This window comes from Haliotis cracherodii, unplaced genomic scaffold (genome assembly GCF_022045235.1).
Source record: "Haliotis cracherodii isolate W230 unplaced genomic scaffold, xgHalCrac1.p SCAF_8, whole genome shotgun sequence".
NCBI classification, from domain to species: Eukaryota; Metazoa; Mollusca; class Gastropoda; order Lepetellida; family Haliotidae; genus Haliotis; species Haliotis cracherodii.
Window position 1 is genome coordinate 56,261,098 of NW_027266341.1, and position 72,089 is coordinate 56,333,186.

At 38.0% G+C, this 72,089-nt stretch overlaps 11 protein-coding genes across 11 annotated transcripts in view; 7 read left to right on the forward strand and 4 right to left on the reverse strand.

Annotated features, from left to right (window-relative positions):
- LOC139451076 (uncharacterized) overlaps positions 1-4,620 on the forward strand; it is a 4,683-nt gene extending 63 nt beyond the window's left edge. Inside the window, exons 1-2 of the mRNA XM_071232874.1 lie at positions 1-81; positions 3,916-4,620. The exon at positions 1-81 is cut by the window's left edge and continues 63 nt beyond it. Of these exons, the coding sequence (XP_071088975.1) occupies positions 1-81; positions 3,916-4,620 (786 nt within the window). The remainder of the gene's footprint in view (positions 82-3,915) is intronic.
- A 5,699-nt stretch (positions 4,621-10,319) lies between these two features.
- Positions 10,320-12,212, reverse strand: LOC139451077 (uncharacterized). Its single transcript, XM_071232875.1, has 3 exons — positions 12,207-12,212; positions 10,784-11,030; positions 10,320-10,747 (listed from the first exon to the last, which is right to left on the reverse strand). Exons 1-3 carry the CDS (start codon positions 12,210-12,212, stop codon positions 10,320-10,322), a joined length of 681 nt encoding a protein of 226 aa, XP_071088976.1.
- A 2,671-nt stretch (positions 12,213-14,883) lies between these two features.
- On the forward strand, positions 14,884-16,491 carry LOC139451078 (uncharacterized). The gene is made up of 2 exons (XM_071232876.1): positions 14,884-14,889; positions 15,781-16,491. The coding sequence occupies exons 1-2, from the start codon at positions 14,884-14,886 to the stop codon at positions 16,489-16,491; spliced, it is 717 nt and encodes a 238-aa protein (XP_071088977.1).
- A 7,439-nt stretch (positions 16,492-23,930) lies between these two features.
- Positions 23,931-25,127, forward strand: LOC139451079 (uncharacterized). Its single transcript, XM_071232878.1, has 2 exons — positions 23,931-23,936; positions 24,606-25,127. Exons 1-2 carry the CDS (start codon positions 23,931-23,933, stop codon positions 25,125-25,127), a joined length of 528 nt encoding a protein of 175 aa, XP_071088979.1.
- Positions 25,128-30,875: 5,748 nt separating this feature from the next.
- LOC139451080 (uncharacterized) lies at positions 30,876-32,332 on the forward strand. The gene is made up of 2 exons (XM_071232879.1): positions 30,876-30,884; positions 31,745-32,332. Exons 1-2 carry the CDS (start codon positions 30,876-30,878, stop codon positions 32,330-32,332), a joined length of 597 nt encoding a protein of 198 aa, XP_071088980.1.
- Positions 32,333-40,600: 8,268 nt separating this feature from the next.
- On the reverse strand, positions 40,601-41,616 carry LOC139451081 (uncharacterized). The gene is made up of 2 exons (XM_071232880.1): positions 41,611-41,616; positions 40,601-41,173 (listed from the first exon to the last, which is right to left on the reverse strand). Exons 1-2 carry the CDS (start codon positions 41,614-41,616, stop codon positions 40,601-40,603), a joined length of 579 nt encoding a protein of 192 aa, XP_071088981.1.
- Positions 41,617-45,205: 3,589 nt separating this feature from the next.
- Positions 45,206-46,376, forward strand: LOC139451082 (uncharacterized). Its single transcript, XM_071232881.1, has 2 exons — positions 45,206-45,211; positions 45,675-46,376. Exons 1-2 carry the CDS (start codon positions 45,206-45,208, stop codon positions 46,374-46,376), a joined length of 708 nt encoding a protein of 235 aa, XP_071088982.1.
- A 4,994-nt stretch (positions 46,377-51,370) lies between these two features.
- Positions 51,371-52,317, reverse strand: LOC139451083 (uncharacterized). Its single transcript, XM_071232882.1, has 2 exons — positions 52,312-52,317; positions 51,371-51,907 (listed from the first exon to the last, which is right to left on the reverse strand). The coding sequence occupies exons 1-2, from the start codon at positions 52,315-52,317 to the stop codon at positions 51,371-51,373; spliced, it is 543 nt and encodes a 180-aa protein (XP_071088983.1).
- Positions 52,318-55,930: 3,613 nt separating this feature from the next.
- LOC139451084 (uncharacterized) lies at positions 55,931-57,086 on the forward strand. Its single transcript, XM_071232883.1, has 2 exons — positions 55,931-55,936; positions 56,400-57,086. Exons 1-2 carry the CDS (start codon positions 55,931-55,933, stop codon positions 57,084-57,086), a joined length of 693 nt encoding a protein of 230 aa, XP_071088984.1.
- Positions 57,087-62,122: 5,036 nt separating this feature from the next.
- Positions 62,123-63,113, reverse strand: LOC139451085 (uncharacterized). Its single transcript, XM_071232884.1, has 2 exons — positions 63,108-63,113; positions 62,123-62,659 (listed from the first exon to the last, which is right to left on the reverse strand). Exons 1-2 carry the CDS (start codon positions 63,111-63,113, stop codon positions 62,123-62,125), a joined length of 543 nt encoding a protein of 180 aa, XP_071088985.1.
- A 3,405-nt stretch (positions 63,114-66,518) lies between these two features.
- Positions 66,519-67,211, forward strand: LOC139450093 (uncharacterized). The gene has a single exon (XM_071231730.1). It carries the CDS (start codon positions 66,519-66,521, stop codon positions 67,209-67,211), a length of 693 nt encoding a protein of 230 aa, XP_071087831.1.
- The last annotated feature ends 4,878 nt before the right edge of the window (positions 67,212-72,089 follow it).

Consider the following 72,089-nt stretch of genomic DNA (forward strand, 5'->3'; position numbering starts at 1 on the left):
TCCAACGCCCTGCCCAAAACCATGTCCAGCGAAAGGTCCATGACCATTGCCGTAGCCGTAGTTGTTGTAGCCGTTGTAGCTGTAAGGGTAGTAGCCGTAACCATTACCGCCGAGGCCTCCTAGGCCTCTGTTACCACGGAAACCAACCCCAAGGAGACCGTTTCCAGTCAGAGGAAATCCAGCATGTGCACATGCGCAAAATACAGCGAGCAATGCTGCAATTGACTGCAAAAAAAAACAAAATAAGTGTCTCTTTTATCATATTATACACTTGTTATTTAAGAAAGTATTTAATGCCAAAGGGTGAAATAGTATTATTTCTTCATTCAAATGGAGATAATCAGTGAGTTGGGTTTAACGCCGTTCCTTTTGGCCCACATGATCTGTACAATTAAACTTTCAGAATTATCATGTTTTAGAAAAGTTATCAGATGTGTACATGTGAAGGAGAACTAAAATGTGTTCATTTAAACGATTGCATGTTTGGGACTTATAACAGCAACAGTTAATGCATTGGTAAGGATAAAATGTGTCAATATGAAGAAGGATTGTGGAGGTTTTCATGAGGCGTTTTTCGGACATTTGAACATGAGTATATGGTCTAAGCAGAAAGTTCGGAGAGGTCCATTTCCACAATTGTGAAGCGCATTTATCTCGGACATTAGACTACCCAAATGCAAATACCGTACCTTCATGGTTGAGATCAGAATCTGGCAATGTTCTTTGATGAGAAGCGAAGAAAGGTTTGAAGACTTGTTGAAACGAGCGCTCATATATAGACACAAATCACGAATAAATTATTGCTTTCCTTCAACCCTCTATTGTTATGTTAAATACAAAGTTACGGATAATAAATTTATTCATTTACGGTCAAACAGCAATAAACTATGATGAATATTCACAGCATTTCGCGAAGCTCAAAAGACTGTTCTTAATAGTTGACTTGATCTTGCATGAAACATGTATATGGAAGAAAAACTGATTAATATTAGAATTAATTTCCCTCACAGAGCTAGCTCTAGTTTCAAATCGCACATGTATATATGTATTAATGAGATTTGGAATTGAATGGATTTCTTTAGCTTCGAAATATTGTTAATACTAAATTTCATAAACGTTTGGTAATTTAAAACCAAATGACTTTAGAGCATGAATGCATGTTGTTTTTAATAACTATGTGCTCTTGGTGAATCAGGAAATCAATGTGAGATACAACATGGCGTATAAGTTAAATGATGCAGTGGTTACAATATTATTTCTGTATATTGCAGTTATACATTTTCAATTGGTCATGAGATCATGCATCAGACGCAGTAACATACTAAATCCATTTGAAAATAATGTGATTGTCATAGGAAAACGCAAGTAAGTGATTAAGTAGAGTTTTATGACGTCTCTGGTTATAGCCCAGGAATTCCAGGACGTGACAGTAAAAAGTGTTCTCATATATTGTACCCACGTGGGTACCCGAGTCTTCTACACAGCGAGCGAATCTTAACATTAAATGTTACCTTAACGAGTTCATCAGTCAGCGGAATCGAATATTCAGTCTCTTGTATCTGACACAGTGTCGTTTTTATTTCCCCACAATATTAATGAATAACCACATATATTCATCTAGTATCATTGTCATTGAATTTCTTGCTTTGATTGAATGGTATAGAGTGTTAAGCTGTGACAATGATGATTCGTGAGATTTTATATTAAGAATTGATGGTGGTCAAGTTAAGAGACAGCTACAATATATATTATTAAGTAAAATACTCATTTAACCATATTCTAAATGAATATTCGTCCTCACCCCATCCCCGACACAACACACAAGCGCATACATGTACATATTAACGAGAATTTACTTTGGGTTTTGAAGTGAATATACGCTTTTATTCGCACAATATATCTGGTCCTTCATACTTGCTATGTACACAAAGGCAGATCGAAACTCAAAAGGTGAACTGTGTGTCCTTTTTTATATACATTGTACATGTGTGTATTTTAATCTACGTATAAATGTGAGAGTACAGAGTACCAAAAAAACATGAATGCATTTTTGATAGATGTATACACCTAGTGAAGCAAATTAAAACTGGAAGAGGAAGCAACCATTATTGACACTTTTATACAAAAAACCTGAATTTATTTTTACAAACAATATATAGAACCAATTGGAAAACAACTTATTTAACACATCCTTTATAACTAACTCGTGTTCTCGGCGTACATATGTAATTACAACATTCAACGTGCAGACAAGACAGGGGGTTTGTAAGAGAATGATACAGTTCGACTTTCTATACCGGTTTTAGGATAATATTGTGATTTTATCTACATGGTTTTATACCAAACTTAAAGTACATGACTACCTACATGAGGTTTAGGGACGTTCCCTGTTTGTATCGGTGTTCGCGAACACCTGGTATCAGTTTCAGTGATCCATTCATATAACTTTCACGGCTATTTTGCCTTTCACGCTCATTGGAATCTGTTTCTGAAAATAATTGAGACTGGTTGTTCTCTGGCGTTGTCATTGTAATTTACATCCTTTATCAACATCTGTGACCTATATGTAACAACATAAGATGGCTTCACCGGCTAAAGTGTGAGATTGAAAACAAATAAATAGCCGCATATCACCTCTGTCTGCCCAACAATGACGATACATTGTATCATGTCCTACTTGACAGTGACTGGCATTGTTGGTAAAGGAGATAGTATACAGTTGGAAAAGACGTCGACACAAGATGCTCAACCAAGTGAATAACATTGGTGTCACTACTTCAACACAATTTCTAACCTGATTATAATCTGAAAATATATGAACAAAATCATGTTTTCTAGATGAAATATTTCCTTTTAAATACAGTTTATTTCATGACACAAAAACTACATTCACACACAGTTACGATACAATGTATCTTGGTCCCAAGAGATGACCATATGAATCGGACGGTAGGGATTCTTGACGTGGTTGATTGCGTGTCATCGTACCCCAAAGGCATAGATCGTTGCTCACAATATCAGTCACTAGATTGTCAAATCCCGACTCGAATATTTTCAAGTCAATGTCATAATACGAGAATATTGCTATACAATAAACAACAAACAACATTCTGTGTGTGAATAGACCTTTCAATGCTCTAAATTCAGTACATATGTTGTCCATGACATGGCTACAGAGTCATACCTTTCAATTATCAATATGAAAATTAAGGTGCTTCTTGAACCTATATATGAATAGTAACAATTGAGTATTCATCCCAGATACTGCTCTCTCTAAACTTTATTGCATTCCTGATCAAATATTAATCAGACATTGCTTGTGATCATTACCTTTGGGTTCTAAAACCGCAGGGTGCTTTCATCTGTGAGAGGTCACAACCACCATCGCTGATTCATATTATCATAACAAAAGGATACGGATGGCTGCTATTACTTTACTGTACAGGTGCTGTGTATATAAGAGTCATCGGGCTCAGCTGATCATCACACCATCTCGAGATTCGGGCTTCATAACAGCGAGCACCGTCCCAACACTCAACCATGCAGGTAAGATATCTGATTTTGGCTGTCCATTGTTTCATGGGCCATTCTTCTAGGCTTGTAGGCGATGGTCTGCACAGTGTTCAGTGTTTTTTAGTCCCAGAAGTGGTATATTGTGTAAAACTCTTGGTGTTGGTATCAGTATTGCTGGAATATTTCTGAACGCGGCCTAAACTTTCAATTTCGATGTCCTTATCCAAGTCAGTTCAATTCTGATAAATCCGTACACCTTTCATCACATATCTTATAACATCTTCAAAATATGATTTTTTTTTACTTGTATGGGTTGATTTGATTGAAACAATACAATTTTTTCTTATTGAATTTATCTGCTATTAGAATCATCAATAGAATAAAACATTTATTTTGATTCAGATCGTTGCCGTTTTGCTCGCCGCTCTTTGCGCATGTGCTCATGCTGGCTTTCCTCTGAATGGTCATGGTCTCCTTGGAGGCGGTTTCCAAGGTAACGGTTTCGGTTTCGGAAGAGGCCTCGGTTCTGGTCACGGACGCTATACCTACAGCTACAAAGGCTACAACAACTACGGCAACGGCAATGGCCACGGGCCTTTCGCTGGCCATGGCTTCGGAAACGGTGTTGGCCATGCTGGTTCCTTCGTTGGTGGACATGGATTTGGAAATGCCGGTCCCTTTATCGGCGGACGTGGTTTTGGACATGGAGTTGGTCATGCTGGTCCCTTCGTCGGCGGACATGGTTTCGGAGGAGCTGGCTCAATCTTCGGCAGACAGGGTTTCGGAGCGTCTGGTGCCTTCGTCGGTGGTCATGGCTTTGGTCACACTGGTCCCTTCGTCGGCGGACATGGATTCGGAGGGGCTGGCTCAATCTTCGGCAGACAGGGTTTCGGAGAGTTTGGTCCCTTCGTCGGTAGACATGGCTTAGGAGGGTCTGGGTCAATCCTTGGCGGACATGGGGTAGCTGGACACGGAGCTTTCGGGGGCCTGGGAGGACATAGTCTTTTTGGAGGTTTTGGAGGGCGTGGTCTTATTGGTGGTCATGGCTTTGCCGGTCTCTTTGGAGGACAGGGGTCCTCCTTTGGGCACGGCATTGGTCACGAATGAAGTGTTATGGGTTGATCTTTGTAAATAAAAAAAAATATGATGTCATATATGAGCACTTTCTAGTTTTTCATCTTCCCGAAGGCGGTATGGTAGCTTAGTGTTGGCCAATAACGCCAGACGCCCGGGCTCGATTTCAAGCATGGAAACAATGTGTCTCCCCATGACATGGCTGGAACATGGCAAAACACTGCGTAAGACCCTTCTCACTTTCATCCACTCATTTTAGCCACATCAAATATCGATGCGCTTTTTGCACTGCTGCTGGAGTGACTGTATAGCTTTGTGTTGTAGTTTGGTGAAAAATAGTAACTGAATAACCACAATATACATAATATTTATAACCCATTCGAACCAGATATATGGTTTGATTAATGCTAAAGGAGACGTAACACCCAACTCTTCCAGATTCATCTTGAGTGATGATAATATCTAACATTTAACAAACATTAGGGGACGTTGTTTTGCCCTAAACATCATAGATCGAACACATGTACAGGAAAGGGTTTCGTTATTATATCACAGTTCCACAGTTGAAACATAAAAGCTGATGAAAACGTAATAATGACTTTAAGGAAACCAAAAAACAGAAAGATAGGCATATTTTCAATTAAATTCATGGTGTCTCTTAGGCCTCAGCGGCCGTGCTTAGTAGTGTATACCTGTCCGTAATCCCGATTTGTATGACGAGCCACTAACATTCTTTCGTTCGATCTTTCACCCCTTTAAAGGCTCAAAACCTCACCCAGTAATAAAATCCCGAAAGAAATAGGCACTCTATATTTCACTACACCACAATGCTAATGTAACGGTTTTCAATGGGTTTGGGACTACGGAGTGTCTATTTTATTTCAAAACTTATCAGAGGTATTGAAGTATTTATATTATTGGCGACCATTATCCCTACATTAATCGTAATGTATTTTGAACCATAACTGTCCCTTCTATCCCTTCTATGCATCTAGCTGAGTCGTCTGGATTGGTTTCTGTTCCATGGAAAACAGAACTAACTTAAACTACCTTCATGAATGTTGTTTCATCAATAATCTCACAAAAAATATGAACCAACTTTAATTATGTCAAAACAGCTGTACACGACTTGGCCACACGACAAACGTCATTCCTTAATATATGAAGCATTTGTCCTAAACATGGTTACCATATATATAGCTACATCTCTATTTTCAAGGAATCAGGACAGTTTGGGAAATCATTAAATCGGTCATCTGTCATCTATCAACGTTTTTCCATCCAAACCTGCAGTGTGCAAATATACACAACAGAGACAAAACTATACTTATTTATTATGGCAAAATATTAATTTATGACAAAATACAAAAAGGGGAAATTTAAGATATTATCACTCAATTGTAGAGGCTTAAATAATACTTTTAAAAGGAAACAAGTATTTAGATATTTGTAAAAATAAAAACAAAACAGATTTACTGTCTACAAGATGTACATTTCACAGTTGATCAAGTACAAATAATTAGGCAGCAATGAGGTTATAAAGAATGTTATATTTGTCCTTTTAAAAGCAATGCAATCATGGTAACTGCTATTTTATTCAATAACAATTTTGAATTCAAGGTTATGCATTCAATTATAGATACAGATGAAGGTAACTTTGTGGCATTAGGTGTTATCATTGATGATAAAATATATACCATAATTAACTTATATGGAACAAATTCGGACAAACTAGAATTTTTTTTTTTAAAGGATCTAGCAGTAGAATTAACAGGAGAAAGAATCATTACATGTGGTGATTGGAATTAAATAATCGATCACGATAAAGACATTTATAAAACTATTAACCAAAAACTTTGGAGACAATTGATAATTTAGATCCTGAAGACCCATGGCAAGAATTATATCCATCTGCAAGAAGATACACCTGGCTACAACCCACACCAATAAAGCAAGCTCATTTGGATTATTTATTAGGCCCATACAATGTGCTACTGTAAGTTGAAGGCAGTGATATGATACCCAGTATAAATTCTGACCATTCTATTATATCTGCTACTGTTTAACTTTCAGATATACAAAGGGGAAAAGGCTTTTGGAAATGTATTAACTCACTTTTGAAAGATAAACACTTTGTTACAATGGTTTAAAAAAGCAATTAATGATACTCCAGATCAATATGAAGACAATACGGCTAAAAGTGAGAGAGTATTTACAATTGATGACCAACTACTTTGGGAAATGATACTTTTAAATATTAGGGGAAGCTCAATATTATTCTCATCAACATGTAAAAAAGAAAACTTAGCTTTGGAATCAAGATTAGAACAAGATTTAAATCGGCTTGAAAATAAGTTAGGAGAACAAAATACAGACAGGAGAGATGGGAGAATTAATGGAACAATTAAATGCAGCTAAACTAGAATTGGAAAATGTGCATAGAAAAAGAACTGAAGGCTCGTTTATAAGATCAAAGGCCAAATGGATAGAACAAGGTGAAAAACCCTCAAAATATTTTCTGCAACTAAAATATAGAAACTGTTTAAACAAATCCATAGCATTACTTGAAAATTGAGATGGGACACAAATATACAAACAAGATGAACTAATTCAAGAAGTCAGAGACTATTATCAGAAATTGTATAAAACTGAAGATTGCACACAGATTGATTTAGAAAACCTATTTTCTGATACCCGTGTGCCAAGACTCGATGATGATATAGCATTTTCTCTTGAGGGAGAATTGACTTACGATGAGGTACTTAAAGCATTGAAAAAAAATGAAAAATAATAAAAGCCCTGGCCAAGTATGGTTTTCAGCAGAATTTAAAAAATTCTTTTGGGTGGATCTTCATAGATATTTAATAAATGCTCTAAAATATTCTTATAGAAATGGATCTCTATCAATATACCCCAAAAGAAGGATTGATAACATGTATTCCAAAAGAAAATAAACCAAAATCATTTTTAAAGAATTGGCGCCCCATCTCCCCTCTTAACACATCTTATAAGTTAGCTGCAGCGTCAGTTGCAAACAGAATATAACATGTTTATCCTGGGCCTTTAATAGTTCAATAGGATCAAAAAGGTTTTGTTGCTGGTAGATATATAGGAGAGGTTACAAGAATTATTTATGACGTGATGGAATATACTGAATTTTACCAAATACCAGGTTTATTGTTATTAATTGATTTTGGAAAAAAACCATTTGATTCTGTGGAAAGAAATTTATGCATAATGTACTAACTTTTAAAAAAATTGGACCAAGTATTCAACGTTCGGTTGTCGCCAGGGGGGATCCGATATCACCATATATCTCTATTCTTTGTGCCGAAATCTTAGCAATAATGATAAGAAATAATAACAAAATAAAAGGTATACAGATGGATAATATCAAAACTCTAATTGCATAATTTGCAGATGATACTACATGAAGTTTAAGTTGAATTGAAGAAAGCCTCGATACCTCAATGAGTACGTTAAATTTATTTGCCCGGTTTTGTTGATTGAAAGTAAATGCTCAAAAAACAAGTTGATATAGATAGGTAAAAAATAACGATGAAGATATAAATTGTATGAGGACTGGAATTGTAACTGGTCACAAACTCAGTTTAAGTTATTGGGCATAGATTTTGATGTTGATTTGGAAAATGTGGTTAATTTAAACAAAACAAACAACTTTGATAAGATAGAAAAGGAAATGAAAATGTGGGAAAAGAGAGCCTTGACACCTATGGGTAGAAATGTTGTACTTAAATCCCAGTTGTTACCCAAACATAATCATCTTTTTTGCAGTTTTATATGATACTGAATTCTAATAGATGATGGAAAATAAAACAAAAAAAATCTAAAATCTAAAAACACTCTGAAGTGAAAGTGAAACAATATATGAAGTGCTGAATTTTGTCATAGTAACATCTTCGTGAAATTATGCATACGAGTTAGAATTTCTCTGCGGATTGGCAAAATCAAAACAAAGGAATTTGGCCAAGAAGTTTGACTAAAGCTTCGTGTATTGCGATGATCTGATATCTTTCAATAATGGACATAGCCAATTCCACCCTGAACTAGAAAAGAGATCATTAAAACTGACCTATCTGTTTCATATTATGTCTATGCATAACGATTTCAGAATAACAAAAAGTAACTATCCCCAAGACTGTATGACAATAGGGATCACTTTAACTTTCCCTTTAGGCCGAGCTACAGCCCCGCAGCCCCAGCCTAAATTGGTGTTTATATTTTACAACTTTTGACGTACAATCAAACCTACTCTGTCTACAAAGTTTTCACAGAAAGTCATACAACTCTTGCTCAAACGTTGTCACACCATTCAATGCCTTACTTAACCTTTCAGAAAGTTTGATGGTAGACATGTGAAGGACATGTCCAAATTTGACGTATCAGGAACAAAAATGATATCTGAATAATGATGCAATTGCCTATTCTGACTTTTTTGCCTGTCGTGTTTTTTTCCTATCTTTGCATGTGTTTGTGACGGGGTGCCACCGGTGGGGCAGGATGTGCTCACCTCTTCGCGAACACTTGGTATCGTCTCTATATTGCGATTCATAAACGCAATTATCCTCATGATGTAGTCAGAATCGTACGATCGACTTTGCTTTTGACAGGGATTTCCCATGCTTATGGACAGGGATTCCTCATGCTTATGGGCAGGGTTTTCTCATGCTTATGGACAGGGATTCCTCATGCTAATGGACAGGGATTTCTAATGCTTATGGACAGGAATTCCTCATGCTTATGGACAGGAATTCCTCATGCTTATGGACAGGGTTTTCTCATGCATGCTTATGGACAGGGTTTTCTCATGCTAATGGGCAGGGTTTTCTCATGCTAATGGGCAGGGTTTTCTCATGCATGCTTATGGACAGGGTTTTCTCATGCATGCTTATGGACAGGGTTTTCTCATGCTAATGGGCAGGGTTTTCTCATGCATGCTTATGGACAGGGTTTTCTCATGCATGCTTATGGACAGGGTTTTCTCATGCATGCTTACGGACAGGGTTTTCTCATGCATGCTAATGGGCAGGGTTTTCTCATGCATGCTAATGGACAGGGATTTCTAATGCTAATGGACAGGGTTTTCTCATGCTTATGGACAGGGATTTATCATGCTTATGGACAGGGTTTTGTCCCTGTTATTTACCCTATCGTGATATTTCTAGCGTCACTGGGTTTATCTGCAAAGATGTAGTTATTAAACTGGTGGCTTGTTCAGAAAAGTAATTCCACTGTAGTCCACAAGTTCGCATGTTCCTTCGGATAAACAAGAACAAACAACCTCACTAAATAAGACTACCAGCATTTCGACATTTCATCGTATCGTTATTCCAATTGTGTTTGCTAAAACGGTAACAGGATGCAGTCGAAAAGATTTGACGAATAAGAACGTACATTTTGTGTTATTGTTTTAAGTGTGTTATTAGACAAGCCACGGATATCGCCGCAAAACATATTTGTGTTTTGTGGCAACATGTTAGGCTTCCTCGATATTTGACATGTGACGTGGTCAGTGGTCATGTATCATGTATCGCTATAGCTACCTTTGACAGATAAATAGTACTACATCATATATCATAAGGTGTTTATTGTCTCATAAACAGATGAACAAATACAATGTAGTATAAACACATTCATACATCAGGCATCACAAACGACTTTGGTTACGGTGATTAAGACGAAGGGACTACACCTTATGCAATAAAGGCATGTTAATAAACGCCGTGGCCAGCAACTCCATGTCTGACGAAAGGTCCATGTCCAGCAATGAAACCACGATTTCCGTTAATTCCATTCCCCACGAAAGGACCATGTCCAGCAACACCATGTCCACCAAAGGAACCAACATGGCCGACGAAAGGTCCATGTCCTACAAGACCAATTCCATGCCCGCTGACGAAGCTGCCAGGTGCACCCAATACCTTGCCGTAACCGTAGTTGTTGTAGGGGTTGTAGCCGTAACCGTGTCCCTTACCAGCAACGCCGTGTCCAGCAACAAAAGGACCATTTCCTACAAAGGAACCAACCCCTGAGAAGGTTCCGTGTCCTACAAGGCCAGCTCCATGTCCGGCAACATTGGCAACGCCTTTCCCGTATCCATAGTTGTTGTAAGGGTTGTAACCGTAGCCGTAGCCATGTCCTGTACCAGCAATACCGTGTCCTGCAACACCGTGACCAGCAATAGAAGGACCATGTCCTGCGAAGGAGCCAACGTGGCCGACAAAAGGTCCGTGTCCGACAAGACCAGCTCCGTGCCCATAACCATAGTTACTGTTGTATGGGTTGTAGCCATAGCCTTTACCAGCAATGCCTCCATTGTTGAAGCCAACACCGAAAGATCCAACTCCAAGGAGTCCTTTCCCACGGAGGGGCACCTGGGCCAGGCCAGAGCATACCAGCACGGACAACACAGCTACGACACACTAAAATTATAAAAAAAATAAAGAATAAGAATAATTATGTTAACACTATGTGTGTCGCACTCTTAAAACTTCAAGAATTACTTTCATCTTAATCAGCGTTCTTTTTCAGTGTGAGCTGATATTAATCATAAAAAGTTGATGCTCTAACATATTTTTCCAAATAGTTCCTAATACAATATGTTTAACATGCATGTAAAATTAAGAAAAGACGGTTAATCCTATCCGGCATTTTTGTCTTTATTGGATGTTTACACTATAATTTCAAAAATAAATATTTTCATCATATCGGGATTTCTTTCGTTATTGTGAGTATATATGAAAAAGATGATGTTCAAACTGTTCAAATTGTCCCAGCTAGATGTCTAACATACGTTAAGTCAAAAGTATATTTCGTCATGATCGGCATTTCTTTCTCTATTGTGCGTACATATTATAACGTTATAATATTTAAATAATATTCATAATATTTATATATAATATTTAAATGGTTAAAGCGTTCGCTCGTCACGCCGAAGACCCGGGTTCGATTCCTGACATGGGTACAATGTGTGAAGTCGATTTCTGGTGTCCCCTGTCGTGATATTGCTGGAATATTGCTAAAACCATACTCTCACCCACTCTTCCAAATAATATCCAATATAACCAATACTATTTGAATAAACTTATAAACACCATATTTCAGAACATTTAAACGGGTTTTCAAGGGAGCAAGATCTCCAAAACCGTTGTAAGAGAATACTCGTACCGTATATTGTAAATATAAACGTCATACACCACAAGTATCTACACTTATCAACATAATAAAATCATGAATCGAGACGTAATTTTTTTAAATAGGTCAAACATAAAAACTAGGGCATCTACAATGGTGCACCTACAATAATCGAAATAATAACAAACACGAAAGACAACAAAAGAAGACAACGGATAGGAGTAAGTGAGTGAGTGAGTAAGTATGGTTTTAAGCGGCTTTTAGCAATATTCCAGCAATATCACGGCGGGGGACACCATAAATGGGCTTCACACATTGTACCCATGTCGGAAATCGAACCCGGGTCTTCGGCGCGAAGAGCAAACGCTTTAACCACTTGGCTACCCAACCGCCCACCAATGGATAGGAAGGAGTGAACTTCGGATATTACAAAATTGGGTAATATACACTTTGTACGCCCTTACCTTCATGATCATGTCTGATGAACAAAAGCTGACTGGAGAGGTGACGTCAAGGCGACTGACGTTTCCATCTGAGATATGCCTACTTATATACATGTACAGGTTACATATATGGTCACGTGACTACATACGTATGAGACTGCGTAGCTGACAATAACCCCAAATGGTTTTCTTGGATATCAACTGCATTATAATGAAAACGTAAGAACGTATATATGTTAATTTATTTAGAAATTCAGAAAGGATTGTGCTTTTGATTCTATAGATAATTCCATCGCTACGCCTCGTTAGCCTCTTGTGAGGACATAAACACATATTAATGTTCGTCGGTGTCTTAGATCGCTGCAGTGATAGCCTCTCCGTCTTTCAATTGATCATGATGCCCACCTCTTCAATTTGATTAAAGATTGTAAGTTCTTTAATGGGATGGAGGGGGGGGGGGGGGGAGGTATATCGTCCTCTGCCCACATGAATGACAAAGGTCTGCAACAGTTGCAATCTAAATTGAAATTCAATAGTGAACTACACAATATTGTTTCAATAAAATCCTTTTTCACAAGGTAAATCGGGCATTTAAACCGTTAGACGGAGAATGTAGAGAAACATATTGCTATACACAGATATGTACATGTACCACTTCAAACAAAATAGAAGGGGCAAGTGTTTAAGCGAAAATTAGATAGATGGCAAAATATCCACCATCAAATCAAACAACCGGCCACAGTAACAACAAAAATGCAATACTTCGGATTGGTGTCTTTTTAAAGCAAAACCTTCATGTAATACTATATATCAGTGTGATAAAAGGGAAATTATTTGGAAAAACAAATCGGAATCTGCATCTTTAATTACAATTCATGTGTCAAGTTATTTTTCAGTCGCCCTTCCGAGCTGCACGAGAAATGTGTTAATGATCACAATGGAAAATAAATAAAATTGTTCTCTCAATTTCATGTGTACGTAATTGACAACCAGCTCCCTATTCCTGTAAAATAATGGACGTTTGAACAAACGAGTGACATCACATATTTGTTTTAAAAGTAGCAAAGGTACTTCCGAATAGTATTTTATTTTAAAGAACCTTAAAGCCTACAATCTAATATCTGACAAGTTGCATGGAATTAAAAAAATAAGATCGATCCTCGTCTGGTGAATGCAACACTTTCCCTCTTTTTGTGCTGATGTGTGACCTTACACCTGCCAGAAATCTAACACCATTGGTTCCGGTCCCAGGTTCGCCTGATTTTGTTGATAGGTTCATCAGCAATATGCGCTTGTTCATGTGTTTCCCCAAAGTGGTAAACGTCTAAGATCTGCATCACTTCGGGCTTTCCTCCCACGTAAAACTGACACTGAAATACTGTTCAAAGCGGCGTTAGCACAGATTACTTCGCTCTGGTGTAATGTAACACCTTCATTATATTTTACTTTCCCTTCGACATAAGGCTGGGGGATGGCCTCGCGGTGAAAGCGTCGGCTCGTCACGCTGAAGACCCGGGTTCGATTCTTCACATGGTTACAATATGTGACCCCCATTTCTGGTGTCCTTCGCCTTGATATTGCTGGAATATTGCTAAGAGCGGCGTAAAACCATACTCATTCACTCTAAATTATGGGGTATACCGGATCTTTATACTTTAATTTGTATCAAAGTTTAGAGTTCATCTCCCAAACATTGATTATTTTTTTTCATTTATGAGAAATACTTTATATTGACTATTTGTCACATCAACGAAACTCCATTGACACGGTAAGATGTATGTGGTTGTGCGTACGCGTGTGCGTGTGTGTGTGCGTGTGTGTGCGTGAGTTGAAATGGATGTGGGTGTGGGTATTGGTTGAGATTGGGTGTGGGTGTAGGTGTGGGTTGAGATTGCGTGTGGGTGTGGGTGTGGGTGTGGGTGTGGGTGTGGGTGTGGGTGTGGGTGTGGGTGTGAGTTTGGGTGTGGGTGCTGGTTTAGATTTGGTGTTGGTTTTGGTGAGGGTGGGTTGAGATTGGATGTGGGTGTGGGTGTGGGTGTGGGTGTGGGTGTGGGTGCGTGTTGAGATTGGATGTGTGTGTAGGTGTGTGTTGAGATTGGGTGTGGGTGTTCGTGTGGGTGTGTGTAGGTGTGTGTTGAGATTGGGTGTGAGTGTTGGTGTGCTTGTTGGTGTGGGTTGAGATTCGATGTGGGTGTGGGTGTGGGTGTGGGTGTGGGTGTGGGTGTGGGTGTGTGTAAAAGTGGCACGTCCGTATAACAGTAAATATGAGGAAGGAAATACGAAACACAATATGTTATTATTTAAACCAAAATTAATCTTATTTTTTCGAAATAAGCACCGTGTCACTCGAGCAAGCTTTTTCTCCGATTTGATTTTTTTCAGTTCTTTAAAGATGCTGTTGAAACGTTCTCTGTAGAACCAATTGTATATATTGTACAAGCAGAGAATTGATTTTGGAACGGGTTGTGTTGCCTTTTTACCAATTATGTTTCATAGATCAATTATGAATACAATTGCCAGATAAAATCCCTTTGACGCCAACACTATAAAATTACAATCACAAGTTTAATACTAGTTACGTGGAACATAACGCGCTGCGTCGGTAACAATCACGTGACCATGTTGAAGGCGTATATATGTTGGCGTACACGGGGGAAAGAGGTATCAGTCTTCTGTTGTCGCCCCTACTCGCCCAGTCATGAAGGTAAGCAGCCATTGTCCACGTTAGCCTCATCCTAGTGAGCATCACAGAGACATTAACTGTGAATGGACATTGTGAAATGAATGGGTGTGTGCTGCGAGTCGAACTTTTCTCTGCCATTGAATACTTTTCTTGAGAAGTACATTTTTCTCTCGGCCCAAATTTAAAAAAAAAAGAGAGAGAGACTTTTACGTACATTTACGTTTATATGATTTACTTCGTTATAACAGAAGCTTGTTTTTTATGTGTATCCGGTACACATACACATCACAACACAGGTATTTTAATTAACTAGATTGTTCGTTTTAGGTTTGTTTGTTTATGATGTCTTGGCTGTATGTTCGTGCAGTATGTGTATGGTGGTATGTAGTCAGGTTGAATATATCATATAGAATGGAAAAGCTGTAACGCAGGCTATTAAAAACGACTTCTTCATATCTTTAATGTTCATGAAGAAATTATTCTTTTTTATATATTCTTCCAGTTTACTAAAAGTAATTTTGTTTATTAATGAACAATCCACGAGTTGCAACAGTCATAAAGACAAACAAAGACACCAAAAACAAAGCTAGAAATATATAAATGTTTTCTTTTTTTGCTTCTCTGTACGTACAATTACAGTAAACAAAATTTATTTAAATGTCGTCGTCGCTGTGTTGTCCGTGCTGGTCTAGATACGCTCTTTCCTGGCCCAATATGTAAACATATCGCATCAGGAACTATTTGGAAAATTATGTTTGAACATTAACTTTTTATATTTTTATAACTATTTAATACAAGCTCATACTAAAAAGGAATGCTGATTAAGATGAAATCATTTCTTGAAGTTTTAAGAATGTGACACATAAAGTGTAAACATAACTATTCTTAATCTTTAGTTTTGTATAATTTTAGTGTGTCGTCGCTGTGTTGTCCGTGCTGGTATGCTCTGGCCTGGCCCAGGTACCCCTCCGTGGGAAAGGACTCCTTGGAGTTGGATCTTTCGGTGTTGGCTTCAACAATGGAGGCATTGCTGGTAAAGGCTATGGCTACAACCCATACAACAGTAACTATGGTTATGGGCACGGAGCTGGTCTTGTCGGACACGGACCTTTTGTCGGCCACGGTGGCTCCTTCGCAGGACATGGTCCTTCTATTGCTGGTCACGGTGTTGCAGGACACGGTATTGCTGGTACAGGACATGGCTACGGCTACGGTTACAACCCTTACAACAACTATGGATACGGGAAAGGCGTTGGCAATGTCGCCGGACATGGAGTTGGCCTTGTAGGACACGGAGCTTTCTCAGGGGTTGGTTCCTTTGTAGGAAACGGTCCTTTTGTTGCTGGACACGGCGTTGCTGGTAAGGGACACGGTTACGGCTACAACCCCTACAACAACTACGGTTACGGCAAGGTATTGGGTGCACCTGGTAACTTCGTCAGCGGTCATGGATCTGGTCTTGTAGGACATGGACCTTTCGTCGGTCACGTTGGTTCCTTTGCCGGACATGGTGTTGCTGGACATGGTCCTTTCGTGGGGAATGGAATAAACGGAAATCGTGGTTTCATTGCTGGACATGGACCTTTCGTCGGACATGGAGTTGCTGGCCACGGCGTTTATTAACATGCTTTTATTGCACAAGGTGTTGCTATGCCGCTACTTTTGTAAATTAGATAGAGTCGTATGCTTGTGGTGACTGGTGTATGAATGTGTTTTATACTGTGTTCATCAGTTTATGAGTTCGAATAAACACCATAAGTAACAACAGTTTATTGTTATTGTTCAGTATTACTGGGGTCATTACACAGCGCCGCGATTTGCTGTGCAGAGTTGCATCCCTTTGGCATGCAAGAAACCTATGATTCTGGGTTCGAATCCTGGTTCGCCCCTGTTATGTTTCTAGGTTTGTCAGCACCATAGCCGAACTCGTGGGTTTCACCGAAGTGGTAAACGTCCGAGACCTGCATCACTTCGGGCTTACCTCCCACATTTAGCTGACACGCCATGATATAACTGGAATAATGTTCAAAGCGGTGTTAAACCCAACTCACTCACTCACTCTGTATTACTGTAAATGATCACTGAACAGTTGATACCATTTAACCAGTGTAGACGAGTAACACAGTAACTACAGTAACAGTAACCAAATCTCTAGAAGACAAGTTTTGTTTATTTTAGCGACGATACCCATGGCCATTAAAACATCACACTTTGAAACAGTAAAAGAAAGATTATTTTATTTAACAGCGATGTCCAAGGTCAATATAATAGCAGACGTTATAAAAATAAGAACAATTCAACTCTCCGTCAGACACTTTGATTAGAACTTTATTGTTTAATGAAATATCCAAGGTTTAAATGTGATTTGCGTTTAGGTGCTTTCTTCCTTACCACCGAAGAAAAGAGGACATTTTGAAAAAATCTTAAAAATGTTTGTCTGTCGCTATCCACTTTACTTAAAATGCCGTTATTCACTTTGAAATCTTACCATTGAAGTTATAATGTAAAACAATTAAACGCCCAAGAGCATTTTGGCGGTGCATATTGGCGGACGTCTCGTATGCGTTGATACATCTTATCATTTTGATATTGATTACTCCAACATTTATTCCTATCACCGCCACTACCATCAACATCAACATCACCATCACCTTCACGATCACCTTCACTACCATCATCATCATTATCATCATCATCTTCATCATCATCATCATCATCATCATTATTGTAAATAGTAGCAGCATTATCATCATCAGCAGCAGCATCATTATGAAAGCGTCACAAACATAAGAAAACAACTCTCGATTCTATGTCGCTTGCCCTTACACAAATACGAATGGAAAAGAAAACACTATATTAAATCAGCAACAAATCTTAAACGTGCGAGTATACTTTTTTTCAACTGAACACGATTTGCCTGATATAACACAGTTGGTTAAAATTGAAATTGACGACATCCTATTAATAATTTAGAAAATCAATATGTCGTGACATCAAGTTTTCTTTTTTGGAAAAGTAACTTTCAAATCCCAAATGCGTAGTTGGAAAGGTATGAGGAAATAATGCAAACACTGAGTAAATCTAAGTTATAAAAAGTATTCTGGCGGCCAACATGAAATCTGCAAAAACGTACGTATAAGTTGATGTTTATTGTGTGTATGTGTGCGTTCGTCAATGTTTATTCTTATGTGTATGTATGCGTTAATCGGTGTGTGTATGTTTTCGTAACTGCTATGTAAGGTGTCGTTCCTTTAAAATGTTATTAACAACATTTTATGTGTCTGTTGGAAGCATAGCAACAACACACAATGGCCAAGACATATTCATTATCATGTATATTTTACTGGGGCCCTGGGGTAGCCTAGTGGTTAAAGCGTTCGCTCGTCACGCCGAAGACCCGGGTTCGATTCCCCACATGGGTACAATGTGTGAAGCCCATTTTAGGGTGTCCCCCGCCGTGATTTTGCTGGAATATTGCTAAAAGCGGCGTAAAATCATACTCACGCACACAGTACGTTTTACTCTGTATAACCCGACATCTGAGTATTTTACTACAAACATTACAATAATGCTAAATTCTATAACACTATATAAGGAAGTACTGTTTTGAAAATGGATTCTGTCAAACCAGTTGTCATACTTGTCCCAATATTAATGTACATTTGTTTCTAGTATTTCGTAAATATCTACAAAGATGACAACAATGATGTTATGACCAGTGAATGTACTGTAGACGGTCAGCTTTCAGATATATGCAAACTCATGAGCCATGAGCTGGACTAAATGTACTACAGTTCATCTGAATCCCAACTTCAATACTTTAAACTATAATATATTAAGCAAACTTGACATGTATGTTGGGTGAGTGAGTTTGGCTTAATGCCACTTTGAACATAATTTCGGTTTTAACAAGACTTGAAAGTCCGAAGTGATGCAGGTTTTAGACGTATGTACCTTTGGTAAAAACCTAGACAGAACTAGAAACATAATAATGACCAAAATATTATTCAAACCTATGATCATAGCTTCCTGGCAAGCTTAAGGGACGCAACTCTGAACACCGAATTGCAGCTGGTATTTTGAACGGTTTTACCTTTCCTGATTTTATAAGGTCCAATAGTAATAATTATAACGTCGAGCGACCTTATTGATCAAAACCAGCAACTCATTGTCCCATAATTGGTCCCTGTCCTGCAACACCACCTCCGTGTCTGATGCCACGTCTAGCATCGTCGTCTCCAGCAATGCAGGGCCAGCATGTACGATGAAAGGTCTGCGTTCAAAAACACCAACTTGATGGTGGTTAGCAAAGGTACTTGGACCATCGACGTGGCCTTGGGTAGCAAGACCATGCAGGGGTCCGCCACCAATGAAAGGCCCGTGGCTTGCAGCACCAGCTCCATTTCCAGCAATAATGTATTTGCTGGGTCCTTTATAGTAGCCTTCATAGTAGCCTTTATAGATGAAGGTCATTCCAGCAATATCGCTCTGCTAGAAATCAATCCCGGAAGAACCGAGAAGAACCACCAAAACTACCCGACCGCCCCCCACTGTAAGAGCATACTCGTACCGTATATTGAAAATATACTCGTCGTACACCACAAGTATCTACAATTATCGAAATAATACATCATCGAAACGTAAATTTATTAAATAAGTCAAGCATAAAGACTAGGGCATCTACAATGGTGCATCTTCAATAATCGAAATAATAACAAACACGAAAGACAACAAAAGGACACAACGGATGGGAGTGAGTGAGTGAGTATGGTTTTACGCCGCTTTTAGCAATATTCCAGCAATATCACTGCTGGGGACACCAGAAATGAGCTTCACACATTGTACCCACGTAGGGAATCGAACCCGGGTCTTCGGCGTGACGAGCAAAGTGATTTTTTTAACGTTCTAACCACTAGGCTACCCACAGCATCTAGAGGCACAAGAGCAACAAAACACAACTTGCAACAAACACATTCTTATTAACACACACACACACACACACACACACACACACACACACACACACACACACACACACACACACACACACACACACCCGTTGCAAGGTGAACTGCAACTGAACGTGCAATACTCGGGCAAGGAATTCTCTCAAAACAATAAGTAGCATAATGGACAGAGAAGCTTGTAAAATCTACACTTGTGGTTTGGTGTTTGTACTGATCTTTTCAAAGCCTACCATAATCTCATTTAAATCTGAAAAGTTATTTGTCAGCAAAAACGTGAGTGAGTGAGTGAGAGTTGGTGTTTACGTCACTTTGGCACAGTATTGCAGTTATATTACGACGTCTAAGCTTAGTGTAGTAGGAACGCCTGAAGTGTGGTTTGGTGAAACCCACGACCACGAGTAAGGTGCTGACTAACCTTGAAATATAATCGAAGCGAACCGGGATTCGAACCCACAATCATAGGTGTCTGGCGCGACCACGGGACGCAACTCTGCACAGCGCATTGCGGCACCTTAGAAGATTGGGTCACCTGTGCACCCCATAACAAACACGGAACAGAGATGTAGAGAAGTACAGATGTCAGCTATTAATAACAAAATGGCATGGCAAATTATTTGGTGTGCGGTGTACATTTATACTGTCATGTTAAAATTGGTGAAATTTGACTATAAGAACTGCTACGCTCGTATGTGCTATTTCGGAAGTAGACATTTCAAATAGAGTGAGATTTGTAGGGTACATCAATTCTTCCAGATGTTCCTTCAGAAAACAATAATCTGCAGAAATGTGTAGCTTTCCAATGATATGAGGTTTGTCCTTGTAGCTCGATCCCTTCTGCTGACCCTTCCTAAGTCCCGTCCTGCCATGAGAAGGTTGCCGTCACCACCCCGAGCTATGTCATTAAAACCAATTATTATTCACTAAATGACCTCATAATTGTCACATAGTGTTACAATAACAATAACGCAAGACAACTACTAGTTTGTTCGTTTGTTTGTTGTTTAACACTCAGCAATATTCCAGCTATATGACGGCGGTCTGTAAATAATTGGGTCTGGACCAGACAATCCAGTGAATGATGTCATGAGCATCGATCCAATCAATTGGGATCGATGACATGTATCAACCAAGTCAGCGAGCCTGACCACCCGATCCCGTTAGTCGTCTCTTACGACAAGCATAGTCGCCTTTTACGGCCAGCATGGGTTGCTGAAGAACTTTTCCACCCCGGATCTTCACGGGTCGGAGCAATGATGAGGGCTGTTCAGAAAGCATCTCTTTCCTTAGGCGAGGGGTTAAATTGTGAACGCGTTCTCTCGTCACGCCGATTCCCCACATCGTTAGAGTGTGTGAAGCACATTTCGACAAGTCGGCGGAAGGTACCTTACGCTCATTCAGCCTATATACTGTTCGTCGTACCAAACTCAGTTCTCCCAACTATTCTCTTTATGTTTTCGCCCAGGTTTTGAGACGAACCCTGTTTGGGTATATTTACAATGGCATACACTTGATGACATGCCTTACCGGTGTTTTGGTTTTAGTAGCAATAATTGACTCACCGCGGAGAACCTCGATTCTCTATCCCCAAACATGTAAAGATGCAACGAAAATACATTTATTTTGTAATGGCCTTATTTCATACTGGTTAAGAACCATGTTTTTGAAAAATCCTCTTATTTGCGTTTTGTTATAGTACCTTTGAAGAGTAATATTATTTAAATGTTTGGAACACTCAAGTTTTCGTCAAATTGTCCCCTGTAGTTAATATTTCCCCGTTTTCTTTATCATTACAGTTAACACCATAAGCAGCACAACCATTTTAACAGTATTTAACTAGAATTCGCACTCGTATCTTGTAAAATCGATTGTTAAAGTCCGAAAAACATTTTTAAAATAAACTTTCGACTTTTTTAACATTTCATCAGGTGTTCAGGCTCGATGACACTGTTATCATCGTAGCTCAACGTTTTTCACAATATCAATCACTGGTTTATCTAGATTACTTATAGCTAGAATATGGCTGGGAGTTTGGATTTACACAGCTGGCAGTTAATCAAAACGCTCGTTCTGGATGTCCATATAACGTCACGTAACACTGCGATTGATGGTGAGGGTATCGATGAAACTAATGGATCTCTCACCTCCTTTACATGCATGAAGCTTGACACACAACGTAGTCAACAGATGGCATATTAATCTTAAGATCGTAAACATAATAAAAGTAGCGAAATGACAAAAACAGCTCAGAATATAATTTAGTTCATGAAAATGATTATCACTTAGTATATTTGAAATAACAATATTTATATTTAATGTAATAGTTTAATTTACATTGTTGCGATTCGAGTGCAACATTTAAGCACACCGCTACGCCGCATTAGCCTCCTGTGAGGATAAATTTAACTCTTTATGATCGACGGTGAATACGATTGCCATAACGATTGCATCCACCTCATCCCCTGTATCCCTAATCTCTGCAGGTGTCAGGATCGCTTCATTGTATTCATTATTTATGGTAGTCATCATTCTATTGACAAGAACCATGCATAAATGCGTAAACCAGTGACAGTGGCGATTAATGAGTTAATAGCTGAACCTAAGTAAATCATAAATAAGGTGTTGCATGAAAATCAGTTGTAATCATCACTGGAGCTTTGAACTTATCTGTGTTATATTCAACATTTAACGCATAAGTATGTAAAAAAAACACAAAATAAACAATTTATGTTCACAAATTTTTGTATCTAAATATATCGATGTAGCAAGAAAATACGCACATATTTTTCAGTCTGTGATCAGGGTAAATTACTTTTTTATATGATCCTATTCAGTTGTAATCCACGTAATTTATATCAGCGTTAATGTATGCATTTAAGATACATCTGTATTTGTTTTAAGTAAAATATATGCATTTTTTCATTTTTTTTTCATTTCAGCAAGGGCTGAATAATGTAACTGACAACGTCTTTAAAGTTTCGTTTCTACTTGAACAAACAAAGACAACACTGTTACAGTTTCTCCCATGGAAAATTAAATGTAAATTCACAACATCACTTTTAGCACCACTGCATTCATACTTGTGTGTACGGGATTTTTTCTAAATGTGTTATTTCCTTTTCGATTAAACTTTAATGTCATGTGACAGACCTAGGTTCCCTGAAAACGTATCTTACATGTGCAGACCATAGATACTGACGTATAAACAAATTCTGACTTTGTGAAAACGTCCATTAAAATCAGAAAAAAATAGCTTGCAATTGGACCTAATACTCTGTTACTTGCATTACATAAATCACTGTACCATGAACAAACAAACAAACAAGTCAGTTAGGTCCCATTCTCCTAATGGGGAAAATGATATCAGTCTTAATTCAATTAACATTACCGATTACACCAATGCATTCATATTTTGATATTTTATTGATTCATTTGTGACACTTCTTTCTTGCTAAGATCTGTTGTGTGACGCATCGGATTGACGTTTACTGAAATTCTTGTAGTAGTAAAGTTCTTCTCCAACAGTCCTCAAAGTTACCACAATCGTACATCACATTCGTTTGAACGAATATATTCGTTTGAAAAAATCACGACAAATGTCTAAAAATATTTGAAAAATTGATAAAATCGTGCTTGCAAATGTTATCATTTGTAGATAGTCAACGAAAATTTTTAACTACCGAAGTTGGTAATGGATAAGTGACAATGTTATTTTCCGACAAATATATACATGGTGATCGGTTATGCTGATAATAACTCAAATGCATATCTATTTATAATATTGATACATTAAACTTTTTTTACAATCAGATCAATATCTTATCAAGTTAAAAGAAGAACGTTGTTCCATACTCTTATTTCACTTATTTCTGTATCATCGTGTTCTTGTCAATTTCGATTGATCTATTTAATGGTAATTTACGTAACTCTTCAAACAGCCGTTAAATGATAGAGTCACGTCGTTACACCAATAGCGGTCTAGCTGTGTAGGTAACAACCACGTGACCCCGTTGAAAGTAAATATATATGTAGAGAACACCATGGTGGTAGTATCAGTCACCTCAAGACTGGTGTATCATCTAGTCAAGTATGTTCATCATGAAGGTAAGCTACCTATACAACCTTGCCAGCTTCTGGTGGTGAAATGTCAATCTTTGTTTACTTCATTTCTCAATGAAATGTCACGTCCAACCTTGGCATCCTTTTCATAAACAGATGTATTTTCAATTGTCCCTAGAACATCTTGAAACATTGAACTATGGATATTGCAAATCGACTGTGGTTGATGAAGTTACCTAATACGCAAAATGAAAAAGAAAGGTTGTGCTTTATCTGTAATGTACAGGTGAACATTAGCATGGAATGGCACATAGTCTTACCAATGAGAAAATAGAGGTGGTGAGCGTTTTCAATAACTAAGTACGTGGCCGATAACTCTTCGATCACTTCTCGACATGAAATTAATAAAATCCCTATTTATTCTGTATATTTTACTGCATGATTCTCACAAAGAGTATTTTAACAATTTGTCTGCAGAGGAGTTCTTAAATGTTTTCCTTTCTGAATGATGATATATGCCCATGTTCGAATGCTTTAATCAAATAAAACCATAAGAACTACAGCCAAGGCAATATTGTCATTCTATCATGAATTCATTCGGACATCGGTGAAATAGTTATCCCCGTATTTTTATTTCAAATTTCAAATGAACACGATTTGAAGAAAATTCTTTATTTTCATGACCGTGTTATTCACATGATTTTCTCTTTTCAGGTCGTCATTACTGTCTTATCCGCGCTGGTCTGCTCTGTCCTGGCCCAGGTGCCTCTCTATGGTAAAGGGCTCACCGGTACTTACGGTGTAGGTTTCAACAATGGACGTATTGCTAGCGGAGGCTATGGCTACAACCCATACAACAACTATGGCTATAACGGATACGGTTACGGTAACGGTAAAGGCGTTGGCAACGTTGTTGGTGTTGCTGGTACAGGCAATGGCTACAACACATACAACAACAACTATGGTTACAACGGCTACGGTAAAGGCGTTGGCAAATTCGTTGCTGGACATGGAGCTGGTCTTGCAGGACAAGGACCTTTCGTTGGGCACGGTCCTTTCGTTGCTGGACACGGACCTTTCGTTACTGGACAGGGCCTTTACGAACATGCTGGCACCATTTCTGGGCATGGACCCTTCGTTGTCGGACACGGTGTTTATGGACATGGTGGACCCTTTGTTGGTCATGGAGTTGCTGGGTCATTCGTCGGCAAAGCAAGTCCCTATTACTACCATTAGAGACCTATGCGTGTCGTGCCTTATGTTTGAATGTTTTATACTGTATTGCTATGTTCTTTACATAATGAAATGAATAAAGTGAATTGAACATACCCATATTTTTTTATTATTATGACCGCTGTATTCCACGGTGTACTGATTCTGTAAACAGATGTGTATGTACGGAGTTTGACCTACACGTTAATTATATTCCACTCACATTTCGATTCGAAGGAACGTTCAGATTGAAGGTTACCAAAACAATGTTGAACTCACGTGTTTATTGGCTGACATTTCTTTTTAAATATATTCATATAAAGAGTCATGTATTTTCTACTAATAATCCTAATAGGTAATACTATGTTGTCATTTATCACAACACATATTTATTCCTTAATCTACATGTACACATACCTATATCCAATTTCTAGTAAATACAGACTGAGTAATTAATTGATTTGATAATGCTTAATATATATCATATCAAAAAACTATTTTTTACGCTACTGTCATAAGATGACAGATTTTTGGAGAAAGGTTTCTTTTGAGAAAAATGCAACGGTCATCATCTGAAAATCATATCGGACACATGTTTTAATTTGGATAGCCAAACTGTTACTGAAGAGAGTTGATGACTGTATCGTGATCTCCCAGTCTAATAATAGCATGCACAGACTATAGGCACATAACAGCCCTACATGCAGTATCAAAGTTCATAGTGTCATATAAACATAAACCAGTCATACCAAACATGTACGCACCATATACATTTTTCTAAATCCATGTAGCCTAGCGGTTAATGCGTTTACTCTCAAGCAGAAGGAAAGACGTATGATGCCCTTTAGGGCACAATGTATGAATCTCTTTTCTAGGGTTCCCTTCCGTGATGTTGCATGTTTATTGCTAAAAGTTCCGTAAACACATACTCACGCACTCATCCACTCACAACTGCCTCACTGTTCAATGCTAGGGGCGAGTACATCGGTAGTGATTGAGGTTTAATAGGACAGGGCAGTTAAACACGGGTAATGGTACACCCATTTAGGGGATGATATAATGAGATACGCCATACAACTCCATTCAAACTTATTAGTCATTATATTATCATTTATTTGGACAATACTCGAGTATGATTGGTCAGTCAGAGGTTTCAAATCAGAAAAACGCCCCCTCCACCACCCCGCCCTCATGACACAGCCGGTTTGACTGCCGCGTCACCGCGAAGGCCAATATTTTTAGAATAGTACAATAACATCTTTCACAGTCATTGTCGGTGGGCATATTTAAATAATTATATATGTGCAATTATAGGCTACGAAATGTAAATTTGCGGTTACTACAATATTCAAAAGATGAAGGTCAATACGTATCGTGCAGGAAACACTATAGAAATCTCCAAAGAGAAATTAATGTATTTCAAGTATTGTCAACTTGTCAACTTGCTATTTGGCGCTTTTCAATATACGACTGTGACGTGATATCTTTTGCGTCACAATGGGCGATGTGACGTCACAATAGTGACGCGTGTTATAGAACGAGACCTTTAAAAGGCTTGTTTAGGATTCTTTTGGGATGCCCACTTCATGTTAGCTTACTAAGTTGCCGTGTCACATGCTTTCACTGACTTTCATAAGTTCGAGTGAAACATCACTGTGTTAACAAACTACTGGACATATAGTGCGCCATATTTTGTTTAAAGTGCTTGTCGGTGATTCCGTAAAATCTTATCGACAACCCACTCAAAGCACTGGGCTAAACCCACGCTGTTTTACTCAGTGTATTTGCTATCACCAAAGAGTTCGCGTTTAATTAAGTCATGGTAGAATGGAGATACACCTAATTTGTTTTCAATGTAGAGTGAGGTTACCTGTACCTCGCTAAACCCAACATTTGAAACCTCACGCTACGAGTTCGGTTTCAAATTCAATATAGCGCGGTTAAATCTTCAGGTAACCTAGCTCTACATTGAAAACACAGTAGGTGTAGCTCCTGAGTAGTCACCTTCAATCGATTGAATATACAGTGACATCTCGCCATTTTCATCAACGTCATTAAGTTGCCATTGGTTTCCTAGTAAAGGATTGCAAGTAAACTTGGATAAAATTTTAGTTTTCAGGAATGGTGGCAAACTTAGACATACACAGAATTGGAAATTTGGAAACATTAATATTAAGGTTTCTACTTATTACAGCTACCAGGGTTTAATATTTTAAAACCGTTTGTGTTGGACTTAATACCCTGGTGAATAAGGTTAATAAAGCTCTCTTTGCATTGAAGCACATAAGAATTCGTTTAAAGAATATTCCTATCTCAGCCTTATTTAAGATTTTTGATATGCAAATAAAGTAAAGCCCAATATTGTTGTACTCGTCAGAAATGTGGGGTGTTAACAAAATGCCAGCAGTTGAAAAATTTCATGTGGAATTTTGTAAGTTTTTTTGGGGGTGTTGGAAATCATGTAACAAGTGCAGCAGTATTAGGAGATAGATATGGATTGTATGTTAATCACCATAAAAGGTGTATTAAATATTGATTTTATATTGACATTTATTATATTTACCTAATAGTAGATACCCAAAGCAATGTTATATACTATTGAAGTCTCTAGATGATGCTGGTCGCATTACATGGGTCACATATGTTAAAAAATGTTATTTGATTATGAATTGGGATTTGTTTGGATTTTGCAAGACGTTGGTGATTGTAAAATATTTATTGATATCTTTGTACAAAGACTAAAAGATTGTTATCAACAAGAATGGTATAGTACAGTTTGTGAATGTCGTAAATTAATATTCTTTAAAGAATTTAAATTACTTGTGTACGTTGAATTCTATTTAACAAATTTATCTAGCCAACGTTATAGACATATGTTTTTCTGTTACGATCTGGTGAGCTATCCTTGATGAAAAATGTTGGTAGACGCTGTGGTGTGGAATATTCTCAAAGACTTTATAATTATTGTGACATGCAAGCTGTTGAAGATGAGTTCCATTTCATGTAAGGATGTCCATATTATAAGCATTTAAGAAACAGATATTTCACACAATATTATTGTCATAACACATGTTTAAGAAAATTGTACTCTCTAGTGTCTAGATGTTGATGTTGATTAATTGTGCAAGGTTTATATACAACTCTCTATTTGTCAGACAAAACGCACATCTGTCTCAAAATTGACTTTTGTAATTTATTGTACGTGGGCCAATGGCCTTTCTTCTGAAATAAACTTTGAAACATTGGTTTCCCAATTTTATTCCATGTCAAATACACTCATCTACAAATACAAATACCAACTCATCACGAGGTCCAAATAACTTTGATATCAAAAAAAGGAATTAGCAGATGTTTACCAATGACTTCTAAATATAGTTATAGGAGCGTCACTGGTGTGTTGTTGATAGTGGTTGACAAATCTTCCAACATGTTGGTATGACGTGCATGGAGACGTGCATATTTCTCCGTATCCTTTTAAACGTATATCATCACTGACTTACTGTGATTCATAAGCATCTTCTCATGAATTAGTCGGAATAGGAGAATAGACTGCTTTTAGCAGAGATTCCGTATGAATAAGGACATTGTTTTGTTTCCGATTTACAGGTTCTGAAACATCTTAGAAAGATTAGAAATAAAATAAGAATACAACAAAAAAACAGGAAAAAATCTTACATCCACGTGATTTTTTTATCTACACTGTTTAATTGCTTTACACATGTGAACGTATTATTTGAGAAAAAAACACGTACAAAGATGTACAAATTTCGTGAACAATGATGTTAAATAACAGCTACATTAATTGGCTGGGTTAAAAGTATAAATAATTACGTAAAGAACGTAATCAAATATCATACATATAGGTGTCGAAGGTGATTTGACTTGTCTGTTGGGATGAAGTGAGGGCGCGGTGGGGGCGTGGGGCGTTATCACACATTAACACAATCACATCACATTGAATACTGGAACAAAGCGCATTTACGAGTCACAGGGTGTTACAAATATTTATGGTTAAGCATCAGTTTTATAGAGAGTAATCATAGGCCTTAATATAATTACTCCCTGAATATAAATGATTCACGAGCATACACTGGCAATATAAAATCACGGTTTTATGTAATGTGGTCACCACAAAATGACGTCTAACAATTCATTGTAATTATATTTTCCGATATCCTAGTAGCGGAGGGAACTGAAGAAGCATTAAATGTTTCCATTGCCCAACAAGGCCTCGGTAATGTCAAAACCCAGCAAGACTCCATACACATGCATCTCCATCTGTTGCATTTAATTGTGTACTGCCCTGCCATTCATGGATTCTTACTCGTATAACATAGATCAATGAACTCAACAGGAGAAAGGTAAAGGCTATTAGACTGTAAATTACGGCACTGAATTTAAAGTAGATTTGAGGCCGTTAAACTAGTACTCTGGTAAGTTCAAATGCATATTAATAACACGATCAAAGGCAACCCAACTTCAAATGGATCACAAGGCCCGGGTCGTATTGTGATTGCTAAATGTACTGATTGTTTCCTTCAATATCTAAAATATAATACACTTAATACAATACTAAGGTGTTATCTATGACCGGTTTTGAACCGATAAAATTAAACGTGAGAGAAATTAAGGTTCAATATTGTGACATTTTTAAATCGGCACATAAACAGTAAAAAATTCTATCAATCTTTACACACTGTTTAAGACATACATGTACATGTACTGGATACAAACTCGAAATGTTATATCCTTTGAATACACATGCAACTGTGCAGCAGCCATGTGTTGTGTGAGGGTTTTCGTAAACGAAAATTCTTGCAATATAGTTAAAAGAATAATTTAAATAATAATAATATGTATATGTAATGTATCAATTTAGTTCTAATTTTATTTATTTAGAATTCGAAACGCTGCGATTCGGGTGCAACAGTTAAGCCCGCCGCTACGCCTCATCAGCCTCCCATGGGGATAGATTTAACGCTTTAAGTACGACGGTGAAATTCTATTGCCGTAATAATTGCATCCGCCTCATTTCCTGTTTCCATAATCTCAGTAGGGATGTGAATCGCTTTATTGTATTCATTATTTATGTCAGTCCTTTATTGACAAGAAGCATTTTTTTAAAAACGTAAAACATTGACAGTAGCGATTAATGAGTTCATAGCTAAACCGAAAATAGAATAGAACAAGCAAACAAACAAACAAACAAAGATTTATAGTTACAAATATAATTTCACAAAATCACTGTTTACACCACTGCATTCACATTTTCATTTTAAAATATATCAGTAGACCAAATGTATTTACGTTTAATTGAACAAACACTGAAAATGAAAACTGTTTTGTCTACGATTGCAATTTGACACAAATAGTCCTTTACTTGCATCACATAAGTCAATGTACCTTAAACAAACAAACAAGCAAACATTGATAACACCGCTCACATGACTTCCATAGTCAGCGGGTTGCAGTGGCGTGGAATGTGTTTTATCCTTAAAGTTTGTAGATACTCGCCAAATTGTTCACTTCCTGTGACTGATTTTAAAGTTGGTAATGGTCAAGTGACAATGCTATAATCCGAGAACGTTATTCCATAACTCTTATTTCAGTCATGGAATCCTCATTTTGCTTTCATTCATCAATTTATTGACTTGACATTTCCGATTGATCAAATTAATTTTAATTTACGTAACTGTTCATACGGTCGTTAAATGATAGGGTCACGTGGTGCACGTATAACGGGATAATCGTGTGGGCAGCGACCATGTGACCATGCCAAAGGTACGTATATATGGAGGCGACATCAGAGTGGTGGTATCTGTCATCTCAACATTGGTGTATCTTCTAGTCAAGTCTGTTCATCATGAAGGTAATATGAACGACATGCAATTGTTTTCATCACAATTTGAAACTTTAAGCATTTGGGCGGAGTTTGGTTAATTCTGTAACTGACCGTTTTTAGTGTTGGGGAAAGTATGAGATTGATGCATTGTACCGTCACACATGTACCAACTTTTAGTTCTGCGCTGAAATCTCGTTAAGTCGATCTTTATTTACTTTATTTCTCCTTCCAATGTCATATCAAACATTGGCATTCTTGTTTTTAGTTGTCCCAAGAACGACTTGTCATATAAGACTTCGGATAATGCAAATGCGATTGACGAAATTAAATACCTGAAAAGGCTGTACAATGTTGTGTTTTATCTTAATGTGAATTATGAACTGACATTAACTTGGAAAAGCTCATAGATATACCACTGAGAAAATAGTCATGAAGTTGGTGGCCGATACCTCTTTGATTACATCGTGATACGAAATTAATAGAATTCTTATTTATACTTTGTATTTCATTGCACGATTTTCACAAAGACTTGGATTATTGTTAACCTAGGCGTTCTTAAATTGTTATGATTGGGAATTATTTATTAATATGCCCAGGTTCGATTTTTTAAAATCAAATACAACCACAAGAACTGCATTCAAGGCAAGTTTATTTTAAATTATCTACCCATCAACCATGGTTTGTTTCGGACATCGGTGAAATATTATTTCATTTCAAACATCACGTGAACACTATTTTAAGAATATGCTGTATTTTCATGACCGAGTTATTTCAGTTTCAACTGATTCTTTGTTTCTAGGTCGTCGTCGCTGTGTTGTCCGTGCTGGTCTGCTGTGCCCTTGCCCAGGTGTCCCACCTTGGCAAAGGAGCTGGTACTTTCGGTGTAGGTTTCAACAATGGACATATTGCTGGTACAGGCTATGGCTACAACCCATACAATAATTATGGCTATAACGGCTACGATTACGGTAAAGGCGTTGGCAATGTTGGCGTTGCTGGTACAGGCTATGGCTACAACCCATACAACAACAACTATGGTTACAACGGCTACGGCTCCGGTAAAGGCGTTGGTAACATTGGTGCTGGAAAAGCTTATGGAATCAACTATAGCCCCTACAACTACAACAACAATGGCTACGGTAAAGGCGTTGGCAAATTCGTTGTTGGACATGGAGCTGGTCTTGCAGGACACGGACCTTTCGTTGGACATGGATCCTTCGTTGCTGGACAGGGTTTGTACGGTCACCATGGCGCCATTGCTGGACATGGACCTATCGTTGGACACGGAGATGCCGGACACGGTGTTTATGGACATGGTGGACCCTTTGTTGGTCATGGAGTTGCTGGTTCAGTCGTCGGCAAAGCCAGTCCCTATTACTACCACTAGAGACGTATGCTTGTCGTGCCTTATGTATGAATGGGTTTTTTATAGTGTATTGATATGATCTTTACATCAACAAATGAATAAAATGTACCTAACATATCCATGTTTTGTGTTCATTCAGACAGCTGCATTCCATGGTTTATTTAATTTTCTTTTGAAAGAAGTGCATGCATGACTCTGGACATACTCGTTAATTACATTTTACTCTAATTTCGATTCGAAGAAACGTCAGACTGATATTCAAGAGACTTAATTATTGTGTCGTGATATCCCAGTCAAATAATGGTTTGCACAGTATGATAGCACAACATTCGGAAATAAAGTCGATAGAGTTATATAAACTTAATTCTTGTATAAGCCAGTCATGGTGTTGCGATATAAGCATATATATATATATACATCATATTCAATTTTAAAATTGTTTCTCTGTCGATGGGCGCTGAAGTAACCTATTGCTTAAAACGTTCACTTTTCACGTCGAAGGCCTAGGATTCCATTCCCTTTAGGGTTCAGATCGTGAATCTGTTGTCCACTGTCGTGATATATATTGCTTGAATATTGTTATAAAGCGGCGTAAAACCGTACCCACTCACTTATCCACTGCCGTACTGTTCATTGCGAGGAGTGAGTACACGGTTTGCGATTTGGGCTTACAGGACTAGGTCAGGTTCACAAGGGTAATGATATTTTTCTGTAGTATATATATATGCTATCTATCTAATTCTCTAGTCTGTTTCAGGGTTAAAATGAATGCCAAATGAAAGCAGTATCTAGCCAGTGACTAATTATAAACATAGGAGCCTATATGATTTTACGGCAAGCATTGTTGCTTTATTTGTTTCTTTGTTGTTTAACGCCGCACTCAGCAATATTCCAGCTATATGACGGCGGTCTGTGAAAAATCGAGTCTTGACCAGACAATCCACTGATTGACATCATGAGCATCGATCCACGCAATTCGGAAGTGGAAGTAATATTTACATGTATGGGCTGGGCCAGAAGTATATTCAAATGCTAACGAACATCGTCATGTATCATAAAAATCCCAGTACCAGTCACAGTCACTAGACACTCGATATGCAAAAGTATATCAACATGTCTAAAATTCAAGATAGAGTGAAGGCTAATCGTAGTAGGTGATATTTCGTAAATAGAAATATCACGGGGGTCTGTAACAAATCGAATCTGAACCAGCTAAATCAATGGTCGATTATGAGCAAACATGATGATGACAGACAAGCAGCCAGGTCATGATGACAGCCGCGGCCGAGAGTTGGTCTTCTCTGATGTACACCTGTCCCAATGCAATTCATATTCACCGGAAACCGGTATGAAGACCTGCTTTTAGGTACGTTTGACAACCACAAGATCCGAAAATAATATAACATGATATGTTGACATTAGTGAAAATATAGTATATTGGTAAATGGACATGAGCAAGATACACAAAATGAAAAGGGGATCCGCTTAACTGTATAAGATGGACGTTGAAGGTGATTTGATTCGTCTGTGGGGATGAAGTGATGGATATCTGTACACGTCATGGTGGATCCCATTTCCTTCCTACCTCCTGCACAGGCGCACACACATGCACACATACACGCACACAGATATACGACTACACACATACATAACACACACATGTACACACGTACGCACAGGCAGAGGGAAGCCTTGCTGTCACACACACAGATAATCACACCACAATCATCAGTGTTGCAACACGTACCTACAAGTCTCACGGTTTACTCCCATCATAACTACAGCCCATTAGAACTACAGCCCATCATAACTACAGCCCATTAGAACTACAGCCCAAAATAAATACAGGGGTAATGTGAACACAACTGGCCTACCACTATCTTGATAATGGAAAAGCCTCTCCAGTGTCCAATCAAAACTACAGTAATTATACAGTAATTACTTTTAATATATATAAGAAATATAAGCAATTAAATATATTGATTAAATAGATTGAATTGAATAAATTAAAATCAATTAAATAATTTATTACATATATTTTTTCTGGTGATGTTATTATGTATTTTGTGATTGTTGAGTGGCTTGTCATGGAAACCAGTTACTTGTGATTGTTGAGTGGCTTGTTATAGATACCAGTTACCTGAGATTATCAAGAAGCCAGTTTAACACCTAATTAATCCGTTTTGATTATCACAATTACAAGCTGTATATAAGACTTCAGACTTCAGTTTTAAAAAAATCAAACTATAGCTGGGATGAGAACAGTTGGGTTTGTCTTGCCTCAGAAGGGGAAACCACAAGTTTTTCTTGATGGTTACCGTTACCAGAAAAGTGAGTGAGTGAGTTTGGTTTTACGCCACTTTTAGCAATAGTCCAGCAATATCACTGGGGGGGGGGGGGACATCAGAAATGGGCTTCACACACTGTACCTATGTCGAGATTCGAACCTGGGTCCTCGGCGTGCCGAGCGAACGCTTTAACCACGAGGCTACCTGACCGCCCCGTTACCAGAAAGTAGTAAGAGGGAAGCTGTGTACTTGTCATTAAGCACTGCAGAGGCAATTGTACAAATGGTGGTAAGTATTTCCGAAACACTTCAGATCGCCCCTCTAGTGATGCAGATAACTCGAATGCAGAGATGGCTGATTTTGACTTCGTTAAATTATATGTATGAATGTCATGTTGTCATGTATGTAAAATGAATAAAGTGCATCGATATCAAGTATCATGTGGGTCTTATGGCAGTAAAAAGCGGCCAGTCCATTTACATAATGGTAATTAATACCCACCTCCCTGACCACTAAACTTTAACTTTTGTAGTTTGAAGCTGTAGTTCTTATGGGATGCAGTTCTTATGACACAACACAAGTCTCACAACGTTAAAGTGATAAATATTTATGGTTAAACATCATTTCTATCGAGGGTAATCACAGGCCGCTAATTTACCCACATTGACTAACTGCGGAAGATAAATATTTTTACGATATAACCACAAAGATGGAATTAAAGGTTAATTGTTATTATATATCCGATATCCTAGTAACGGAGGGAACTGAAGAAGTGTTTAATGTTTCCATGGTCCATTGACATTGTCAATAACCCAGCAAGGTTCCATACACATGATTCTTCATCTGCTGCAATTCATGGATTCTTATTCGTATTTTATATATCATTAACGCAACAGGAGAAAGTTAAAGGGTTAGACTGTAAATTACGTCACTGATTTTAAAGTAGACTAGAGACAGTTAAACGAGTACTTGCTGGTAAGTTCAAATGCATAATTACAGCCTTAAAGGCAACACGACCTCACATGGATCACATAGGTCATATTGAGGCTGATAAATGTACTGTATCCTACAGTTCGTACCATATACATGACTTAATGCAATACATAGGAGTAATATACGAACAAATAAATATATAAGAATAAACGTGAAAGAGCTCAGGGTTTCAGGTACAGAATATAGTACCGCTGAACTAACAGTTTATTTATACTCCATGTATGTCCAGAGCGATCACATTGCATTTGCAAATCTTATCATAAGTTATATTGGACGAAATACAATTTTCATTAATGTATATGTGTTCGGAAAATATACTGTAACTCCTACTAAGTCAAAAGTGTCCTTGTACTGTTTAAAACACACACTTTTGAAGACATGCAAAACTGTATTTTGAGGTGAAAAACACATAACTGAAATGGTATTAACTTTTTGATTTGCTCCATAACTAAGATATTTTATCATCACTTGCGTATAAACTACGATATTGCTAGGGGAAAATATTTTACTTAATTTGAATTCTGTTTAGATTAACTTTATAACAATACCAGAACGCCTATGGAATCTGTCCTATTAAATCTAGTATATTAACATTTTCAAGAATTAGATTTTGTATTTACGTGATTCTTTAACAAAATTACAGAAATATATAGAAGAACATGACCACAGTTAAATTGGCTTTTGAGTATAAATACCAGAGAGCTGACGAATGACATTCGCATTTCAAGCATACAGTATCGCCATACATGTTGGTCATTGAATGGATTTTGAAGTTAATTAATAACAATGCTTCATATATAAGATCACTCAGATTTAATATAAGAATGACAATATATCATAAAGAGGTTAGATATCCCCAAACTCACTGAATACAATGAATGCGTATTCTCAATAGAGGATTATTATCCCATAACACACACGCGTAATAGCCCTATGCACATAGATATCCATGGATAAATGCATGTTGAATTTATTGCATATTGTTCGGGCATTTCCTTGGTTGATCAAGTTCACAATTGTGGTTCAGATGCATGTACATTTATGTATATGTATAAGATGGATTTCTGTTAATGGTATAGATTAAAATAACAAGGGCAGACCTATATGTAACACGCAGAACCTTTTTCACATGCTGATGAACAAAACGCGCTTAAAGATACTTTCGTCATCAGAACGCATACTTCATTTAATGTGTCTACGTTGTAAGTCTAATTAAAAAATCCATAATATAAGTTACCTGCATAAAGGCAAAAGGAACTGTATGAGAAAGGTACATGGTGTCCATTTTTCTTATACGTCACGACGTTGTATGTAGTGACGAGTGGCATACTTCGACATTGGCCTTGTGGTCTGGGGGAACCATCAACTGCCATATTGATTTACCTTGATGACATGAATCCGTTTTGATTAGATTTCGAAGCTTATTTTCATGTGCAATATGAAATGAAGTCATAGAGAATATTTCATGTGTCAAGTGAAGTATCATGTTTCTCTCATCGATTGAAGGGGGGAAAGGACATATGAACACGAGTGGCGTAGCAACGAGTGAAAATATCGCCTTTTCCCCAATAACGAGATGAGAGACACATGATATTTCACTCGACACATGGAACAGCCTATTCATTATGCACTTTTTGTGTTAAATTCATTACAAATGTATAACCTACCTAACACACAAGGACGGGTCACCACCTCTTGAATTTGCGGATAAAAAAAGTAGTTTCGTGTCTGCAAAATCATAAATATATAAACAAAAGTCACAAAAGAATATTAAGGGTCACGAAAATTCTGCATCATACATACATATATGATTATATACAAAATCAACTTTAACAAAAAATATTTTTGGAAACTTCGAGACCGCTTTTGGAAACGAAAGTATAAATGCTGGTCAAGTAACTAAAATGGCGCTTTGCGAAACCAACGGTCTCGACTGACGGGTTAAGGGAGAAATTTACAGTTTTATACGGAACATTTTCGAGAGAATAGCAAACGCTGTGAAGCGATATTAACTCCATAAACCATCTGTCATTATTTTGCCTTGTCAATGTGGAACAATGTGTCAACATAAAAAGGAAGTTAACAGTTTGTGAACGGGACAGACACTTAAGACAAAGGGAGACAATTTGAGGGGAGGTCATTCTTGTATGACAATATTAATAGTTCCGTCAAAGTGTTATGTTCCCTGCAATGAGCATATCCCTTTCTCGACTTCGGAAAACTTAGTCTTTCACAGTGAAGTATATGATAAATGTGTATCTGAAAATCGCGACAAATGGTTTTGTATAAAATTCGATTAACTGTGCATCAAGTGATGAACGACAAATACTCATGTTCAGGTGTAGGGTTATACAAGGAAACATGGATGTCAACGAGGGAGTTGCATTCCGAAATCCGAAGATGCTTTCACTGTAAGGATTTTATAAAACTAAAACCATCAGGGGTATTTCCAAAATTATTAACGTCATCCTATGATCTCCCACCGTTCTTGTCGCAGTTTGTTTAGGTTGAGGACATTTATTAACATGCACCCTTTGTAATATCTCAATCTTCATATATAACGGGTAACCAATCAGTGTTCAGAAATGCGTATAGATATTGCCTCAAAGTGTATTTACGCTGTCCTTACAGACAGGAGCCCAGTCTCCGGTCACGCTCAGTTGCGTCTGCGAGCAATTCGACGCAAGGCAGCTTGTGATCCCTAGCGGGCAGTGTCAGACAGTAGTGAAGAAGCCACAGATCAGTGCCCCTTTACCAAAGAAATGCACATGCTAAAATATTTGTATAGTATTTGAAAATAGCGAATGTTTAATTTTTTCTTGCAAAATCAATTGTATTTTGTTTCCTTTTAAATACCCACCTAAATTATCTATATTATTGACAGATATGTTTTTGATGCCAACTGATTAAATATTGTCTGTTGAACAATTGCTTTCTTTAAAAATAGGAAACTACTAAGATTAACGGCATATATTTACTTCTTTATATCCAACACTTCATTATGTTGACAACAAAACTTAAGGACAGATCCTATGCACAAAGGAAAAGTAACATGGTTTGAATATTGTAAAAAAATCACTGTCCAATCTTATGACATTAAATGTTAATTGATTGAAACTTACTAATCAATATAAAATAGCATTCTATCTTTACCAAAGTAATCTTTAAATTTTGAATTCAATGTACCGATTTTAAAATAATAATTGGTTTTGGTCTTTCCAAAATGTATGTGTACATTTACCCTTTTTATGTTAAAAAATATAGACACTCGTGACTGCGTTTGGGAATAGATTTGATAAAAGACAAATCAAGTCAAAAGGTCAACTTTATGTAATATGATAGAACAGGACATCATTATCTGTATGTTCACGTTAACTGTTGGCGTGTTACATGTTGGACACCATAACTTGACAATTCCAAAATTATTTCCCTTTGTGAACGAAAATCAGCGTGACACTTTCAAATTTTGAAAGAATTACGGATCTTGTAAGATATAAAACATAATTAAATGCTCTAATACAAATAACTTGACATTATATTTATGTCCGTGGATTATTCATAATATATATTGGATATATTAATAACAAAACAAACTTGACAAGCTCGACATTATGACACGCTCGTGGATGTGCTGTTTCCTGAACAAGTTTTTGGGGTGTTAATGTCAGTGTTTTCACAATTAACTTAACTTTTTTTATAAACACAAAAATGTATTGTCAAACTGAGCCAGTATACATCAGACTTGAACATATATTGTCTGCTGTTCGATCAACGGTTTCATCATTGTAATTTAGAATAACGTCCCTTACTTTCGTCCTTGACTTTGTACGCGGTTTCTTTACACAAAGTTCTGCGCTTTCGTGAGTGAACCATTAGAAGGTATAATAGTGAAGTATCTTTGGATACATTACTTCAATTCTAATAGCTACAGTGTGGTAACTCTACACTTATTGATTATAACATTTCTTGCGTTTGAAAAAACCGTCTTTGCATGGCACGCAAATGCCATTGTGTAGAACGTAAAACGTCTGGATCTATGTAGGATATAAGTCGGATATGCGAATAGCATGACATACACGTATGCGTACATTTTGACTATATTGTGCCCTGTAAGCTTGTTATTCTGGACTGTTGGGAACGGCTATACAAAGTACTAGTACATAATTGAGGAACATTTCTATGAACGCAAGATACATTAATACGGAAATACTTTTCTCTGGACAATGTCATTGGGAAAGGTACTGTCCGGATCAATGGAGTTTCGCTGCATACAAATAGAGTTGTTAGAATAACCGAGATCCACCGCTGGACCAATACGTTCAAAGCGGGTGCAATATGGGATGCTAGGTCATGTTACCCCATGACACGAGGTGTGGTTTAACGCCGTGTGTCAGGTATATCAGCTTGTAGTGACGCAGGTTTTAGACGTTACCCATTTTGTTGAAACCCACGATCAAGGGAATGGCGCTGACAAACCTGGAAACATAATCAGGGCGAACTGGGATTTAAACCCGTGACCACAGATTCCTGGCACAACTAATAGCTCTTTGCAGCGCCTCAGACGTTAGCGCCACCTTTGCCCCCTGTTTGCCAATGAACCTCGATCAGTACAATCAGCAAAAACGTTCTCTGGCATGCATCTCTCGTCATTTTTAGGGAGTTCTTTTTCGTGTTAGTGGCTTTGCAAATCGGTCCAGAAACCTGTGATCGTGTGTTCGAATTCCTGTTAGACTTGATTATATTTATTAGAATTGTCAGCACCACACCTGTGCTCGAGGCTTTAGCCTAAGAAATAAAGACTTGCATCACTTCGTGTTTTCTTCCCAAATGAAACGCCGTGAAATGACTGAAAAACTGTTCAAAGCGGTGTTAAACCTAGCTCACTCAATGATTCGTAACTTGTAATAAAAATACAACAATATATATGTTTAGGAAATTTTATTTGTCAAGATAATTTAACGATGGATCCAGCATAAAACACATTCATACATCAGACAAGCATACGTCTCTAGTTGTAGTAATAGGGAGTGGCTTTGCCAACGAACGACCCAGCAACTCCATGACCAACAAAGGGTCCACCATGTACATAAACACCCTGTCCGGCAACGCCGTTTCCGACGAAAGGTCCATGTCCAGCAAATCCATTTCCTACAAGACCAGCTACATGTCCGACATTCTTACCGTAGCCGTAGTTGTTGTTGTAGGGGTTGTAACCGTACCCATGTCCCTGACCAGCAACTACGTGTCCGGCGAAAGGTCCACGTCCAAAAACAACCCCATCATGTCCGTAGACTCCTTGTCCGACGAAAGGTCCGTGCCCTACAAGACCAGCTCCATGCCCAGCAACTTTCCCAACACCTTTACCATAGTCATAGGTGTTGTAGTTGTTGGGGCTGTAGTCGTAACTGTAACCTTTACCAGCAATACCTTTGTTGCCAAAGCCTTTACCGTAGCCATAGTCATTGTAACCGTTGTACGGGTTGTACCCATAGCCTTTACCAGCATCACCGAAAGATCCGGATCGGATGGGCTTCTGTGCCAGGACAGATGCGACTAGCACGGACAACACAGCGACGACGGCCTGAATATAACAGAACGGTTCTAATGTAGTTTGAATCAATAAAATAATCTGAAGATAAAGAAAATATTTGTCCAAATCATATTAGATTCAATGTTGGAGAACAAACACTTGCTCTATACGCAAAAATAGTAAAAAATAAGAAATTGGGATATAATGCATTATGATTATGGTGTGTAAATTTCAAGTTAAGTACAGAACGGCTGAAGTTAATTTCGACTTAACTTTATCTTGGTGGAAATACCTTTCTCCACAAGACACCCTTGTTATGATTTTTGTGAAAAACAAACATGTTTAAGCTAAAAATAGCACGATGATTTAAGCCACGTGTTTGTATGAAGCAGGGCTTGGAATGAGCGCTCGATGGCTACCTTTTAAGAATTCCGAGGTAAGGGGATTAACCAAAGCTGACTCTGATCCTAGATTAGAAGTTAACTTACCTTCATGATGAACAGACTTGACTAGACGATAACACCAGTGTTGAGATGACTGATACCACCACTGTGGTGCTGCCTCCATATATACATCCTTAGCAGGGTCACGTGAAGACTACCCCTGAGTCACACTGCCAAACAAACATCACGTGACCACATCATTTGGCGAATTTGTGTTATGTAACTCAGTTTTAGTGTCCAGAACATACCGATCGATTAGAATAAATCATGAAGAAATAAAAAATACAATTATATATGATGATACTGTTAATTTATTAATTGTTAAGATTCATTCAATTTCATAGTTATGTTCTGTAAAAATAAAAATAAAATAACTTGGTTCCAATACTTGTCAACAGAGGGTTGTAGAAAATTATGACTGAGGTAGAGACTTCGGCACAAAAAAGCAGAAAGAGGAAACAAAATTTCCACTTCCTATGCATTTCCATAAAAAACTAGTCACATGTACTGTATTAGCGTTTTCGTGTAGCACACTTCGAATATTTTGTTGTTGCAAAATGACACACTCACATTGAAATTTAAAGAAAACAAAGTCGATTAATGACATATTTTCAAGTGTACAAACTCTATATCAATAGTATTTGGGACTGCCCTTTCAGACGTTTCCTCATTCATCCTCTATGCGCCATATCACGAAGTAATTGCAACCATCTTGAAACAAATATTGTGAGCCATTCGTATAATTTTCATCACAATTTGCCTTTATTGCCCAATGGAATGAATCCTTCCACAAGTTACTATCTGGTGCTGACGTTTCATATTTTCTGGTATTTTAGACAATTGTCAATGTGAGATGAATGTCACTTTTAGATATTTCCAAAAGATCTTCAATATCATTCTCAGATAATCGAAATAAAGTGTTGATGTGTTTGAAGTATATTTATGCTGAACACTTTGAATGGGGCAGTTGTACTTGTTGTACTGTGTTTTAAATTTAAAGCTGGATAAACCGATTAGTTCTTTGACACTTAAATAACATTACACGATTGTATAATTGACGATAATAATAACCATCGTAAGCTATTTAATGGGTATTTGCAGAGATACATGTAGGGGTACTAACTGGTTACTTTTCCCCATTTATGTGTCTTTGTGTTATGTCATAGTCATTGGCATTAGCATGGTTGCTCAATTCAGCAATCAATTCTTAACATACATTTGTGAAGATGAAGTTACAAAACTTATACATTCAAGACAACGTGTATGGGATATTTCATTAATGTAATTAAATTGACCGACCATCCAGGTTGAAACGAGCTGTGAATATGCATACCTTCATGCGTATCACGTCTCATTAAAGATTTAAGGCTACGGATATGATCTTGATACCTAGTGCGGTCAGAACAGGGTCGAACGTATTGCCCCGGGCGAGGAATCTATCCCACGTCATCACAAGTTTACTCCAAATTGAATACATTTTTATAGAAAACATTGTAGAATATTTTTACCATGACATAATTAGCTTCAATCAAACATTCCATTCAATATTGAATTATTATTATTATAGTACTTTCTTCAATTATATTTGTTCACTATTTCACGCAAACATATCAATCAATTTGCATGTCAAACTTTTTTCAGATGCTGAATATGTTATTTAAAGCCATTGTATGAGTACGACTTTATCACTAGGAAACCTGGCACTGGTCAGACAGCTTATAGTCAGTTGGCCAGGGGGGAAAAAAAGATTTTCGTTCCGACATTTTCCTGTATTCCTTAAACCTTTTCTATTGCATAAAAGGGGGTATCTGTACACAATTTTCATTGGGTAGTAAGCTTGCAAGTGTGTGCGTGAATTTTCAGGGGGTCAAAATTGCATAAATGAAAGGAAACATGCATAATTTGACAAAATTGGCTGTAACATTTTTATGAAGACATTAAACTATCCACATTATGTCTTTGATTAAAGGTAATGTGTTCGGTTGTCTGATTTTGGCAAACATTTTGTTTCATTTAACTGTTATTCTAATTCTCAGTGGAAACATTGATAAAAATAATGTTTTTTACTTCATTTTCAAATCGAGTGAGTAGGTAAAACACTAATTCCATTGAATTGAGACAATAAAACCACTATAACTGTGTATTAAAATCTCCCTGACCCATTGTACTATCCTATTCAAAGAACCAAATGCAAACATATTTCATAGGGGCTGATATATTGTATACAATGTTACCCCACCCCTCAAAAACCAATTTTAACGAAGATTGCTTATTGAGATATGGTGGTAGATTATGTTGATGCAGTTGATGAGTGGAATAATTGCAACATTGCTTAAAAACACCAAAATAGTAAACTCTTAAAGAAAAGTGATGTTTCAAGTTTTTCTGTGAGCATTTATGATGGCCATCTTGAATTTCAAGATGGCCGCCATTTTGACCTGTTTTCAAAATCAAGATCTAATATAGTTCTTGACAACATGGTCATGTAATATATCATAAGAAAGCTTTAATTGTCTTTTCAATGATGTACATTATCCCCAACAATGAAAAAAGGAAATATTTAAAGCTAATTCCTCTAGCGACTTCAAACCATACCCAAATTTAGATTTAAATTTAAATGGACATATTTTCACTCAAAATTGTAGGTTTACTGCAACCCCCTGATTGTGGACAAAAAACTACCACTGTAGCTTATTATCACCAGCTGGCATTGGAATTACCTATGTAAAAACAACAAATTCATAAATTGTTTTATCTTAATTTGGAAACATTAAAATTAATGTATCATTTTTACATTAATTTTGGATATTGATTAAGTCCAATGGCCAGGACTTCATGCAAATGACACCATGCTTGCAAGTAACAAGCTACCTGGGTTGCAGAGTCTGTTAGTGCTGTTACATAAAGAAAAGGGGACAAAGTAAAATGCAAGTAATCTGTATCTTGTCACCTGTAAACTTCTCGAGAAAGACAATGTAGTACACGCAGGAGTTCAAATTAGCCGATCAAACTGAACACTGAAATGTACTAGTTTACCGTGTGAAAAAGGGAACAGGTTTATTGTACATGAATCAAACAATGTATGTATGTATGTATGTATGTATGTATGTATGTGTGTGTGTGTGTGTGTGTGTGTGTGTGTGTGTGTGTGTGTGTGTGTGTGTGTGTGTGTGTGTGTGTGTGTGTGTGTGTGTGTGTGTGTGTGTGTGTGCATTTTCTTCTGTATCATTTTCAATTGTCATCTTCATATAGTGTTCTTGACCTTCACACATTAATGATGACAACACTATTGTAACTGTACCCACAAACGAAAGTGAGTTTTAAACACAAGTACTTATTTAAACACTTGAAATTACATCACTAATCAAAACATTCACATTGAACAAGTTTGTTCACTGTATTATTTTACTTGGGAAGCTGTAAGACTTTGATGACTGATTTAATGACATCACCAATGCTGAGTTACGAAACTGTTGACATATTCTTTTATACGATACGGTCACGTGATGCGCGCTTAACGGTAAAACTCTTGGTGTAACGATCACGTGACCCTGTTAAGGATGTATATATGGAGGCAACACCATCTTGGTGGCATCAGTCATCTCAACAGTGGTGTATCGTCTAGTCAAGTCTGTTCACCATGAAGGTAAGCTACCATTGTACCGATACAGTAATACAAGCATGAAATAGTGTCTCTCAGTTAATTTTGAAGCTTTCTTTAAATGAAATACTTAACTAAAATTGTATGTCCAAAACATGAGCAACCTGCTTGTAACCAGGTGAAGAAAACTTTATATATTAAGATGCGCCAAAGCACGAGGTTGCACCCATGTGATGCACAGTGGTGTGGGTTGATAGGGAACTGACAAGGAATTGAAACGAAAATTTGTACCCAAAATATAATTCATATTTGATGTACCGGGAAACTACATTAATCCGTACACTTTTCCAGATTAACGAAAGATGGTAACGGATTAACGTCACTTTGTATACATCAAAGGGTCCAACCATTCCATATTCCAATGGATACAGTTAATATGACTTTTAACATTTGTATGAAGGTGTTTAAAGTTTAAAGTTCTCAAACTCTAATGTGTTCTTATATTCAGGTCGTCATCGCTGCGTTGTCTGTGCTAGTTGCCTCTGCCTTGGCCCAAGTGCCTTTAGAAACTGGATCCGTCGGAGTCGGCACTGTCGGTGTTGCTGGTACAGGCTATGGCTACAACCCATACAACAGGAACCATGGTTACAATGGCTATGGCTACGGTAAAGGCGTTGGCAACGTTGGTGTTGGAAAGGTTTACGGCAACGGCTACACTCCCTACAACTATAACAACTATGGCTACGGTAAAGGCGTTGGGAAGGTCGGTGTTGCCGGTCCCTTCGTTGCAGGACATGGATTTGGTCTTGTTGGACATGGACACGGACCTTTCGTTGGTGAAAACGGCATTGCTGGAAAGGGACATGGCTACGGCTACAACACCTACAACGGAGCTGGGAATGGAGTTGGTCTTGTAGGAAATGGACTCCTTGGACACGCCGGACACGGCCTCGCAGAGCCCTTCGCAGTCGGCCACGGTGTTGCTGGAAAGGGACATGGCTACGGCTACAACCCCTACAACAACAACTACGGCTACGGTAAGAACGTCGGACATGGAGCTGGTCTTGTTGGAAATGGATTTGCTGGACATGGACCTTTCGTCGGACACGGAGTTTCCGGGCACGGTGTTTATGGACATGGTGGACCCTTTGTTGGTCATGGAATTGCTGGTTCGTTCGTTGGCAAAGCCACTCCCTATTACTACCACTAGGGACGTATGCTTGTGATGCCTGATGTATGAATGCTTTGGTACTTTATTGATATGTTTTTGTATCCATTTACGAATGGGCAATAAATCTGTTGTTACATGTATGTTGTATTATTCAAGTACTGTGTATAGTTTGGTCGTTGTATTACATGTAACGAATATTCTATAGAAATCCTCCCCTGGCCACGTTATACAAGGACACTTTCAAGAGGCACTTGTTGTTACCTGTTACCCTGATAAAACAAGGACTGGTCGGCTCGGAGTCAGTATAGTATTTCTAAGTGGATAATCATGTTACACTGCGGCATGGTATCTCAGTGAGCCAGCACTATAACATCGTCATGGTTCCGGACTAGTACAAGCTGACACACACACACACACACACACACACACACACACATACACTGACGCACACATACACTGACGCACGCACGCACGCACGCTCGCGCGCATGCATGCACGTCACTTATTAAGCGCAATAATCTTGAAGCTGACGTTAAACTCCGTCATCTCACCTTATTTTATACATAACAGTAGTTCTACCTTCATACTTTCATATAGTCCATGGCAGGTTTAGCACATTTGTGGCAATGACAAAGCGAGGGACAGGAAGCATATTTTGGGTATCGAACGTAGCGTATGATGAGGGATCACAGGTGGCCAAGTCTTCTGAGTTTCGTTTCTTCGGCGTGCTGCATCCTGTGGTCTGGGCCTCAATTACCAGATTCGCCCTGGTTATGTTTATAGCTTTATCAACACCATATCTGTTTTGGTTGGTTTCAATAAAGTGGTAAACGTCTGAGACCTTCGGCGTCCTTCCACATGAAGCTGACACCCGTGACGTAAAACAAATACTTTTCAATGTGGTATTAAACTCACTCACTCACTATAACCAGTTAACATTGTTGGTCGTCCGCCGCTTTCATTGCATTTCTAAAATACATATTTGTATGTCTTGTGCTTTTAGTAAGATTCACTTAATAACTGTTACATAAAACACCTATCAACAAAGTATGGCGCAATATAGGTTCAAACATAGGCTTTTTATTTCATTATACTTTAATCACATATAATACAGGTATTGAACGTTTGCAGCATAGCCGTTTCGGAAAGGTATTTCGAGACTTAAAGAAGCTAAAGCTACTCTTTTGAGTTTTAATTCTCGACCACAGGTCACTATTATGACGACAGTCCGCTCATCGTTACGCAAAAGCGAAAAGCGTCAAATTCCAACCTCTCTATCGTCCCTTAAACTTGAAATACACCCTCCTTATTCGATCGAGTTTTCTGAACAAAATGTACATCAATCATACATGAAAAAAACACTGCATTTTGTAACCAATAAATGTGCGTGTCATTATTTCGAAATATCCTACCGACAATAATTAAGGAAGAAATACTTTCCTATCAATATATGCTATCAATATATGCAATAATCAGCTGTTTTATTCAAAGGTGCTTATTGTGATTTGAAACCTCTGGTTGACCAGTCAGAATCGAGTATTTTCCAAATTCAAGGAAGAATAATAGTATCTTTGAATGTGTGTTTCGGGCAATGCGCATGAACGAGTGACCACTGCTTTACAACTAAAAATTTCGTTTGCTTCTCTGACCAGCTTAAACTAATTCTGTGCTAAATTCTTACTGCTATTGGAAGCACTTCATTAGTTTTTGTCGGTGTTTGCAATTGATTTTTGCATCCATCAACACTTCTTACTGCTATTGAAAGCACTTCACTAGTTTTTGTCGGTGTTTGCAATTGCTTTTGCATCCGTCAACAATTCTTACTGCTGTTGCAAGCACTTCACTAGTTTTTGTCGGTGTTTGCAATTGTTTTTGCATCCGTCAACAAATCCAAGCGTGAGCCAATTTCACGTCTGGGTCATGCGATTGAATTTAATTGGCAAATGTTGTTAAACGACGCATTCAACACCATTCAAGTAATATCACGGCGGGGACAAGAGGTGGCTTCAGGCATTGTACTCATACAAACAAGTAACTGAAAACATGAGAAATGGTCCATGTTATCAGGGAGGATGACTCGCAATCAGCCAAACAGGGCATGATCACCCACTCTTTCGACAGTCATTAGATACTGGGGATATTTTCTACTCGAAATAGCCGCAAGGTCCCGGTTATATGAAACATCGACATATGTGTCTGTCAAACGACAAGCCGACGGAAAACTACGAAAATATTATCTCGACGGTAAACACACAATACATGTACAGTCAAACACCGTTGTGTCGAACTTTGATGTGTTGAACTTTGGGTTGTCTATAAGAAAAAGCATGATCCCTCCATATTCATTCTTTATTTACCATTTTAGGTTTTGTCGAACCTCGGACAACTCGGAATATTTACGTAGGTCCCTTCAACTTCGACACAACGCTGTTTGACTGTATGTGTGCCCTATATATCCACCTTGCAAAAGCAATCGTACTTCCACACAGGGTTTTAATTATAAAAGGTAACCTTTTTAGAAGGATGAAGACCACAAACGTCACTTTGTTACTATTTCATCCCTCGGAGGGAATATATCGTCTCGGTGATTTAGCCTCTGTCCGGACAGCGAAATGTCGGTGGCTTGACCCCTTGACTGACTTAACAACGACAGTACTTGTTGTCCTGCCTGGTGCTCGGCATCTGTCTGAGTGGAGTTGGTGCTCGGCATCTGTCTGAGTGGAGTATCCGTGTTACACTGCACCATGGTATATCAGTGCCCTAAGCTTTAAAACCGTCAGAAGTCTGCATTAGTACAAGCAGCCACACACGTGCATGCACGTCGCTGTATAAGTAAAATAATCGTGAACATGACGTTAAAATCCCATTTCACCTCACCTCACCTCAAACTCACCTCGGCTCTGCTACGCCTAAAGAACTGCATATGTAGAGATTGTACAACCCTGCACTGATTTGGATTTGAAATTGAAATCCGCTTGGGTCACTTTGTACATCAACGACTGACAATGAAACTGGAAATCATGAATATCACGATCTTTCATATTCATTGAAAATGCCAAAAATAATTTTCGCGGCATTAAAACAAAAGCTTCATTTTTCATGGCAAGAAATATCATTATAAAGCTATAAAGCACCTTTTTTTACACGACACAGTATTAAAAGTATTAACGAATACATGAAGGTAACAAATCAAAACATGCAATGTGTTTTATTGTTTGATAATATAGGGGATAGCTTTTCCAGATGGAAAGCTCCGAGGAGACCTTTACAACAAAGCATCAGCAATGTTTGTCTGGTTAAAATATACATACACTGATCAGTTGTTTCCCACTTGAATTACTTTACACGATTGTATAGACGATGGCCGAAAATATCGTTTTAACAACTATCATATTTAGCATCTATATATCCTGACTATGTGCATATTTCAAAAATAACTTTACTAAAAACTATTTATGAATTTCATGTAAGTGGTATTTCCAGAGATGCGTGAAGGGGTACTGGCGGGACATTGTTTCACGGTTTATGTGACTACGTGTTATTTTACATTTGCATACGTACTCAATTCAATAATCAATTCTTCAAATCCATTCGGGAGGTTACTCAATTCAATCATTAACTGCTTGCATGTAAATGCAACAAAACTAATGCATTCAACACAACGTTTATGGGATACTTCATTAAAGTAATTATAGACCATTCAGGTCGAAGCTGAAGCTGTAAATTTGCATACCTTCATGTATACCACATCACATTAAAGATTTAAGCCTCGACACCGAGGGTAGTCACAATAGCGTCGAACGTATTGCCCCGGGCGAGGAATCTATCCAACGTCATTGAATCCAAATTAAACACATTAAACACTAATTGGCCTCCCATTTGTCAGACAGCGTTTAACAACACAAGAAAACAACAACCCTGCATTCAGCCATATTCCAGGTGACAAAATCCAATGATTTACATCATGAGCATCGATCTACTACCACTACAATAACAACAACAACAACAACTACTACTACTACTACCACTACTACTACTACTACTACTACTACTACTACTACTACTATAAAAGCTACCACTACTACTACTACTATATGTACTGCTGCTACTCCTACTATACCTTTTGCCTCCAGTTGGTATTGAAATCATCCATGTGAAAAAAATCAATTAATTGTTTTATTTTCATTTGCAAAAATAAAAACAGAATTTATCAGTTCTAAATTTGAATATGGATTGAGACTGCCGTGGGTCCAATGAACAGGGTGTCTTGTAGATGACACCACGTTAGCAAGTAGCACTTCGGTTGCAGATCTAGAGTCTATTACAAATTATGCTCCCGTATGCAATTAAGTCAAAACTCAAACATAACTCAAATTCAGTTAAAGGGAACAACGTAGTTGATGAAAGAAATGTATGTGCATGTTTCATGGGGATTTTAAACTTCACAGGAAAAGCAATGTCGTACGCACTGGAGTTCAAATTAGCCGATCAAACTCAACACTGGTTTGTACAAGAATATGTTTATTGGCATGAGTCACCCAATAAGCAAGAAGTTAAAACATATACGATATACCGCTGCCAGTGTAGTCGTAATATATGCAAAGACAGATGTTAAGATTACCTTTTAGCAGTTGATAGTCAACGTTGTATGAAAAGGTAAGAACCTGTATGTCCATTGTATTATCTGCGGTAACTTGTGCCAGAAACCTGTGATCGTGTGTTCGAATTCCTGTTAGACCTGATTATGTTTATTAGAATTGTCAGCACCACACCTGTGCTCGAGGCTTTAGCCTCAGAAATAAAAACTTGCATCACTTCGTGTTTTCTTCCCATTTCAAACTGAAACGCCGTCAAATGACTGAAAAACTGTTCAAAGCGGTGTTAAACCTACCTCACTCAATGATTCGTAACTTGTAATAAAAATACAACAATATATATGTTTTGAAAACATTATTTGGTAAGATAATTTAACGATGCAAAAGGTATATACATCCATTATAAAACACATTCATACATCAGACAAGCATACGTCTCTAGTGGTAGTAATAGGGACTGGCTTTGGCGACGAACGACCCAGCAACTCCATGACCAACAAAGGGTCTTCCATGTCCATAAACACCGTGTCCGACGAAAGGTCCATGTCCAGCAAATCCATTTCCTACAAGACCAGCTCCATGTCCGACGTTCTTCCCGTAGCCGTAGTTGTTGCTGTAGGGGTTGTAACCGTAGCCATGTCCCTGACCGGCAACTACGTGTCCTACGAAAGGTCTACGTCCAAAAACAACGCCATCATGTCCGTAGACTCCTTGTCCGAGACTAGCTCCATACCCAGCAACTTTCCCAACACCTTTACCATAGCCATAGGTGTTGTAGTTGTTGGGGCTGTAGTCGTAACCATAACCTTTACCAGCAATACCTTTGTTACCAAAGCCTTTACCGTGGCCATAGTCATTGTAACCATTGTACGGGTTGTACCCATAGCCTTTACCAGCATCACCGAAAGATCCGGAACGGATGGGCTTCTGTGCCAGGACAGAGGCGACTAGCACGGACAACACAGCGACGACGGCCTGAATATAACAGAACGGTTCTAATGCAGTTTGAATCACAAAAATACATCTGATAATAACGAAAATATTTGTCCAAATCATAATAGATTCCATGTTGGAGAACAAAAACTTGCTCTATAATAGTAAATATATATTTCTATGAAAAGTAAAACTAAAGTAAGAAGTCGGGATAAATGTATTTTCTGTGATATTTTTGTTTGTAAATTTCAAGTTAAGACAGAACGGCTGAAGTTAATTTCGATTTAACTTTATCTTGGTGGAAATACCTTCGCACGATGAGTTATAAGCCACGTGTTTGTATGAAACAGGGCTTGGAATGGGCGCTTGATGGCTACCTTTTAAGAATTCCGAGGTAAGGGGATTAACCAAAACTGACTCTGATCCTAGATTAGAAGTTATCTTACCTTCATGATGAACAGACTTGACAACAGTGTTGAGATGACTGATACCACCACTGTGGTCTTGCCTCCATATATACATCTTCAGCAGGGTCACGTGAAGACTACCCCCTGAGTTAAACTGCCAAACGAACATCACGTGACCACATCATTTGACGAATTTGTGTTTTATAACTCAGTTTTAGTGTCCACAATATATATACTGATCGAGTAGACTTAATCATGAAGATATTACAAATAAAATTATATATAATTTATACTGTTAATTTATTAATTTTCAAGATTCATTCATGTTCATAATTATTTATTTTCTGTAAAAATAAAAATATAATAACTTGGTTACAATACTTGTCAACAGAAGGTTTTGGAAAATTATGACTAAGGTAGAGACTTCGGCACAAAGAAGCAAGTAGAGGAAAAACAAAGTTTCCGCTTCCTATTCATTTTCATCAAAAATAGTCATATATACTGTATTAACATTTTTGTGTAGCACACATTGAATATTTTTGTGACACACTCACATTGAAATGTAAAGAAAACAAAGTCGATTAATTACATATTTCTAAGTGTACAAGTTCGAGATCAATAGTATTTGGGACTGCCCTTTCACATGCTTCCTCCTTCAGCTTCTTATCACTAAGTAATTGCAACTATCTGGAACAAATATTGTGAGCCATTCGTATAGTTTCCATCACAATTTTGCCTTTTCGCCCAATGGAATGAATCTTTTCACAAAATAATATCTGGTGCTGAAGTTTCTGGTATTTTTAGACAATTTTCAATATGAGATCGATGTCACTTTCCAAAAGATCTGTCAATATTATTTTTAGATGATTGAGATAAAATATTGATGTGTTTGAAGTATAATTATGCTGAATAACTGTGTGTTGGACAGTTTCACTTGATGTACTGTGTTTTAAATTTAAAGCTGGATAAAAAAAAAATATGGCTCTCACACGTGGCATTACACGATTGTATAATTGACGAAAATATCCTTATAATAACTATCGTAAGCTATTTGATGGATATTTGCAGAGATACATGTAGGGGTACTAACGGGTTACTTTTCCCCATTTATGTGACTTTGTGTTATGTCATTGGCATTAGCATGGCTGCTCAATTCAGCAATCAATTCTTTACATCCATTTGTGAAGATGAAGTAACAAAACTAATGCATTCAAGACAACGTGTATGGGCTATTTCATTAACGTAATTAAATTGACCATCCGGGTTGAAACGAGCTGTGAATATGCAAAGCTTCATGTATATCACATCTCATTAAGGATTTAAGCCTGCGGATATGATCTTGATCCCGAGTGCGGTCAGAACAGCGTCGAATGTATTGCCCCCGGCTAGGAATCTACCCCACGTCATCACAAGTTTACTCCAAATCGAAAACATTTTTATAGACAGCATTGTAGAGTTTTTTTACAATGACATAATTAGCTTCAATCAAACATTCCATTCAATATTTAAAAGTACTTTCTTCAATTATATTCGTTCACTATTTCACGCAGACATATCAATAAATTTGCATGTCAAACTATTTTCAGGTGCTGAATATGTTGCTTAAAACCATTGTATGAGTACGACTTTATGACAAGGAAACCTGGCACTGGTCAGACAGCTTATAGTCAGTTGGCCAGGGGAGAAAAAGAAGATTTTCGTTCCCACATTTTCCTGTATGCCTTTCCACTTTTTCTATTGCATAAAGGAGGTATATTTTCGAAATTTTCATTGGGTAGTAAGCTTGCAAGTGTGTACGTGAATTTTCAGGGGATCAAAATTGCATGAATTGAAGGAAACATGCATAATTTGACAAAATTGGCTGTAACATTTTTATTAAGTCATTAAACTATCCATATTATGTCTTTGATTAAAGGTAATGTGTTCGGTTATCTGAATTTGGCAAACATTTTGTCTCTTTTTACTGTTATTCTAATTCTCAGTGGAAACATTGATAAAAATAATGTTTTTAACTTCATTTTCATATCGTGTGAGTAGGTAAAACACTATTTCCATTGAACTGAGACAATAAAACCACCATAACTGTGTATTAAAATCTGCCTGACTCATTGTTCTATCCTATACAAAACACAAAATGCAAACATATTACATAGGGGCTGAGATATTGTATACAATGTTACCCCACCCCCAAATAAACAATTTTGACGATAATTGCTTATTGAGATATGGTGGTAGATCATGTTGATGTAGTGGATGAGTGGAATAACTGCAACAATTCATAAAACAACCAAAATAGTAAACTCATAAAGAAAAGTGATGTTTCAAGTTTTTCTGGGAGTATTTATGGTGGCCATCTTAAATTTTGACTTGTTTTCAAAATCAAGATCTAATATTATATAGTTCTTGACAACGTGTCATGTAATATATCATATGAAAGCTTTTTACATTGTCTTTTCAATGATGTACATTATCCCCAACAATGTAAGAAAGGAAATATTGAAAGCTAATTTCTCTCGTGATTTCAAAACATGCCCAAATTAAGATTTAAATTAAAATGGACACATTTTCACTCAAAATTGTAGATATACTGCAACCCCCTAATTAAGTGCACAAAAAAAACTACCACTATATCTTATTATCTCCAGCTGGCATTGGAATTACCTTTGTAGAAACAGCAAATTCATCAATTGTTTTATCTTAATTTGGAAACATAAAAAATAATGTATCATTTTTACATTAATTTTGGATATGGATTAAGTCCAATAGCAGGGACTTCATGCAAATGACACCATGCTTGCAAGTAACAAGCTACCTGGGTTGCAGAGTCGGTTAGTGCTGTTACATAAAGAAAGGGGACAAAGTAAAATGAAAGTAATCTGTTTCTTGTTATCTGTAAACTTCTCGACAAAGACAATGTAGTACACGCTGGAGTTCAAATTAGCCGATCAAACTGAACATTGAAATGTACTGGACTACCGTGGGGGAAAATGGGAACAGGTTTATTGTACATGAATCAAACAATGTATGTACATGTATGTATGTGTGTGTGCGTGCGTGCGAGTGAGCGAGCGTGCGTGCGTGCGTGATGTGTGTGTGTGTGTGTGTGTGTGTGTGTGTGTGTGTGTGCGCGCGTGATGTGTGTGTGTGTGTGTGTGTGTGTGTGGTTCGTGCGTGTGTGTGTTCTCAGCTTCTGTGGTTCGTGCGTGTGTGTGTTTTTTTTTAGCTTCTGTGCATTTTCTTCTCTATCATTTTCAATTGTCATCGCTATAGTGATCTTGACCTTCACACATTAATGATGACAACACTATTGTAACCGTACCCACAAACGTAAGTGAGTTTTAAACACAAGTACCTATTTAAACACTTGAAATTGGATCACTAATCAAAACATTCACATTGAACAAGTTTGTCCACTGTATTATTTTACTTGAGAAGCTGTAAGACTTTGATTATTGATTTCATGGCATCCCCAATGCTGTGTTACCGAATTGTTCACATATTATCGTATACGATATGGTCACGTGATATGCGCTTAACGGTAAAACTCTTGATGTAACGATCACGTGACCCTGTTAAGGATGTATATATGGAGGCAGCACCATGTTGGTGGCATCAGTCATCTCAACACTGGTGTATCGTCTAGTCAAGTCTATTCACCATGAAGGTAAGATACCATTGTACCGATACAGTAATACGAACATGAAATAGTGTCTCTCAGTTAATTTTGAAGCTTTCTTTAAATGAAATACTTAACTAAAATTGTATGTCCAAAACATGAGCAACCCGCTTGTAACCAGGTGAAGAAAACTTTATATATTAAGATGCGCCAAAGCACTAGGTTGCACCCATGTGATGCATAGTGATGTGGGTTGACAGGGAACTGACAAGGAATGGAAACGAAAATTTGTACCCAAAAATTAATTCATATTTGATGTACCGTGAAACTACATTAATCCGTACACTTTTCCAGATTAACGAAAGATGGTAACGGATTAACGTCACTTTGTATACATCAAAGGGTCCAACCATTCCATATTCCAATGGATACAGTTAATATGCCTATTAACATTTGTATGAAGGTGTTTAAAGTTTAAAGTTCACAAACTCCAATGTGTTCTTATATTCAGGTCGTCATCGCTGCGTTGTCTGTGCTAGTCGCCTCTGCCTTGGCCCTAGTGCCTTTAGAAACTGGATCCGTCGGAGTTGGCACTGTCGGTGTTGCTGGTACAGGCTACGGCTTCAACCCATACAACAGGAACCATGGTCACAATGGCTATGGCTACGGTAAAGGCGTTGGCAACGTAGGTGTTGGAAAGGTTTACGGCAACGGCTACACTCCCTACAACAATAACAACTATGGCTACGGTAAAGGCGTTGGGAAGGTCGGTGTTGCCGGTCCCTTCGTTGCTGGACATGGAGTTGGTCTTGTTGGACATGGACACGGACCTTTCGTTGGTGAGTACGGCGTTGCTGGAAAGGGACATGGCTACGGCTACAACACCTACAACGGAGTTGGGAATGGAGTTGGCCTTGTAGCAAATGGACTCCTTGGACACACCGGACACGGCCTCGCAGGGCCCTTCGCAGTCGGACACGGTGTTGCTGGTCAGGGACATGGCTACGGCTACAACCCCTACAACAACAACTACGGCTACGGTAAGAACGTCGGACATGGAGCTGGTCTTGTAGGAAATGGATTTGCTGGACATGGACCTTTCGTCGGACACGGTGTTTATGGACATGGTGGACCTTTTGTTGGTCATGGAGTTGCTGGGTCGTTCGTGGGCAAATCCAGTCCCTATTACTACCACTAGGGACGTATGCTTGTCATGCCTGATGTATGAATGTTTTTGTACTTTATTGATACAATGTATGTTTTGGTATCCATTTACGAATGGACAATAAATCTGACGTTACATTCATGTTGTATTATTCAATCGCTGTGTATATTTTGGTCGTTGTATTACATGTAACGAATATTCTATAGATCTCTTCCCCTGGCTGCGTTATACAAGGACACTTTCAAGTGGCACTTGTTGTTACCTGTTACCCTGATAAAACAAGGACTGGTCGGCTTGGAGTATAATATTTCTAAGTGGACAATCATCTTACACTGCGGCATGGTATCTCAGTGAGTCAGCACTATAAAATCGTCATTGTTCCGGACTAGTACAAGCAGCCACACACACACACACACACACACACACACACACACACACACACACACACGCACACGCACGCACGCACGCACGCACGCACGCACGCACACGCACACGCACACGCACATACATACACACACACAAACACGGACGCACGCACGCACGCTCTTGAAGCTGACGTTAAACTCCGTCATCTCACCTTATATAATATATAACAGTAGTTCTACCTTCATACTGTCATATAGCCTTTGACAAGTTTAGCAGGTTTCTGGCAATGACAAAGCGAGGGACAGGAAACATATTTTGGGTATCGAACGTAGAGTATGATGAGGGATCACAGGTGGCCCAGTCTTCTGAGTTTCGTTTCTTCGGCGTGCTGCATCCTGTGGTCTGGGCCTCAATTACCAGATTCGCCCTAGTTATGTTTATAGCTTTATCAACACCATATCTGTTTTGGTTGGTTTAAAAAAGTGGTAAACGTCTGAGACCTGCATCACTACGGGCGTCCTTCCACATGAAGCTGACACCTGTGACGTAACACAAATACGTTTCAATGTTGTATTAAACTCACTCACTCCCTATAAACAGTTAACATTGTTGACTGTCCGCCGCTTTCATTGCATTTCTAGAATACATATTTGTATGTATTGTGCTTTTAGTAAGATGCATTCAACTTAATAATTGTTACATATAAAATGTGTTTAATGTGTTGGTTCATACTTGTTTAACAACACATGTCTTAGTCTATTAGAACTGAACTTAAACTGGCTTGATACTAGAACTACTTTACCCACAGCCGATACAGGAAAATGTCAGCTAATGTTTCTAGTTTTGTGCTAAATAGAATGTGGAAGTTGTATTTTGGCCATATGTTAACACAAAGTTTTATATATTTTTGTTTGCCTTTCTATTTTGCTTTTTGAAGCTCATAGAAACGTGTCCCTCACTTAAGTCGTGCCATGATTCTATGGCTGTGGGTTCGACTACCACATTCGATCTGATTATATAAGGAAACACCTGAAAGCTACTCTTATGAGTTTTAATTCTCGACCACAGGTCACTATTATGACGTCAGCCCGCTCATCATTACGTTAAAAAAACACTGCATTTTGTAACCAATAAATGTGCATATCATTGTTTCGTAATATCCTATATAGCTACCGACAACTATTAAGGAAGAAATACTTTCCTATCAATATATGCTTTCGCAGTGATGCGGACGTTAATCAGCTGTTTTATTCAAAGGTGCTTATTGTGATTTGAAACCTCTAGTTGACCACTCAAAATTTTCCAAATTCAAGGAAGAATAATAATATCTTTAAAATTAATGTGTTTATCGGGCTATACGCATGAACGAGTGACCACTGCTTTACTACTTAAAATTTCGTTTTCTTCTCTGACAAGCTTAAACTAATACAGTACTAAATTCTTACTGCTGTTGCAAGCACTTCACTAGTTTTGGTCGGTGTTTGCAATTGTTTTTGCATCCATCAACAAATCCAAGCGTGAGCCAATTTCAGGTCTGGGTCATGCGATTGAATTTAATTGGCGAATGTTGCATTCAACACCATTCAAGTAATATCACGGCGGGGACAAGAGGTGCCTTCAGGCATTGAACGCATACAAACAAGTGACTGAAAACATGAGAAATGGTCCATTTTATCGGGGAGGATGATCATGATGAGCATGATCAACCACTCTTTCGACAGTCATTAGATACTGGGGATATTTTCTACTCGAAATAGCCGCAAGGTCCCGGTTATATGAAACATCGACATATGTGTCTCTCAAACGATAAGCCGACGGAAAACTACGAAAATATTATCTCGACGATAAACACACAATACATGTACAGTCAAACACCGTTGTGTCGAACTTTCGGCTGTCTATAAGAAAAAGCATGATCTCTCCATATTCATTCTTTATTTACTATTTTAGGTTTTGTCGAACCTCGGACAACTTGAAACATTAACGTAGGTCCCTTCAACTTCGACACAACGCTGTTTGACTGTATGTGTGCCCTATATATATACACCGTGCAAAAGCAGTCGTACTTCCGCAAAGGTTTTTAATTATAATAGGTAACCTTTTTAGAACTTCAAGGATGAAGACCACAAACGTCACTTTGTTACTATTTAATCCCTCGAAGTTAATATACCGTCTCGGTGATTTAGCCTCTGTCCGGACAGCGGAATGTCGGTGGCTTGACCCCTTGACTGACTTAACAACGACAGTACTTGTTGTCCTGCCTGGTGCTGGGCATTTAATGGACGAAACGGGACTGGTCGGAATTTAGTCAGAATAATGTGTCTGAGTGGAGTATCCGTGTTACACTGCGCCATGGTATATCAGTGCCCTAATTCTTAAAACCGTCATATGTCTGCATTAGGACAAGCAGCCACACACGTGCATGCACGTCGCTGTATAAGTAAAATAATCGTGAACATGACGTTAAAATCCCATTTCACCTCACCTCACCTCACCTCACCTCACCTCACCTCACCTCAAACTCACCTCGGCTCTGCTACGCCTAAAGAACTGCCTATGTAGAGATTGTACAACCCTGCAATGATTTGGATGTAAAATTGAAATCCATTTGGGTCAGTTTGTACATCAACGACTTACAATGAAATCATGAATATCACGATCTTTCATATTCATTAAAAATGCCAAAAGTAATTTTCGCGGCATTAAAACAAAAGATTTATTTTTTCATGTCAAGAAATATAAAGCACCTTTCTCTACACGGCACAACCCTATATATATCCCCATATATCATGATAAAAATATTAACGAATACATGAAGGTCACAAATCAAAACGACCGCCTCCGTGGTCTAGTGGTAGAACGTCCGCCCGGAGAGTAGAAGGTCCGGGGTTCGATCCCCGGCTGCGCCATACCAAAAGACGTTATAAGATGGTACTTGTTTTTACCATGTCTCGGGCTCAGCATTAAGGGGCTAAAATAAGGACTGGTCGGCTCGGAGTCAGTATACTGAGTGTGTATTCATGTTAAACTACGGCATGGTATCTCAGTCAGCTAGCACTATTAATCGGCATCAGTCCGGACTAGTACAAGCAGCCATACACACACATAAGTGCAATATATATAAGTGCAATAATCTTGGACGCGACGTTAAAACCAATTTCACCTCACCTCACCTCACCTCACCTCACCTCACCTCACCTCACAAATCAAAACATGCAACGTGTTTTATTGTTTGATAATATAGGGGATAGCTTTTCCAGATGGCAAGCTCCGAGGAGACTTTTAATTACAACAAAGCATCAGCAATGTTTGTCTGGTAAAACTATACATACATGTACACTGATCAGTTGTTTCCCACTTGAATTACTTTACACGATTGTGTAGGCGGTGGCCGAAAATATCATTTTAACAACTATCATATTTAGCATCTATATCCTGACTATGTGCATATTTCAAAAATAACTTTACTAAAAACTATTTATGAATTTCATGTAAGTGGTATTCCCAGAGATGCGTGAAGGGGTACTGGCGGGACATTGTTTCACGGTTTATGTGACTAGGTGTTATTTCACATTTGCATACGTACTCAATTCAATAATCAATTCTTCACATCCATTCGGGAGGTTACTCAATTCAATCATCAACTGCTTGCATTTCAATGCAACAAAACTAATGCATTCAACACAACGTTTATGGGATACTTCATTAAAGTAATTATAAACCATTCAGGTCGAAGCTGAAGCTGTTAATTTGCATACCTTCATGTATACCACATCACATTAAAGATTTAAGCCTCGACATCACTAATTAGCCTCCCATTTGTCAGACAGCGTTTAACAACACAGCAAGACAATAACTAGTTTGTTTGTTATTTGACCCTGCACTCAGCAATATTCCAGGTATATGACAACGGTATGTAAATAATCGAGCCTGGATCAGAAAATCCAGTGATTTACATCATGAGCAACGATCTACTACCACTACAATAACAACTACTACTACTACTACTACTACTACTACTACTACTACTACTACGATAAAAGCTACTACTACTATTGCTACTCATACTACTTAGCCGATCAAATGTATGTGCATGTTTCTTGAGGATTTTAAACGTCACTGGAAAAACAATGTCGTACGCACTGGAGTTCAAATTAGCCGATCAAACTCAACACTGGTTTGTACAAGAATATGTTTATTGGCATGAGTCACGCAATAAGCAAGAAGTTAAAACATATACGATATACCGCTGCCAATGTAGTCGTAATATATGCAAAGACAGATGTAAAGATTACCTTTTAGCAGTAGATAGTCAACGTTGTATTAAAAGGAAAGAACCTGTATGTCCATTGTATTATCTGCGGTAACTTGTGCCAGAAACATGTGATCGTGTGTTCGAATTCCTGTTAGACTTATATTTATTAGAATTGTCAGCACCACACCTGTGCTCGAGGCTTTAGCCTAAGAAATAAAGACTTGCATCACTTGGTGTTTTCTTCCCATTTCAAACTGAAACGCCGTCAAATAACTGAAATACTGTTCATAGCGGTGTTAAACCTACCTCATTCAATGTTTCGTAACTTGTAATAAAAATACAACAATATATATGTTTAGGAAATTTTATTTGTTAAGATAATTTAACGATGCAAAAGGTATATACATCCATTATAAAACACATTCATACATCAGACAAGCATACGTCTCTAGTGGTAGTAATAGGGACTGGCTTTGGCGACGAACGACCCAGCAACTCCATGACCAACAAAGGGTCTTCCATGTCCATAAACACCGTGTCCGACGAAAGGTCCATGTCCAGCAAATCCATTTCCTACAAGACCAGCTCCATGTCCGACGTTCTTCCCGTAGCCGTAGTTGTTGTTGTAGGGGTTGTAACCGTAGCCATGTCCCTGACCGGCAACTACGTGTCCTACGAAAGGTCTACGTCCAAAAACAACGCCATCATGTCCGTAGACTCCTTGTCCGAGACTAGCTCCATACCCAGCAACTTTCCCAACACCTTTACCATAGCCATAGGTGTTGTAGTTGTTGGGGCTGTAGTCGTAACCGTAACCTTTACCAGCAATACCTTTGTTGCCAAGGCCTTTAACGTAGCCATATTCATTGTAACCGTTGTACGGGTTGTACCCATAGCCTTTACCAGCATCACCGAAAGATCCGGATCGGATGGGCTTCTGTGCCAGGACAGAGGCGACTAGCACGGACAACACAGCGACGACGGCCTGAATATAACAGAACGGTTCTAATGCAGTTTGAATCACAAAAATACATCTGATAATAACGAAAATATTTGTCCAAATCATATTAGATTCAATGTTGGAGAACAAAAACTTGCTCTATACGCATAAATAGTAAAAGTAAGAAATCGGGATGTATTTAATGTATTTTTTTGTGAAATTGTTATGTGTAAATTTCAAGTTAAGACAGAACGGCTGAAGTTAATTTTGACTTAACTTTATCTTGGTGGAAATACCTTTCTCCACAAGACACCCTTGTTTGGATTTTTGTGAAAAACAAGACGTTTAAGCTAGAAATAGCACGATGATTTATAAGCCACGTGTTTGTATGAAGCAAGGCTTGGAATGGGCGCTCGATGGCTACCTTTTAAGAATTCCGAGGTGAGGGGATTAACCAAAACTGACTCTGATCCTAGATTAGAAGCTATCTTACCTTCATGATGAACAGACTTGACAACAGTGTTGAGATGACTGATACCACCACTGTGATTGTGCCTCCATATATACATCCTCAGCAGGGTCACGTGAAGACTACCCCCTGAGTTACACTGCCAAATGAACATCACGTGACCACATCATTTGACGAATTTGTGTTTTATTACTCAGTTTTAGTGTCCACAATATACTGATCGAGTAGACTTAATCATGAAGATATTACAAATAATTTATGCTATTAATTTATTAATTTTCAAGATTCATTCATTTTCATAATCATTTATTTTCTGTTAAAATAAAAATATAATAACTTGGTTCAAATACTTGTCAACAGAGGGTTGTGTAAAATTTTGACTTCGGCACAAAGAAGCAAATAGAGGACACAAAGTCTCCACTTCCTATACATTTCCATAAAAACTAGTCACATGTACTGTATTAACATTTTTGTGTAGCACACATCGAAAATTTTGGTTGTTGCAAAATGACACACTCACATTGAAATTTTAAAGCAAACGAAGTCGATTAATGACATAGTTTTGAGTGTAAAAGTTCCCTATCAGTAGTATTTGGGACTGCCCTTTCACATGCTTTCTCCTTCAGCTTCTTATCACTAAGTAATTGCAACCATCTGGAACAAATGTTGTGAGCCATTCGTATAGTTTCCATCACAATTTTGCCTTTTCGCCCAGTGGAATGAATCTCTCCACAAGTTACTATCTGGTGCTGACGTTTCATATTTTCTGGTATTTTTAGACAATTGTCAATATGAGATAAATTTCACTTTAAGACATTTCCAAAATATCTGTCAATATTATTTTTAGATGATTGAGATAAAATATTGATGTGTTTGAAGTATAATTATGCTGAATAACTTTGTATTGGACAGTTTCACTTGCTGTACTGTGTTTTAAATTTAAAGCTGGATAAAAAAAATATAGCTCTCACACTTAAGTGGCATTACACGATTGTATAATTGACGAAAATATCCTTATAATAACTATCGTAAGCTATTTGATGGATATTTGCAGAGATACAGACAGAGGTACTAACGGGTTACTTTTCCCCATTGATGTGACTTTGTGTTATGTCATAAGTCATTGGCATTAGCATGGTTGCTCAATACAGCAATCAATTCTTAACATACATTTGTGAAGATGAAGTAACAAAACTAATATATTCAAGACAACCTGTATGGGATATTTCATTAACGTAATTAAATTGACCATCCAGGTTAAAACGAGTTGTGAATATGCATACCTTCATGTATATCACATCTCATTAAGGATTTAAGTCTGCGGATATGATCTTGATCCCGAGTGCGGTCAGAACAGCGTCGAATGTATTGCCCCCGGCTAGGAATCTATCCCACGTCATCACATGTTTACTCCAAATTGAACAACTGTTCATAGACAGCATTGTAGAATATTTTTACCATGACATAAATATACTTTAATCAAACATTCCATTCAACATATAATAGTACTTTCTTCAATTATTTTTGTTCACTATTTCACGCAGACATATCAATAAATTTGCATGTCAAACTATTTTCAGGTGCTGAATATGTTACTTAAAACCATTGTATGAGTACGACTTTATGACAAGGAAACCTGGCACTGGTCAGACAGCTTATAGTCAGTTGGCCAGGGGAGAAAAACAAGATTTTCGTTCCCACATTTTCCTGTATACTTTCAACCTTTTCTATTGTATAAAGGAGATAACTGTACACAATTTTCATTGGGTAGTAAGCTTGCAAGTGTGTGCGTAAATTTTTAGGAGGTCAAAATTGCATAAATTGAAGGAAACATGCATAATTTGACAAAATTGTCTGTAACATTTTTATTAAGTCATGAAATTATCCGAATTATGTCTTTGGTTAAAGGTAATGTGTTCGGTTACCTGAATATGTCAAATATTTTGTTTCATTTAACTGTTATTCTAATTTTCAGTGGAAACATTGATAAAAATAATGTTGTTTTTACTATATTTTCAAATCATGTGAGTAGGTAAAACACTAATTCCGTTGCATTGTGTCAATAAAACCACTATAACTGTATATTAAAATCTGCCTGACCCATTTTACTATCCTATTCAAAGAACAAAATGCAAACATATTACATAGGGGCTGAGATATTGTATACAATGTTACCCCACCCCTCAAAAACCATCATCTTGAATTTCAGGATGGCCGACATTTTGACCTGTTTTCAAAATCAAGATCTAATATAGTTCTTGACAACATGGTCATGTAATATATCATAAGAAATCTTTTTAATTGACTTTTCAATGATGTACATTATCCCCAACAATGAAAAAAGGAAATATTTAAAGCTAATTCCTCTAGCGACTTCAAACCATACCCAAATTTAGATTTAAATTAAAATGGACATATTTTCACTCAAAATTGTAGATTTACTGCAACTCCCTGATTGTGCACAAAAAACTACCACTGTAGCTTATTATCTCCAGCTGGCATTGGAATTACCTATATAAAAACAGCAAATTCATAAATTGTATGTATGTATGTGTGTGATGTGTGTGTGTGTGGTGCATTCGGTATCATTTTCAAGTGTCATCGCGATAGTGATCTTGACCTTCACACATTAATGATGACAACACTATTGTAACTGTACCCACAAACGAAAGTGAGTTTTAAACAAAAGTACATATTTAAACACTTGAAATTGGATCACTAATCAAAACATTCACATTGAACAAGTTTGTCCACTGTATTACTTTACTTGGGAAACTGTAAGACTTTGATGATTGATTTAATGGCATCCCCAATGCTGTGTTACCAAACTATTCACATATTCTCGTATACGATACGGTCACGTGATACGCGCTTAACGGTAAAACTCTTGGTGTAACGATCACGTGACCCTGTTAAGGATGTATATATGGAGGCAGCACCATGTTGGTGGCATCAGTCATCTCAACACTGGTGTATCGTCTAGTCAAGTCTGTTAACCATGAAGGTAAGATACTATTCTACCGATACAGTAATACAAACATGAAATAGTGTCTCTCAGTTTATTTTGAAGCTTTCTTTAAATGAAATACTTAACTAAAATTGTATGTCCAAAACATGAGCAACCCGCTTGTAACCAGGTGAAGAAAACTCTATACATTAAAATGCGCCAAAGCACGAGGTTGCACATATGTCATGCATAGTGATGTGGGTTGTTAAGGAAATGACGAAACTTTGAACCCCAAAATTAATTCATATTTGATGTACCGTGAAACTACATTAATCCGTACACTTTTCCAGATTAACGAAAGATGGTCACTTTGTATATATCAAAGGGGCCAACTGTTCAGTATTCCAATGGATACAGTTAATATGCCTATTAACATTTGTATGAAGATGTTTAAAGTTTAAAGTTCTCAAACTCCAATGTGTTCTTATATGCAGGTCGTCATCGCTGCGTTGTCTGTGCTAGTCGCCTCTGCCTTGGCCCAAGTGCCTTTAGAAACTGGATCCGTCGGAGTCGGCACTGTCGGTGTTGCTGGTACAGGCTATGGCTACAACCCATACAACAGCAACCATGGTTACAACGGCTACGGTTACGGCAAAGGCGTTGGCAACGTTGGTGTTGGAAAGGTTTATGGCAACGGCTACACTCCCTACAGCTATAACAACTATGGCTACGGTAAAGGCATTGGGAAAGTCGGTGTTGCCGGTCCCTTCGTTGCTGGACATGGAGTTGGTCTTATAGGACATGGACACGGACCTTTGGTTGGTGAGAACGGCGTTGCTGGAAAGGGACACGGCTATGGCTACAACACATACAATGGAGTTGGGAATGGAGTTGGCCTTGTAGGAAATGGACTCCTTGGACACACCGGACACGGCCTCGCAGGGCCCTTCGCAGTCGGACACGGTGTTGCTGGTCAGAGACATGGCTACGGCTACAACCCCTACAACAACAACTACGGCTACGGTAAGAACGTCGGACATGGAGCTGGTCTTGTAGGAAATGGATTTGCTGGACATGGGCCTTTCGTCGGACACGGTGTTTATGGACATGGTGGACCCTTTGTTGGTCATGGAGTTACTGGGTCGTTCGTGGGCAAAGCCAGTCCCTATTACTACAACTAGGGGCGTATGCTTGTCATGCCTGGTGTATGAATGTTTTTGTACTTTATTGATATTTTTTGTATCCATTTACGAATGGCCAATAAATCTGACGTTACATTCATGTTGTATTAGTCAATCACTGTGTATATTTTGGTCGTTGTATTACATGTAACGAATATTCTATAGAAATCCTCCCCTGGCCGTGTTATACTTTCAAGTGTCACTTGTTGTTACCTGTTACCCTGATAAAACAAGGACTGGTCGGCTAGGAGTCAGTTTAAAATTTCTAAGTGGATAATCATGTTACACTGCGGCATCGTATCTCAGTGAGCTGGCACTATAAAATCGTCATTGTTCCGGACTAGTACAAGCAGCCACACACACACACGCACACACACACACACACACACACACACACACACACACACACACACACACACACACACACACACGCATACACTGACGCACGCACGCTCGAGCGCATGCATGCACGTCACTTATCAATCGCAATAATCTTGAAGCTGACGTTAAATTCCGTCACCTCACCTTATATAATATATAACAGTAGTTTTACCTTCATACCTTCATATAGTCCATGGCAAGTCTAGCAGGTTTGTGGCAATGACAAAGCGAGGGACACGAAACAAAGTTAGGGTATCGAACGTAGCGTATGATGAGGGATCACAGGTGGCCCAGTCTTCTGAGTTTCGTTTTTTAGGCGTGCCGAGTCCTGTGGTCTGGGCCTCAAATATCAGATTCGCCCGGATTATGTTTATAGCTTTATCAACACCATATCTGTTTTTGTTTGGTTTCAATAAAGTGGTAAACGTCTGAGACCTGCATCACGGGTGTTCTTCCACATGAAGCTGACACCCGTGACATAACACAAATACTTTTCAATGTGGTATTAAACTCACTCACTCACTATAACCAGTTAACGTTGTTGGTCGTCCGCCGCTTTCATTGCATTTCACTATTATGACGTCAGCCCGCTCATCGTTACGCAAAAGCGAAAAGCGTCAAATTCCAAGCTCTCTGTCGTCCCTTAAACTTGAAATACACCCTCCTAATTCGATCAAGTTTTCTGAACAAAATGTACGCGCAATCATACGTGAAAAAAACCACTGCATTTTGAAACCAATAAATATGCATATCATTGTTTCGAAATATCCTACCGACAACTATTAAGGAAGAAATACTTTCCTATCAATATCAGCTGTTTTATTCAAAGGTGCTTATTGTGATTTGAAACCTCTGGTTGACCAGTCAGAATGGAGTATTTTCCAAATTCAAGGAAGAATAATAATATCTTTAAATGTGTTTATCGGGCTATGCGCAGGAACGAGTGACCACTGCTTTACCACTAAAAATTTCGTTTTCTTCTCTGACAAGCTTAAACTAATTCAGTGCTTAATTCTAACTGCTATTGCAAGCACTTCACTAGGTTTTGTCGGTGTTTGCAATTGTTTTTGCATCCATCAACAAATCCAAGCGTGAGCCAATTTCAGGTCTGGGTCATGCGATTGAATTTAATTGGCTAATGTGTAACGACGCATTCAACACCATTCAAGTAATATTACGGCGGGGACAAGAGGTGGCTTCAGGCATTGTACTCATACATACAAGTGACTGAAAACATGAGAAATGGTCCATGTTATCGGGGAGGATGACTCGCAATCAGCCAAACAGGGCATGATCACCCACTCTTTCGACAGTCATTAGATACTGGGGATATTTTCTACTCGAAATAGCCGCAAGGTCCCGGTTATATGAAACATCGACATATGTGTCTCTCAAACGATAAGCCGACGGAAAACTACGAAAATATTATCTCGACGATAAACACACAATACATGTTCAGTCAAACACCGTGGTGTCGAACTTTGATCTGTCGAACTTTCCGTTGTCTATAAGGAAAAGACATATTCATTCTTAATTTTAAATTACCATTTTAGGTTTTGTCGAACCTCGGACAATTCGAAACATTTACGTAGGTCCCTTCAACTTCGACACAACGCTGTTTGACTGTATGTGTACCCTATATATATAATCGAAGCAATCGTACTTCCGCAATGTTTTTAATTATAGTAGGTAACCTTTTTGAAGGATGAAGACCACAAACGTCACTTTGTTACCATTTCATCCCTCGAACGGAATATATCGTCTCGGTTATTTAGCCTCTGTCCGGACAGCGGAATGTCGGTGGCTCGACCCCTTGTCTGCGTTAACAACAACAGTACAGTAAACTACGGTTATAACGAAGACGCTTATAACGAACTATCGGATATAACGAACTAACTTTTTAGTCCCGACTATTTCCTGTAGTTATACTCTGTATATGCTTATAACGAATTACGGCTATAACGAACTAAATTCAGTAGTCCCTTTGAGTTCATTATAACCGTAGTTTTTACTGTACTTGTTGTCCTGCCTGGTGCTCGGCATTTAATGGATGAAACGGGACTGGTCGGAATTTGGTCAGAATAATGTGTCTGAGTGGAGTATCCGTGTTACACTGCGCCATGGTATATCAGTGCCCTAAGCTTTAAAACCGTCATAAGTCTCCATTAGTAGAAGCAGACACACACGTGCATGCACGTCGCTGTATAAGTAAAATAATCGTGAACATGACGTTAAAATCCCATTTCACCTCACCTCACCTCACCTCACCTCACCTCACCTCACCTCGGCTCTGCTACGCCTAAAGAACTGCATATATAGAGATTGTACAACTCTGCGCTGATTTGGATGTAAAATTGAAATCCACTTGGGTCAGTTTGTACATCAACGACTTACAATGAAACTGGAAATCATGAATATCACGATCTTTCATATTCATTGAAAATGCCAAAAATAATTTTCGCGGCATTAGAACAAAAGCTTCATTTTTCATGGCAAGAAATATTATTTTCAAGCTATAAAGCACCTTTCTTTACACGACACAATCCTATATTTTCCCCATATATCATGATAAAAATATTAACGAATACATGAAGGTCACAAATCAAAACATGCAACGTGTTTTATTGTTTGATAATGTAGGGGATATCTTTTCCAGATGGCAAGCTCCGAGGAGACCTTTACAACAAAGCATCAGCAATGTTTGTCTGGTAAAAATATACATACACTGATCAGTTGTTTCCCACTTGAATTACTGTACACGATTGTATAGGCGATGGCCGAAATATCATTTAAACAACTATCATATTTAGCATCTATGTATCCTGACTATGTGCATATTTCAAAAATAACTAAAAACTATTTATGAATTTCATGTAAGTGGTATTTCCAGAGATGCGTGAAGGGGTACTGGCGGGACATTGTTTCACGGTTTATTTGACTAGGTGTTATTTCACATTTGCATACGTATTCAATTCAATAATGAATTCTTCACATCCATTCGGGAGGTTACTCAATTCAGTCATCAACTGCTTGCGTGTCAATGCAACAAAACTAATGCATTCAACACAACGTTTATGGGATACTTCATTAAAGTAATTACAGACAATTCAGGTCGAAGCTGAAGCTGTTAATTTGCATACCTTCATGTATACCACATCGCATTAAAGATTTAAGCCTCGACACCGAGGGTAATCACAATAGCGTCGAACGTATTGCCCCGAGCGAGGAATCTATCCCACGTCATTTACTCCATATAAAACACATTTTTGCAGAAAGCATTGTAGAATATTCTGACCATGACATGTTTAGTCCTGAGTTTGTGTCAAACAATCGATTTAATATATAAGTTAGCCTCATTAACGTAACTTAACTTATAACCACTGTAAGCCTACGATTTATCACTAATTGGCCTCCCATTTGTCAGACAGCGTTTAACCACACAGCAAGACAATAACTAGTTTGTTTGTTGTTTGACCCTGCACTCAGCAATATTCCAGGTATATGACAACGGTATGTAAATAATCGAGCCTGGATCAGAAAATTCAGTGATTTACATCATGAGCATCGATCTACTACCACTACAACAACAACAACTACTATTACTACTACAACTACTACTACTACTACTACTACTACTACTACTACTTCTACTATAAAAGCTACTACTACTACTATAAAAGCTACTAAGTACTACTACTATATGTACTCCTGCTACTTCTACTATACCTTTTGCCTCCAGTTGGTATTGAAATCATCCATGTGAAAAAAATCAATTAATTGTTTTATTTTCATTTGCAAACATAAAAACAGAATGTATCAGTTCTAAATTTGAATATGGATTGAGACTGTCGTGGGTCCACTGACCAGGACGTCATGTAGATGACACCATGTTAGCAAGTAGCACTCTACTTCGGTTGCAGATCTAGAGTCTATTACAAATTATGCTCCCGTATGCAATTAAGTCAAAGCTCAAACATAACTCAAGTTCATTTAATGAGAACAACGTAGTTGATGAAAGAAATCTATGTGCATGTTTCTTGCGGATTTTAAACTTAAGAGGAAAAACAATGTCGTACGCACTGGAGTTCAAATTAGCCGATCAAACTCAACACTGGTTTGTACAAGAATATGTTTATTGGCATGATATTGGTAGTTACTTTGGTTCATGCTTCATCCTTGATATGATTGTTGATGTTGATGTTGATGTTGATGTTTTGTATGTTCGACTACACGTTTGGTGATTAGATTTGAGACTAAACAGTTTGTTGTCATTCCTTTCATGAAAAGCTAATTGTGGATCTGTGGATGTTGTGTTATTTGAATTGTACATGTATACATTTTCGTCTCTATAGTTTTCAAATGTAACTGTGAGGCACTACGGTTACTACAGAACGGATGACAACTCTGCAAATGTACACAATATTTTAACCTTTCAAAAAGAAGAAAATTAACACTTTCACTTCAAATTTGATACCCAATCTAAAACTACACATACAA

Bases quoted from the DNA above. Each gene is read 5' to 3' on its own strand.
- LOC139451077 (XM_071232875.1), bottom strand. The intron at 10,748-10,783 runs GTCACGGTGTTG...TTGCTGGTACAG, and splicing joins ACATGGTCCTTCTATTGCTG to GACATGGCTACGGCTACGGT.
- LOC139450093 (XM_071231730.1), top strand. From the start codon at position 66,519: ATGCAGGTCGTCATCGCTGCGTTGTCTGTGCTAGTCGCCTCTGCCTTG.